This window comes from Ixodes scapularis, unplaced genomic scaffold, assembly GCF_016920785.2.
Source record: "Ixodes scapularis isolate PalLabHiFi unplaced genomic scaffold, ASM1692078v2 ptg000827l_1___fragment_1__unscaffolded, whole genome shotgun sequence".
In the NCBI taxonomy this organism is placed as follows: Eukaryota; Metazoa; Arthropoda; class Arachnida; order Ixodida; family Ixodidae; genus Ixodes; species Ixodes scapularis.
In genome coordinates, this window is record NW_024610045.1 from 305960 (window position 1) to 378048 (window position 72089).

Consider the following 72089-nt stretch of genomic DNA (forward strand, 5'->3'; position numbering starts at 1 on the left):
CAATGTACTTATTCTTGATGCTGTCTAAGATTTGGTCGTCCGTCCTGCTTTCGAGGTGGAGGATCTTCTGTACGACCTGCGAAACCTGATATTTACTTTTGTTTGGATCGATTAGATGCCGAATTAGGCGCCAAGTCTCCTTATTTCCTAGACCTCCTTGCATGCGGTCACATATATCGTCCCAGTTACGGGCGCAGAGCTCCTTAGCGTATTGTTCCGCTTCAGCTGTGAGGCGGTCAATGCGCCTTTTAAGCCTTAGGTTTGTTTTCTTTCGGGACCAACGGCGTATGAGCATTCTACGTCTATTCCATAAATGGAGTAGGTGGTTGTCGACCTCCGGAAACTCTTCGCTGCCGTAGACCGTTTTTGTGCACGCCTCTCGGCGCTCTATGATACCTCGGCTCCACTCTTCTACCCCGACGGTACCCGCATCATCGCAATACTAGAGATTTTTAGGGAACCGGAACAAAATACGATCGATAAACAAAAACGATCGATACCTTGGATCGGGCGTGTGGACCGATCGTGTGCCCTGAAACGGCTTTGGGGGAACCGCATTTGCAGACAATGGCAGACGATCGGTACAGGTTGCGCCCCCTGGCAACGGAAACCTGCATCTGCCTCATCGAGAAAAGACAAATTTGCGTGTGTTTGTACAAATCGCGGAAACTCAAGTAAATAAATATCGCACCCTAATTATATAGAGAACCAAAAATATAGTATACCTACTTACAGTTCTTCTCGTTTTTTTACTGGAATGAATGCGCTTCCGTAATACAAAACCTGGCGCACCATGGCGTGTCGCCCCTGGCACAGCGAAGTTCTAAAATGTTCGTCTGCTAAGAAGCAGACGAGCTTTCCGACAACAATGGCGCTCGATCTTTTTGACCATGACTTGGAGTTGGCTCTATTCAGCGAAAGAAATTTAGAAAAAGTGATTTTGTACGGCTCTCTGCGCACTAAGTGTGGCGTGAGTCTCTTTTGAACTTCCCGCTTTCTATAAACGAGGCACGCGCGCGCGTGTCGTGCGGCCCGTGACTTGTGCAGGGGCACGAGGGAATAAACATTCTTTTTGGTGTGCCGTGACACGGAGTTAGTCGCATTTCTTTCGGGCGCCACCGAGCACCGATGCACTAAGAGAAGCCGCTTGTTGGCGGCAAGGCATAGGACGTTCAACTTGGCGTAGCTTTTGAGTAAACAAAAAAGTTGTGATACCAGGAATGATGTGCGGATACCACGAATGATGTGCAAGCGTATTTTGGGTTTTTTTTCTTTCAGTTTACCAGATTTATATACATGGGGAATAAAATAATGCCTCGATCGTACATGGTAACTTGTCTTCTAATAAATCATGCGTTCTCAGCGGGCAAGCTTCGGTGTTTTACATCAACCAAATATGATGTTTACACCAAACACGTCCTGATATGCTGAAACGTTGCCGAAAGCAAACTCGATTTGGCACAAGAATACGCTCGCGCGCGCTTATCATCAAGATTCGAAGTCGTCTGCTAGCGATCCTGTCTCTTTCCCTCGAGGCCCAATGCAGGATCGAGTATTAAGAAAGCCATGGTCAAATAAAACTAGAAATATTAAATCTCGAAGAAAATACAAAAATAACCAAAATATACTCACTTTCTCAAGTTGATGCGGCCATTTTTCTTGTACAAAGCTAATTCAATTCAATTTTCAATTTAATTAAATTTTTATATTAAGATCAAGTCATACAAAATAAAGAGCTGGCCCACAAAAGCAGCATTCTGCTTGTATGTGGGGTCAGGCGACCAACTACAATACATGTTGTTACAAAAAAAAGAAAATACTCCGCAGCACAAAAAAAAAAATGAAAGGAACACAAAATTAGAAGCACAAATAAATACAAAAAGGAACACTTTAGAGCATAAAATATAGGTGTTTATAGCCAAGTCTACTCACGCAACCATGAAATAAAAGTACGAAACATCTCCAACGGTTAGGCTACGATATCTACAGCTCAAATGCTTGACACCAATTCCTTAGTTTCCTTTTTAGTACCCTAGTGGATTCTATATTCATAAGGGACTCTGGGAGTTCGTTAAATAAGTAAGGAATGTAATGATTTCTGTTTTTCTTTTAATACAGTGTGAATATTTTTGGAATGACGTATCTTTCAGTACGTCTCAAATCTCTATTTTTATTTACGAGGAGGTCAATCCGTTCCTTCGCTCCTCGCAACGAGAAGTTCTTTTTCAACGCTGCGTCATTCCAAAGTGCTAGAGCGAAAAAGGAGTAGCGCCTAGCACCTCCCGAAATAGAAAGATGTTGTCTACTGCTGTAAACCGCTTGCGAGGAGGAGGCGGAGGGACGGTGGTAGATGCGGCGCTCATGTTGCTCTCTTACGGTACAGGTAGCAGACGATCACGGTCGTACGCCCGAGTACCGATCGTTGCGCCGTGCACGGTACGACCACGAAGAAAATATAAAGGAAAACCTGTAACTTTACTGCTGTACACCTATTAAAACTATCACCCAATATTCAAAGGGCTCGTTTTATAGGATATATGTGATTAGCATTTGTACAGAAATTTTTAATTCATGCAACGTTTTTAAACTAAAAAGTATCCAGAGCCTTGATGCAGAAGGCTGTTGCTCACTCTGTTGCCACTACAAATAATCCTCAGTCATAACAGCAGCTGTAAAAAACGGGTGATAAGTGCTCAAAATGCACATCCAATGTTTGTATAAAAGAAACAAAAAAATTATAATATGCTAAAAAAAAAAAAAAAGGGTGTATGCGCCTGCGGGATTCGAACTCTCCACTACCGGTCCTCTACGATATCAAGATATCCGTGCTCCAATCCACTGAGCTACTGAGCAGACGATTTCTTGCCACGCTAAACACCAATTTATTTCTATTGAAAAAGTCCTATTGCGTTTTGTACTTTATTCTTTTTCTTATTTGCTGACTCACACTTTATGGACTTGCTGTCACACATGGCGCTCCTGCCAGGCACTGCCACGATTTATTTTATTCATGTTTGGAGCCCCGGCACACACTCTCCGCCAGCGAAATAGCCGTTTTGCCAACCAAGCGAGACTGTCCGTGTCGGCCATTGGTCGTGCCGGTCGTGCCTTGCGGTTCCACCAGCGCATTACGGTAAGATCGCAGAAGACAGGCGCATGCGCAGTTCGTACCGGAGGGCCCATCGTACCGTATCGGATGTGCAAAAACGGTTCCCTAAAACTCTCTACTGTCTAAAGAGGTCCCATTTGATGTTACGGTTGGGGCGGCCACGTTTGTTTTCATACTCCGTTCCATAAATCTCGGTTGACAGAATGTAATGATCGCTTCCTGATTCAACCCCCGTGTTTTCCCATACAGCATTGGCAACATTCTTGGTTAGGGTGAGGTCCGGGCAAGTGTCTCGGCACGCTCTATTACCAATACGGGTGGGGAAGTCTGGATCTGTAAGAAGGACGAGCGATAGATTTTCTATGGCTTTTGCCACATCCGCTCCCCGTGGGGTGTCATTATTGTATCCCCACATACTGTGTGGGGCATTAAAATCGCCTGCTATAAGCAGTGGATGGTTGTTGGCTTTGTTTGCTGCTAGATGGAGGAGTCGACTAAGGGGAGGATTGCGCACCGAAGGCGAGCAGTAGACATTAAGTATGAAGAGACTGTGCCGGCCCCTTTTCCTCGGTACGATTTCCACTAGGCAATGCTGAATCTGATCCTGAGGAAGGCCCACTTCATGCTCTATAGCCGTGTGTCTTTTACCGACTCGGGTTGCCACCTGCGCTTGACCTTCGGGCTTGAAAGTGACATATCGGGGGACTCGCGGTGTTTTGTCGGTCTCTTGCACGGCAATTATGTCTGGCTGCGACGTGGATCCTAATATGTGTTGCGTCAATGATCCCTCCTTCGGCTGGTAACTGCGGCAGTTCCATTGCCAGATTATAATATGCGGTTCGCTCACTGGGCTAGGGGCCATGCTGTGCTGCCCATGATATCTGTCGAGCTGGGTTTAGGATGGCCGTTGGCATGCTTTATTCTTTTGCAGTCGTTTATATCTCTCCCTATTTGTCCGTTTTGGGTCTCTTGTAACGCTCGAAAAAGTCTTCGGACATCCCGTTTGAGCTGTTTATTTTTCCGGCGGAGGCTCTCTTCTGTTTCCTCGCCGTCTGCTTCCGAGGCTTCTGTCTCTGTTTGTTCCGCTGGCTGCTCACGCGGGAGGGTGGACATGGCCTCTATCTTCTTGTTGCCTAAGGCATCTCTTTTACGCATGCGTAGACCTATACAGTTTTCGAGGGAGGCGAGTCTATCTTTAATTTCTCGTATTTCTGCTTTGATCGGCTCTATCCCTGTTTGCGCTATTTGTAGTGTTTCCTTACTCTCGTTCGGTTTTGAGGGTTGAGAGTCGGCTAAGGGCTTATTCCAGCTCACCTTTTGCGTGGCCGCGGGTTGTTCCCTTGCCGGGCTTTCGGGTCTGGGGTCGCGTGTCTGGGGCTGCGGCCCTCGGAGGTCTCTTGATCGGCTGCGACTCTCTTCCCGACTGGTGCTCCTTCCTCTGCTGCGGGATCGGCGCCCCCCGCTAAGTGAGCGGGGTTGATGTGTCCCTGGCAGAGATGGAAAGTCCTTGCCAGAGAGTGGCGGGGTTTTCTTGTTTTGCCTTGCTTGCCACGCTCGTCGTGGTGGGGTGGCCGGGGGCTGCCTGCGACGGGCCGGGCAAAATTTAGCCGTCGCGACATGTGCGCCCCCACAGTTGCGACACGACACGGTGCATTGATGCTTCTCGCTGTTACTTTGTCCGCTCACCTTGAACAGGTTCACGTCCGGTCTCGGGCAGATGTCTGCCCTATGTCCCAGTTCGTGGCACTTGCTGCAGATCTGTCGGAGTGGGGTGTATTTTCGACATTCGTACCCAGGCAGCACCGAGTTCTGGGCCAAAACTTGGCTTGCGTCTGGCAGTTTAGGGCATTCAAAAGCCCGAAGAAGCCAAAGTAGTGCCAAACCTGACCTCCCTTGGCAACAGTCTGGGTATCTTGGCCCTAATTCGCCAAACAAGTGCCAAATTGAGGCTTCGCTGCCGGGTAGTTCGGTTATTATCTGACATCTTCGGGCCTAAATCGCCTAACAAATGCCAGATTTAGGCTTACTGCCCGTTAGTTCGGCAGATCTTTGGCATTTTTGGGCCAAAATCGCCAAACTAATGCCAAAGTTAGGCTTCACTTTTTGATAGTTCGGCTATCACCTGGCACATTCGGGCCAAAATCGCCACAGATGTGCCAGAGTTAGGCTTACTACCTTGTAGTTCGGCAGAGCTTTGGCATTTTTGGGCCAAAATCGCCAAACTAATGCCAAAGTTAGGCTTCACTTTTTGACAGTTCGGCTGTCACCAGGCACATTCGGGCCAAAATCGCCACAGATGTGCCAGAGTTAGGCTTACTACCTTGTAGTTCGGCAGAGCTTTGGCATTTTCGGGCCAAAATCGCCAAACTAATGCCAAAGTTAGGCTTCACTTTTTGACAGTTCGGCTGTCACCTAGCACATTCGGGCCAAAATCGCCACAAATGTGCCAGAGTTAGGCTTACTACCTCGTAGTTCGGTTGAGATCTGGCATCTTTGGGCCCAAGTCGCCAAGCGAGTGCCCAAGTTAGGCTTCGCTTCCCGATAGTTTGGCTGTGATCTGGCAGCGACGGGCCAAAGGTGCCAAACAAGTGCCAGAACTAGGCTTACTGCCTTGGAGTTCGGCTGATGAGGTATTTGATGTACGCGGGTGGTCTTCATCTTAATTAAATAGAAATCAAGTTTTATTCGGCTGGAAACTTTATCTTATTTTGGTTGTCTCTTGATCTTTGTAGTCCAAAGGTTGGCTGAATGTTTTGAAGCGGCTGGAGCAGGCTTTGCAAACGCAAATTGTGCCAGATGTTTTACTCGCGCGTAGGTACACAAGCCAATATCGGGACGCGCCGTGAGACTGGTTCGACATTATGGCGCGTTCACACCGGCGACGCAATCTAGTCGCGCCATAACTTTCATCGCAAAAGCGACCATCGCGGGCAAAAAGTGACGGGTTTTGAGCAGTCGCTTGCTGACCCGACGTTTTGCGATGCACTCTAGTCGCGGAGAGGCCGAGCCAACCAACGGCGTTCGGAGCGAGAGCTTTGAGACGCGACTCGCCAACGAAGGCACTGGACTCGCTCATCGCGCACGCCAAATTGACCAACTAATTACTTTTTTTTCTTTTCTTTTTTTTTTTTGCGGTGCGATTTAGTTGGATCACGCGACTGCTATCCCCGGTGTGAATCCGCCTTTACAGAAAGTGCTGCCGTTGAGCTAACACTGCGCAAGACGGATGTGCGCACGTCTCAACAAGATATATCATTATTAAGGGGTGTTCAAACAGGACACTACAAAACGCACGACTCCTACAAATCGGGAAAATTGAAGCGGACGCGCCCGCTTCAAGCCCGCTTCAATTTTCACGATTTGTCGGAGTCGCGTCCTGTTTGGACACCCCTTTAGGCGGCGCATTGCAAAAGCGAGCGTGGCTCTGTGCGTGTCTTGCATCGTGATTGAGCACTGTCAAATCCTAGCGATAACAAAGTGCGGAAACGACCATGGCTCTATGGCGTGGTTCCCGCATCACACTTGGGGGATGAAAATGAAATCCCGGAAATTGTACTATTTTAGCGTGTTGATACTTTTTAAACATTAAAAAGTGGAGACACAAAAGGGACGATAAAGACAGGACAATCTTTGAACTTTAAAGGCCGCTGTACAAACGGGACGTTCTGCAGAGAAGAACCTTCTCTCCCGAAGCCGGGGGACGGGGAGGGAAAGGTCAAGCGTTGGATGAAAAGAGGTTTAGAGAATGGGATTAGCCTCGGGGCGAGCCATCCTCTCGAGAGGGAGTGGGGACGGAACAAAGCTGCCGTGGGGTTCCGGCTAAAAGGTGGAAGAAAGTTAAGCTTGTCAAACGGCGACCTCGGATCCGAGGACGGGCACGCCAGAAAATTTGAAAATAGCTGCTTGATTAGCCGGACGACCCAGTGCGGTCTACTGGTTCTAGAAGGTGACTCGGAAGAAGAAAACTCGTTTTGGTCGAAAACTCTAAAAGCATTCTGGACGTGAACTCTTGCCACAAATAAAAATAACACATGCATGAAAAACTGCGAAGGCACCTAAGCTTTCGCCTATGATGTGGGAATGCATGAGCATTACAGGCAGAGTTATGTTGGCGCAACTTGCAATAAAGAAAGAAAAAAAAAGTTATGTTGGCGCAACGGATAGCGCGCTAGTTTTACGATCAAGAGGGCCTAGCTTCGAAACCGGGCAGGGGATGGTTCTTTTTCTCGTGTTATTTTTTTTTTTTGTTTTTTTTTCTTTGGTCACGTGACAAGAAAAATCACATGAACATAATTTTTTTTTGGCCAAGTCACCAGAGATTTTTTTTCTAATTTCTCCGTTTCTTCAGTCTTTCTTTCTTTGTTTCTTTTTTTTTTTTTTTTCCTTTTTTTCGGTTTACGCTTCCTATCGCAAAACTCTTTGCACCTATTTCGCGTTACATTGGCGTTAGCCAAATCGTTTTATTTATGGCAGGGAATTCTGCCGTACGTATCTTATGTTACTATTACCAACCCTGGATTTCGTCCGGCAACCAGTTTGGGAATGACGACGCCAAATTTGTGTTATAATGTCTTTGAGGTCTAAGGCCTCGTTATCCGTCGGTCTCTAAGATTGGCTCTTTAAGTATCTTTTGGGAAAGAGTAGACGACAGGCATTTTTAAAGCGCACGTGTATCGACCAGAGTGAACATTGCTGAAGCGCCTCTAGTGTGATTTTGGCCGTAAATAACTGGAAGCCCGGGCAAACCCACCCAATGTAGAAAAGTATCTACCTTTTTGGTTTCAGAGAGAGCTATGAAAGCCAGAAGGGACGAATCCCCGCCGAGTCAAACTACCGGCTTGCAAACGCAATCGTGTTGATAATAGCGCAAAGGAGTTTGTATGACTTTCTGGCGGTGTGCAGAGGGAGACACGGAGGTAATATATGCTTTTGCCTAGTCACCTCGCGAACGGTTGCATGGGTACCGGCTGCAGAGATCCATTTTGCGTTGTTTTATTACGGTATTATATGTTGATTTCTGTGTTCCTAGTTTCACAGACGGAACGAAATCGCTTTTCTCGTGTGGTGTCATGGCGGGGAGACAGAAATCAGTCAGAGTACCGAAATTCGACGCTTGTGCTCGTTCTATAGCGCTTCTAAAAACCGCGCGATCACGGCTGTGTATCGTCAACATTGCATAAACTGCCGTTACTTGTACTCGTATTGCATCGTGAGGGAACGACTATGACTGGGTAAACAGAAATAGGGAGAATGGGTGCGTGTGATTTGTTGAAGTTCGAATCAACAAATCGAGCTTCAACGAATGCGATAGTATTGCATTCACTCAACCAGCTATATGAGTTTTCAGATCCTTCCAAGTATGCGATTCGTGTTCTGCCAGTGGTACCTCAGTTAGATTAAAAAGCAAAAGCCACGTTAAAAAAAAAAAAAAAAAAAAATTACGGTGACTCGAGTTGCTCCCGCGCCGAATCATGTTTCACGTAAGCGTAATTTTGGGTTCGATGCACGGCGAGGGGTCTTCAATTATAAAAAATATTTTGATTACGATTATTTGCGGCGCTAAAAATGTGAAAGCCAAGCAGTGAAGACGATGGTGTTCTTATAAATATTATATACATTTTATTTTACACTGTTTGAATACGCTGCCGTCGTTATGTCTTTGAATTATTGGCTAGCTTGTGGCGGACAGGGAAGTCTTGCATAACCATTATGATAGGACCTACACTAAACCTGCCGCGCTTCGAAAAATGTTAGTCCAATGCATACCAGCTTGTTCAAGGCGGGCGAAGCGTTACGCATCCGGCAAAGCGCATTAAATCGCTGCCCGCGACGTTTTTTTATTTTTTATTTAATTTTATTTATTTATTTATTTATTTTTTTTTTTTTTGTGCAGCGAGATAATCTTTAGTCAAGCAGCACGCCCCCTCTACGGCGGGTTATGCCGGATTAACGGAGGCGTCTCCTAATCCATTCTCCGCGTTGGCCCCTCGGGGGAGGGCGGTGAAGGGAGGAAAGGAGGGCAGGAGAGGAGGAAACGCAAAAAAAAGTGGAAAGAGCGAACTTTATTTTCGGCTTCAACCTCGAAACCCGCCCGCTCAGTGGGAGTACCGGAAAGAGAAATCTTGGCGGAAGGAGAGGAAGCGAAGGAAGTATTGGGCAGCTCTGACCCGTTTGTTTTCCCCACGCTTGGTGTTTACTCAACACAAGGCCTGTGCACATGCCGACAGGCCTTATGGGCATGGCCATGTCATCTTCTACAATAGAGCACGGGGCGCAGTTAAATGTAAAAAATACTAACAATCGACGAAGCGACGTTAAGTGCCGGATCTATCCTCAGAGAATGCGAGCTTGACCCACTTCGGCTTTTGTACTGAGCTGGAATCGTGCATGCTGCATTGTTCATGCAGGCCGTAGTGGAAACAAAACAGCCTCTCCTCCCCCTCGCCGGAGAGCACGAACTCCAGCCGAACGCTGACGCTGCGTTCGGTTATGTCGGCCGAGCGCTGCGTCATTGTATTTGTTGTCCCCATCCGTGTAGTTGTTAGGTTAACCGCTTGGGGCGTCACGGTCTGTCCTCCTCCCCAATACGCGATCCCCCTGTCCTGCGGGACCAGGTACATCGGGCAAACGGGGCGATGCCTCAACGACCGACTCCGAGAACATCAAATGGACGCTGAAAGAGCTGCTTCGGAGTCCAAGCACCCGATCGTCATTCACGGGAGAAAATGTCCCGGTTGCGCTCCTAATTTATGTAATAACAAAAACGGCTTGACATAACAAAAATAACAATTTAATTAAACGTTGCGCCTCCAATGCGGGAGGCATCTTCAGTAGAGCACAGAGCGAGTGAGAGTCGCACAAAAAAGTTCGGCTATTTAGGCATAAAGTTTGTGTACACGTCCGGCAGGGGGCCACGGTTCTTGTTTACCAGCGATGAATCACTTCCGCGTTTGTCGTTCTGGATGAACCAAGACTCCAGCAGCTTCCTCGGTTCCCACCTTTTATCCCCCTCCAAGGTCGATGCCTTGTCAATGTCAAATTGGTGTCCTGACGTCCATGCGGGTCGACGAGTTCGGACTCGAAGCCGAACGCTGACAGGCTAGGCAAGGCGACAAGGTCACCGGCAGAAGCGGCCTTTCCTTTTATGCGTTGTTGATGCCCCTTCGACCTTGCCTTTTGCAAATCCTCCCCACCTGGTTTTGCGTCTTCGTGTGGCTGTCAGCGAGCTCGACAGCCGCTTTAAGCAAATCAAAAGAATGAAGCGAAACGCGTGACTCAGCGTGACCTCTCTACATAGGACGCGTAGGACAAAAACGTTTGGACGAAAATTTGTCACGTGACTTTCTCTGTCACGCTGATGGGATCTCTGGGGCTGTCGTTTTCGCCGTTTGCCTAGTTATAGAAATAAGCAGGCCACGTAGGTCCGGTTTTCGAACTGGGCTCTTCAGTGTTCTGTTGCTTTCGTGCGTTGCAGACGCGGCCGTGTTTTTTCGTCGTAAACGGTCGGAATACGTCCATGCCAATTTTTCGGTAACAGTCATTTTTTGCACCGGAGTTCGTGGAATACTTGTGATGTGTTTGTTGGACACGCTTCGACAAAAACTGCTCTTCGCCGACGACGAGACGTCAGTTGAATGTGCGCAACCTTCTTCCTCGAATGTGTTTGTGGGGTGCCTGAGTTGGATTATGCATCTATCAAGGATTACATGATATCGCTCTTTTATTAGTAAGTGCACTGCAAGCATTATTCTGATAGTCGTCCTGCTTTCCTTTCATTCTCCGCGGTTTTACGTGTGATGAGTTTTGCTTGGCATGAGGACAGTGTTAATTGTATTTTTTAATTTGCTTTTCGTTTTACAGAGAAGTGTGACCTTGTAAATATGTTGAGAATACACTGTGTGTAATGATAGTTGTTTAATAAACTTCTGGGAGCGATCGAAAAAATTTGTTTGTCCGTATAAGTGATTAGATATGCAACAAATGACATGCAACGTACACATACTTGCACGACGTTCGGCCAATACGAAGCAGACGCATCGTAGAGTTTTCGCACAATATTACGTGAACGCTAGGCCGGGGCGAAACAGCTGTACGGCAATACCTGCCGGGTATCAAACCGTGGTGCAAAACTGGACAGTTGAGCGATATTGGAACCGACTTTCGGCCGGCACTGGCACGATACTGCAAAGTATTGCCGTGCTGCTTGGGAACGGAGGTGATGACATCTTACTATCGTGCTTCCAACGCTTATTTATTTTATTTCTCTTCTGGGACGCGTAAAAGAGCACTTCTGTGACACACCAGAGATATTCGAAACTTGGGCTGGCCTCTCGGCTTTCTTTGCCACTTTTGGCACTTACTTGGCACTTCAGTGGGTAGCCAGGGAACAGCCAAACTTCGGCATGCCCCGAATCGACAAATTAAGATTTACTGCGGCAGTTATGGCTCAAGTCTGGCACTTACTTTGGCACAACTGTGGCGGACCAGAGAAAAGCCAAACTCGGCGAGGCTGAAATACCGAAATTAGGCGTTGCTTTGTTAGTTATGGCTCAAGTATGGCACACTTCGGCACTCCTGTGGCGTATCAGAGAAACGCCAAATTTTGGCGTGTCCGAAATACCCAAATTAGGCGTTCCTCTGGCAGTTATCGCTGAATTATTGCATCAACTTTGGCGCTCCTCTGGCGGACCAGAGAAACGCCAAACCTTAGCACGTCCCAAATACCGAAATGAGGCGTTGCTCTGGCAGCTATGGCTGAAGTATGGCACCAACTTTGGCGCTCCCCTGGCGGACCAGAGAAACGCCAAACCTTGGCACGTCCCAAATACCGAAATTAGGCGTTGCTCTGGCAGTTATGGCTGAAGAATGGCACCAACTTTGGCGCTCCTCTGGCGGACCAGAGAAACGCCAAACCTTGGCATGCCCCGAATTCCCAGTTTAGGTTTTACTATGGCAGTTATGGCTCAAATCTGGCACCAACTTTAGCGCTCCTCTGGCGGACCAGAGCAACGCCACACTTTGGCATGTCCAAAATACCCAAATTGGGCATCGCTCTGGCAGTTGTAGCTCTAGTGTTGAACTACTTCGGCAATCCTGTGGCGGACCCGAGAAAAGCCAAACTTTGGCACGTCCCAAATACCGAAATTAGGCGTTGCTCTGGCAGTTATGGCTGAAGTATGGCACCAACTTTGGCGCTCCTCTGGCGGACCAGAGAAACGCCAAACCTTGGCACGTCCCAAATACCGAAATTAGGCGTTACTCTGGCAGTTATGACTGAAGTATGGCACCAACTTTGGCGCTCCTCTGGCAGACCAGAGAAATGCCAAACCTTGGCACGCCCCGAATTCCCAGATTAGGATTTACTATGGCAGTTATGGCTCAAGTATGGCTCCAACTTTGGCACTCCTCTGGCGTACCGGAGAAGAGCCAAACTTTGGCATGCCATAGGATCGCCCAACTAAGGCTAGAGTTAGGCACCGTACTTTGGCACTGATGAATGCCATGGTGCAAAAACCTAACTGCGCCAAAGTTGGGCCCTTATGTTTGCCAGACCTTTGCCCAAGTTGGGCATTCCTCTGGCGTGCTACCTGGGTAGATGCCGTGCTGGTAGATAACTTGACGAGGTGCTCGTTGGCCCTGGAAGGTGAGCAGCGCTGTCTCCGAGCTTCCAAGCATCCTCCCATGTACGAGCTCGAAGTTCGGCTCTACCCTCGTGTTGGCAAAGAGCTCCTCTGGTGATGTGTTTTTCTTTATGCCATGGATAACGACCTTGACGGTATTCTCCGGTGAGGCGATGTATGCCTTGAGTGGGTAGGTCTTGCCGTCTACCATGAGCGTAGTGGCCGAGCTTGCTTCCGTAGCCACCGCCAGGCTAGGTGTGCTCAGCGTGACGAGGTTGTGCGCCGGTTGAAGGAGGATCTTCGGTGCCTTGTCCGGCTCGTTTCGACTTGCCGGACCCGCTGCCGCAGTTCTCACTGCGTCGTATACCATCCATCTTGGTAGTTTCGCAAGGTCAATGCCGCCCTGCACCCGATAGACAATTCGAAATTCATTTTTTGTGTTCCTGAGGAAGCGCGGCGTTCCTTTCGGACGTGGTGGGTATTTTTCACGCACCGGCTTCGGTGCGGTTTCTTTTTTCTTCTCTGCTTGTTTCCTTCTTGAGATAAATTGCGTCCAGCCGACGCGATCTTCGTTTTCGTCCTCGTAGCTGGAATCCGGCGCGCTGACGTGTTTTTCTTCTGCTGCCGATAGGCCCTGCGTGCCCGGCTGCTCGCCGAGGCGTCGGGCCGTACCGTCGCCACGGTTGTTCGCCGGATTCATTTCGCGACTTTCGTCGTTGTCGGTTGTTAATTCCATATCGGAATCGGTTTTTTCGAGGTCCAAAGCGTCAAGGCTTCGTAGTTGTGCCTCCCGTCGCTGTTCTGTAGTCCTTGCTTTTTGCGCCGCTTCCATGTCTAGGCCTAACGCCGCGGGCGGCTCCAGCGGCGTGGCGAATAATAAATTTGCCCAAAATTTATCAGAAATAGGCCCACCTCGGTGATTTTGGTGTCTTCCGATACCGGATGATGTTCCGCATCCGTTTGTGTTGTGGAATTTCCGTTGGCTTGCCGCTTAGTGGGCCAAAAAGTTCTTCTCGACGGAGCGCCGATAAAACACGTTCGCACGGTTCAGAATCGCAACGTCCTACGTGACCATAATTTGCTTATTTCCTGTTCAATCCTGTATCTTATAAAACGACTGATGCATTTTATCGTTCGTGTAGGCAGTCAGTCAAGTACTTCACGCGACAGTGTCACGCCCACATTGCATGTCATGGCACGAGCACCTGCAACACGCATAACATTTCCTTCGGAATAATTGAAGAAACCAAAGGAAAAACAGAACTGCACAGAATGCCCGGAACATGATGTGTTCTATCTCTCTGGAGGACGACTATGTCTCGCGAGAAAGCACTGCTGCGCAGCGCGATTGTCGGTTGCCGTCTGGGGGGGGGGGGGGGGGGGGGGGTTGCAAACCCACTGAGCAAATGCTCCTCAACGCAGTTTTGTGAATCTTTCATGTATGGCAGGAATGAATTCGTTGTGCCTTGCTTCGCGTTTTCATGATGATGAAGCATATGGTCATGGTGATGGCGCCAGATATATGTACGCCGAGCCGTTGTGCCTCGAATCTGGAATGACACTGGGCCAGATTGCTTCAGAATCATGCCGGGATCAAACAACTCGGAGCCCCTACGGTTTTTCAGGAGAACATTGCCGTTCACTTCGAAGATTCGTGTTTGTGCCTTTTGCTGCGAAGTCTGGACAAACTATAGATGTCCTACACTTCCGCCACCGGAAAACGTGATGGCATCAATTCTTGTTCGAAATCTTGTGCCTAAGGGCAAACTCGCATGTGTTTCTTTTGTCATCGTGAGAGTCAGCAGAAGCGTTTATAATATAGAAAAAATCGTGAGGGTACAGGCGAGCTGGTGAATATTAACCATGTTGAATTAACCTGAGACTGGGGTAGAGAAGAAACATCAAAACCTAGAAGGGACAGAAAATAGACAGGACGACGTCGTAGTGTCTATTTTCTGTACCTTCTACGTTTTGATGTTTCTTCTCTACCCCAGTCTCAGGTTAATTCAACATGGTTTATAATATAAACATCAGCTTATCTTCCGGTCGCTCTTTTTGGAAAGCAGACTTTGACGACCGAAGAAACCTCTTCGCGAGTCAATTAGTACTCGTATGATAGGCCGCTCTCAAGATGTGAGGACCTCCTCGATTACCGATTAAAGTATGAGACGAACTGGGGGCCGTTGTTTGTAACAATGGTCTCAGGCTGCCAAAACGGCAAAACAAGTCTTGAAGACTTTGGATTGTATGTTGTGATGTCGTTTTGTTCATAACATTCACCTCGGGCCAATTGGAGTGTGAATCTACGGCGACCAAAAACATCTTCCCCTTGACTGGACCCACAAAATCCAGGTGCACCCTTGCCAGGGTGATGTCGGCCAATCCCAAAGGTGGAGGGATGCTGGGGCTTGCTCGCTTTGCTATTAGTAGCATTGTTGACATGTCTCACATGTTCTCCCAGGTCATTGTGAATTGACGGCGACCAGATATAGCTCCTGACTAGCTCCTTGCGTGTGACGATACCTAGATGAACCTGATGTATCTTCTCAATCAGGAGAGCACACAGTTTCGGTGGTCAGACAACCCCTATGCATTATATCCGACACTCTTAATATACAGTGAGCTCCAAAGGTATGTCAAAGAAAGCCTCCATTTTCTTGTCAGGGATGAACAATGGATAGCCCATGCTTGTCACGTCGAGTAGTTTGCTCAGCAAAAGTTCGTGGCGCGTGGCACGAGCAATGTTACGGCTGGTAAAGGGGAGTGTATCCTCATTGAAAAAGGCCAACATAAACTCCGCTTATTGGAAATATTGTATTCCACTGAAGTTGGTGGAAACCAACAAAAACTTATTGTTATCCGATTAACCCAATACACGTGATGTGAATTCATATCGCAGCACAATATCCCGATATAATATGCTGTTATTGGTATACAACAAGATATTGGAGCACAATATCCCGATATAACCTGTGGTTATTCGTATACAACAGGCTATCGGAGCACAATATCCCGACAGAACTTACGGTTATTGGAATAGAATACGACAACGCGTGCATATTGGTGACCGAGATGGACATACTGTGCGGCCACACGATATATAAATATCGGTCGTCGATCACGGGCCCAAAGGAGAATACAATATGATATGGCGGGCATAAATCTCAGAACAAATTCCAAGTTACCAACATGAATTACGTCGGCATACACCGCGGACTAAGAGGAAACGTAACACAATATTGATCGTCCGTGAAGCAACATGCGGATATCAGTATGCCCAGATATACGACATCGCGTCAATGATATCGTAAAAGAGCAAGAGTTATCATACGGCAATACGAGAGAGAACGATATTGGAGGTGGATACACAGAACACGAACGTTTCGCATTGCAAACACATTCACATTGTTTGAAAGCGCAAGTACGTACGGCTGTAGGTACGGCACACAGTGCGCCTCGCGCGCTTGAAATGCTAGACAACCACCAAACCATTCAGAATAACTAGCTGGAACACCCGCGACCTACCTTTCAATGAAAAAGCCCAATAACGACGTGCTTATTGGAGTGATCGTTTTCACAGAAATGTTTATTGCAGTTGTTGTAATGCAACAAAAGTTAGGTTACCGGTGTTGGAACCCAAATCAAACGCGATACGTGACAATGTCAGTTCGCACGATAAAATAATGAGGGTTAATAGGCTTGAGAGGTTACGTGCATGTAGTTTCCTCTTACCCGCACATTTATTGATATTGACCTACCTTTCTGGGTAATCCTACGCCGTACACAAAATCCACCACCACATACGAGCACATTTCGCCCACCACTCTTCATCGCCCGTTTCGCGAGATTCACAAACTGTAGAAACTTACGTGAAAAATACGTGAATTTGCGCCATCAAACGATACGTTACAGACTCGTTTTTTGAGAAGATAAATTTTCATCGTCAACCCGCGCGCGCGAAAGCTCGAACTTCGGAGGCAGTTCGCTTCGCCGCGATTCCAGTGAGCCGGCGAGCCCGTGCGCATGTGCTGCCTGCGCTGTAGCCCATCAAGCCAGCGAGCCGCCGAGCCCAGCGGCCCATTCAAGCATGGCCGAGCCGCTGAGATTCCCCAAGCAGCACCAGAAAGTGAATTTCGATCGGCCGACGGTTGGCCAGTGTCTGGACAGCTTGGCCACTTTAAGTGCTTGGCCACCGGAGGCATAAACAAGGCCGGCAAGGGTCCGGCCACAAACTATTTGTTTTAGCTTGTCCGCCGGAGACATAAACACTGCCGGCAAGCGCCTGGCAAAAAGTGCTCATTTTCAGCTTGGCCGCCGAAGACATAAACACGGCCGGCAAGTGTTTGTCCAGCAGTGGTGATTTTCAGCTTGGCCGCCTGGGACATAAACACGGCCGGCAAATGTTTGGCCAGAAGTGCTGATTTTCAGCTTGGCCGCCGGGGACATAAACACGCCCGGCAAGTGTTTGGCCACAGGTGCTGATTTTCAGCTTGGCCGCCGGAGGCATAAACACGGCCGGCAAGTGTTTGGCCAGCAGTGCTGATTTTCTGTTTGGCCGCCGGAGACATAAACACGGCCGGCAAGTGTTTGGCCACAGGTGCTGATTTTCAGCTTGGCCGCCGGAGACATAAACACGGCCGGCAAGTGTTTGGCCACAGGTGCTGATTTTCAGCTTGGCCGCCGGAGGCATAAACACGGCCGGCAAGTGTTTGGCCAGCAGTGCTGATTTTCAGCTTGGCCGCCGGAGACATACACACGGCCGGCAAGTGTTTGGCCAGCAGTGCTGATTTTCAGCTTGGCCGCCGGAGGCATAAACACGGCCGGCAAGTGTTTGGCCAGCAGTGCTGATTTTCAGCTTGGCCGCCGGAGGCATAAACACGGCCGGCAAGTGTTTGGCCAGCAGTGCTCATTTTCAGCTTGGCCGCCGGAGGCCTAAACACGGCCGGCAAGTGTTTGGCCAGCGGTGCTGATTTTCAGCTTGGCCGCCGGAGGCATAAACACGGCCGGCAAGTGTTTGGCCAGCAGTGCTGATTTTCAGCTTGGCCGCCGGAGACATAAACACGGCCGGCAAGTGTTTGGCCACAGGTGCTGATTTTCAGCTTGGCCGCCGGAGACATAAACACGGCCGGCAAGTGTTTGGCCACAGGTGCTGATTTTCAGCTTGGCCGCCGGAGGCATAAACACGGCCGGCAAGTGTTTGGCCAGCAGTGCTGATTTTCAGCTTGGCCGCCGGAGACATAAACACGGCCAGCAAGTGTTTGGCCAGCAGTGCTGATTTTCAGCTTGGCCGCCGGAGACGTAAACACGGCCGGCAAGTGTTTGGCCAGCAGTGCTGATTTTCAGCTTGGCCGCCGGAGACATAAACACGGCCGGCAAGTGTTTGGCCAGCAGTGCTGATTTTCAGCTTGGCCGCCGGAAACATAAACATGGCCGGCGAGTGTTTGGCCAGAAGTGCTGATTCTCAGCTTGGCCGCAGTGGACATAAACATGGTCGACAAGTGTTCGGCCGAAAGTGCTGATTTTCAGTTTCGCCGCAGGGACACCCATAATCTAAACTTTCATCGCGTTGACGAAACTTTGGCATAACGACGGGCAGCGAGAGAAGCATCATGAGCGAGTGGTTGGCAGGATATTATTGCGTGCATCGCACGAACACTGTTAGCGCAAGCAAACGATCACCGTTTTATTCAGTTTTTTTTTCGTTAGACTTGAAAGGCTATTGTCTTAACTAGCACTGTCGTTCGATATGTTCATTTGGAACATTAATAGAAGTGGGAAAATATTGTGCCCGTCGTTGTTTTATGAAAATAAAATACGAAAGCAGCGCCGACGTCGCCTTCGCGCTAACAATACCGCTGTGTCGCTGCGCGGCACTCTTAGCGCGAATACCACATCCGCGATTTTTCGGTTGGCGCTCCACATATATACTTCCCAACTGCACTCGAAGAAAAAAAAAGTTGTAGTCGGGTGCATCGGGCGCACATGCTCCCCTCTCCCGGAAGACGCACCCTCCGTTACCCAGCCAGTGTACCTGTATACCGACCATAAGCCCCCTTCCCTACCTTAAAAACCTATAGGTGTATCAATGCACTCAGCTTAGTAAACCGCCACGCTAGCCACGCACCCCGATCAGCTTGTGCTTGAATCGGATAAGATTGGATATTTCAGGCTTTGTGTTTTGGAAGAGCCTAAACAAGACGTCTCTTATATATTGATTAAACTTAAGCTAGTCTCAGTAATGTTTTAATTAGGTGCTAGGGTACTGATTTCCTGATCCAAGGAAAGCTAACAGCTTCGGTTAAAACCGCAACGGAAACGTTCAAAATCGAACCACACGTAAAAAAAAAAGAAAATGAACATCTCGACCTAGATGTGCAGGACGCTGGTTTTGTTGTTAACAACGTGGTTGTTGACGGGCGGTGGGCAACGCCGTGACGCTATCGACGCTATCGACGCTATCGTGGTGATTGACGCCAGTGATTCTCGGCCGTACTACACAGTAAAAGTTTTTACACTTTTAAGGGTGTAACAAGGGTGTTGTAGCAACTTACACCCTCGGCTACACCCTTTTAACACCCTAAAAGCTAGGAATACAACCTTATATTTTACCGAAAATTTGCTGTTTCGTGTTACACCCTACATTTAGTGAAGAGTGTGAGAAGGGTGTAGAGGAGGGTGGTAAATAAATAATGTGAAATGGTTTTGAAAAGCTTATACATTGCTCTGTACATAATGTACAGGTAAGATTTCTGCTTGAAAAGTAACAGTTGTTAGCAGTCTAGTTTCTTATAATGTCAGTTGTAATTCATGCAAATAGCTGATAATCAAGTGCCTCTTTTGCATACAATTTTTATGTTTGCAAACAAAATTCTATATATGAGTTTATATTTAATTTTCTTACAAATCACTCCATGCTCAGAAATCAGAAAGTAGGGTGAAATGCTCTATACTAGCATTTTTTTACAAATATTTATTGATGGAAGTGTACAGTGAGAAAATCAGTTAGTCTCGAGTTTATATCTGGCAACATGAAATCAAAATATTGTGAAAATGTTTGACAAATATTCATGACATGCTGCTAGAACCTGTCGCATGACCATGTCAACCCGAGTAAAATATTCATTTGAGAATATGGTGACATGCACAAAAACTCACACAGATAAAGAGGCAAATCCCATAATAAACCAGTCCGAGACATCCCATAAAAAATGGCCTATGGTCGTCTATGCGAAATTCAATGGGAGGCTATCACCCCCTTTAGCTTTGCATGGTCGGCCTTAAAAATTTATAGATACATCATACAGCTACAGCCAGCTATAGAAAAGTTTAGGGCCCTGCGACTAAAGTCTCAGGGCTATGTTTCAATAACAATAATAATAATAATAATAATAATAATCAATAAGTTAGTGTTTTAACAGTGTCCAGGGACATCCAATTGTTCTTCTTGCGGGCGCAGTGCAATAGAACGCACAAACAGACGCTTGCGCGCTCGCAGTCGCACGCATACACGCGCGCACGCACGTACACACGCATGCACACGCGCAATCCCACGCCCGCGCGCAGAGGCACACGCATGCACAACCAGAAACGCACACGCGCATGCACGGGGACGTATACACACGCGCGTGCACCAACACACGCACGGGCATGCACACACACACACACGCAAACAATTGCGACGAAGGAAACGTTGCTTAAGTTAGTTTCGGTTTCGGTTTACACAAAAAAGAAACAACGTGAAGTTTAAATAAAACCTAAGATTTACTCACTTTTTTCTAATATTTTACATTATTTTTTAGTGACATTCTTATTGTTATTAATATACTAATATTTTGCTTAATATCGTTCTAAGAAAAATTAACAATAAATAAAAAGGAAAAGAGACTCTTAAAGGCTGCGCAAGACCATCGCTATCGCAATCAGCTTCCGTTGGGCTCGGTTGAATGATTGTTGAAGTTTCAGAGGCTTCGGAAATTTCCTTTTTTTACGTTTTAGCCGTTTTAGTGGATATTTCAAATATCTTCCTTACGAATACCGTGTTCAAGAATAACAATCGGTGACTGAGAGCTGAGAGACGCTGCCTCTTGCCAACGCCCGTAAGTTCAGAACCGCCCATGCACGACTCGTGCAAACGCCGGTTAGCAACTTTCTTTTGTTTCTGCGAAGTGGGCTGCTGTTTCAAACTTTGTCGTGTACCGTGCGCTTGCTAAGCTATGCTTGATTCTAACTATGCTTCTGCCCTGTGTTATTTCCTTATTTGAAAAGAGCTTATCTTCTTCAAAATCTGTGGCTCGCTCCGCAGTGTATGAAAGATTCTCGCGCGGCGGAACCGTGGGAATGTTCTGGGCGCCGTCGTGCGGCGCTCGTCCGACGACGCTTGTGCGGAGCGTTCAAGTGCGGTCTCACGGCAGTTCAAGCATTCAGTCGCCGTCCCAAGGTGTTAATCACAGGTCATGCTAGATCTGACGTCTTGTCCTAACAGCCGCTCGCCACCGATTTGTTTCATAAAGCGGGAGCGAGAAAAACGTTACAAGAGCGAGCATGCAGCATGATTTTTTGCATATGCTAATGCCTGTGCGTAGAGACGCGCGGTCTCTTCGTCATATTTCCGAGGGTAAAAACGCTAAAAACAAAGGACTAACAACGCCCTGTGTTGTTTGTTTCTTTTACTTGTCCGTTGTTTTAGAGCGCAGCTCTTAGGGGCCCGTTTCCGGCTTGAGCGGCGTCGCCGTCGCCGTCGCCGTCGCCGTCGGCGTAACCGCGGGGTGCATTATGGGTAAATTTTCCCGAAGGAACCCGAATTCCTCCCGAGGTCCTCCCGAAGGAACCCGAGGTCCTTCGGAAGGACCTCGGGTTCCTTCGGGAGGGCCTCGGGAGGACCTCGGGCTCCTTCGGGAGGACCTCGGGAGGACCTCGGGTTCCTTCGGGAGGACCTAGGGGGGGGGGCACGTGACGATGACGTCATCAGTGATGATGACGATGCGGATGCCGATGACGTCATTAGTGACGTCACTGATGACGTCATCAGTGACGATGACGATGGCGATGCGGATGCCAATGACTTCATCGGCATCCGCATCGTCATCGTCATCATTACTGATGACGTCATCGTCACGTGACTCCCCCCCCCCCCCCCCAGGACCTCGGGTTCCTTCGGGAGGACCTCGGAAGCACCTCGGGTTTCTTCGGGAGGACCTCGGAAGGACCTCGGGTTCCTTCGGGAGGACCTCGGAAGGACCTCGGGTTCCTTCGGGAGGACCTCGGGAGGACCTCGGGTTCCTTCGGGAGGACCTAGGGGGGGGTCACGTGACCCCTCCCCCGAGGTCATGTGATCTCTCAGGTCACGTGACCCCCGAGGTCACGTGACCCCCCCTTCCGAGGTCAACTGATCTCCCCAGTACCCTTCCCTCCTCCTCCTCAAGAGCTGCGCTCAAATTCGGCGTTACAGGGAGTTGTAAACGGCTTTCATTTTTAGAGGTTTCATCCTCGGAAATTAGGTCTCTTCGTGCTTACCGAACCGGCACACTTTTTAAGTTTACGATTGTGTGATGCAAAAAGTAAAAGGAGTTTAGCTGTCACGTTTTTTAGTAGTCGTGAAAGCCTTACAAAAATCAGAGCAGCTAGAAAAAGCAAAAACATGAAAAAAGGCGGAAAAAATTAACTAATGTCAAACGTGAATATTTGATGGAGTTCAAAGACTACCATCGCACCAACTCGCCCGGTTATTCTTTCTGTCAAAGAATAATAGCCAATAGTAATAAACAAATAAATGCCAACTATTAATTGGTTACAAAGTCGTAATTGGTGCAGTGCAGCATTACGCTACTCTACTCTTTTAGTGATATCAGGTAATGTGTAAATGTATAGGGCAGTTCATAGCAACCATTTATGCCCGACCCATTATATTGAGATTTTTCTTTATATAAAAGTTATATGAAAAAATGTGCTCTTCCTAAATTAAGCCGCACCACTGAATGTACAATAGCGTGTAACGTTTATGTATGTTCTCAGCAAGAGATAAGGATGCATTAAAAAAAACCAATCATTTTGCTTCCTCTCTGTTGGAGCTTCTTTCACGTACACGCAAAATGTGGGTGTCTACGTCTAAAAGAGTGGAATTGACATTTCCTGCAGGGCTGGAAGGCCTGACTCAGTTTGGCTAGCAGCTTGAAACCTATGGGAACCTGGGGAACTGAACCACAAGAGTGAGAGTGATACCCGCCTTGCACTTCCTGAACGATGGCACCATGAGGAAGGGGGAGCTGCCCCAAAGTGAATGCAATAGCACATGGGTCGTTCCAGCGAACCCCTATACAGATGATACCAAGCAGAAAATTAATTTTAAATGTGTTATTAAAAACATGGAATGTGAATGGCACGGACAAGAAGGGGGTGATCAACACAGCGCTGTGTTGTGTTCATATCCTCTGTTCCCATATTCTTCATGATTTCTTTTCAATAATTGGCTACTAACTAGTCCAATCATCAGCACTAGTCAATAAAAGTATGCTGCTATTTATTAGTATGCATTAACACAGTGCTTGCAGTTGAATCCTGCAGTCATTTATTAATAAACAAAAACAAGGGTGCAAGCTAGGTGAACAGGCTAAACAGATAATTTATTATAGACGGGTTCTCTGAAGGATGACACAAACGCAGTGAAGTATCATACACAGCTGAGTATTAATGGGCAAAAAATGAATAGGCGACCCAGAAAAGAAAACGTAGGGGAAGACATGAAGTCAGCCTTTACAATTTTTCTTCTGCTTGCCAACACTTTACAGAGGGAATTCTTTCCTGTGCCTTACAGCGTTTTACTGTTCACAACCCCTGGCATACCCAAGGAAAGTAAACATAAAAAAGCAACCTACTAACATTTGGGTAAATGTGATTGAACAAACAACAGGGAATGCCTTGAGCTTTCAACCTAGGAAATAAAAAATATGCACAACATCAAGATTTAAAAAGACGGACGCATCACACCTGTTTCTAACAAAAATATAGGCCAAGAAACTTCTTCCACTCAATGGCAAAACACAGGGAAGGCACTAATAGATTTCTAGGTTTCATCATTGTTAGTGATTCTTTCAGTATACCCTTGTGGTCACTCTCTTTAGTCAAAATTATTTCATCATCATCATTCATTAAATCATCATCACAGTTGTGTTCTTTAAAGGGGTACGGAAACAAAAATTGAAATATTCAAATTTCGTTCGGAAGTGAATCAAGTATGAAGGATAATAATCGTAAATGATAATCGCACGTTTGTATTTTGAACGACTGGCTATATTTTGCGTTCCAAACGGTGCACTCGAGCAAGCGCTCGAAGAGAAGCGAACGGAGAGCGCGATGCGTCATGGGATATCCGGCGCAAACAAAACCAGAAAGAAAAGATTTATCGCGTTCGTGGAGTAGCAAGGCAGGCGTGGTTATCAGCTTTGCCCTTGGTGGCGCTGGCAGCGTTGTGGTGGTGTCAATAGCGTCAGCGCGTTAACCGAGCCGTTCGAAGTACCCGTGGCGTAACGAGCGTGTGGCTGGCCCACGTGGGCTGGCCCAAGGAGCACGTAGCTTCCACAACACTGTCAGGTTAGGGCTGAACGGGGTGGGGAAAGCAACTTTTGTGCGAGTTTTGAGCGACGGGCTAATCTTCTAGGGCAGGGTTGCACAACTCAAAAATGACGCGGGCCAAACATTGTTTATTGGAAACTGCGCGGGCCGCACCTAGTGTGACACGTTACACCTTTTTGCTGCAGACAGGTTTTCAATATCTGGCGTCACCGCACTGGTTGCCGTCTTCAGCACATCTCGCAGTGTCATGCCCGTCATAGAAGATCGAAGACGGTCCTTGTTGAGGGTCATCAGTGAGAACGTCTGATCGCAGACATACGTGCTCCCAAAACTCCGTTTTGGGAGCACGTATGTCTGTGAGCGGAGTTTCCCCCCGGAAAAGAGGACTCTGAGAAAGGTAGGTCAAAGGGTTCAAATGCTTTCTGCGAAGTCAACGGCTGTAGTGCATTGAATGACATGGCGAGCGGTTTCTGCGCTCAGCTGGGCCGCGGGCCGCGGGCCAGCTGAGTGCACAACATACGGCCCGCGGGCCGCGGGCCGTATGTTGTGCACCCCTGTTCTAGGGGGAGAATGACTGTTTCCGGTTGCACGAACGAGGGTCCGAGAATGAGGGGAGTCCTTCCTTTCCGTCTTCTTGGACCGTTTGGTACAATGCGCGATTTGTGTGTTGAGCCAGATGCGCGTAGGAGACAAGTGATAAGCTGTGACAAGTGACAAGTGAAAAAAGTGTAAATGTGTTCAGTAAACATGATAAGCTGTAAATCACGTAATAATAATATAAGAATATGCAATACCATATATGATTTTTGTACAATTTACAAGTTCTGATATGTGTATTGGACACATTCCAATGAAATGGTCACTGGGGTCTATACTTCATTTCACCTTTCGTCCGAGCGCGGCGGACGCTACCAGCCAATCCAGCGTCGAGAGAGCGTCATGTGACCTTGTACTCCACATAACCAAAACGTCGCATGACACCCTCCCGGCGCCAGATTGGCTGGGGTGGCCCAGCATCCACTGGGCCACCCCAGCAGGTGCTGATTTTATGCCAAGCACCATTTACCAAGGGTGTTAGCAAGCACCCTTTATGAAGGGTGCTTGCCTGAACGCCATAAGGGTGTTAGCCCAGGGACAAACTGATTTACACCCTTAAATGTGTAAAAACTTTTACTGGTGTACTCAAGGCTTCTCTTTTCCATTAGTGCCAGTAAGCTTGTGTAAAGTGAAAAATATTGTAACCGAACAGTAGAGAGTTTTAGTAGATCGCTCCCATGACTCCGATAACGATACCCGATACTCCGCTACCGCCTCCCTTGCGCATCCATAGTACCGTTATCGGGGCTATCGGAGGTATCAGAACGATCTACTAAAACTCTCTATTGTTGCACTGTCCCTTCACCTAAAGTTACTTCTTTTTATTTTTTTTTACTGCTGCACTACCGGGGGATCTTAATGGTGGGACAACATACCATCCCTGAACCCACGACGACTGTAATGGTGGTCGCAACCAGCGTCGTAAGGCTTAGTACTCAAAAAGTCCAATAAATATTGAGCAGCCTTGCAGCAGCTTCGCGTGTCATTACTATGAAAAAGTTTCTGGGGTTTAGTTCTCAAACTTGACCTCCCGAAACTCTTGACAGTCTTCTGAGCAACACCCAAATTTTCTGGCGGTCTGTGATAAATGATGTATTAAGTGTATAACTACAGCCACTTTCGGCCAGTGACTGGCCGGAAGTCAATGGCTAGTGGCTGGCCAAACGTGAATGGCCAGTGGCTGGCCAAACGTGAATGGCCAGTGGCTGGCCGAAATTGACTCGCCAAAGGTGAATGGCAAGTCACTGACCTAAAGTGAATGGCCAGTCACTGGCTACATATGAATGGCCAGTCATGGCCAAAGGTGAATCGCCAGTCTCTGGCCTAAAGTGAATGGCCAGTCACTGGACAAAGGTGAATGGCCAGTCACTGGCCTAAAGTGAATGGCCAGTCACTGGCCTAAAGTGAATGGCCAGCGACTGGCATAAAGTGAATGGCAAGTCACCAGACGAGGACGAAAACACTGCTATTGCCGAGCACTTTGGCCAAGCTTGGGCCATCGAAAATCTGGTTGGCCATAGTACACTTGCCAGCGATGGCCCATTCACAACGTGCTGCTTGGGTGCGCACTACGCCAACTGCGCAGCGACCGCGACCTCGCGGCCGACCGCGCGACCCGGCGAGATGGCGAGACCGACGGATGACAGTTCGTCAAGTTCGTCGCGCACTTTGCTTGTGGGCTCGAAGTGAAACCAACGCACTTTCAATCGCTTCGAAAGGTACATATACACGACTTTATTGCTTGCAGCATCGAGTGCTGCAGTATACACAGATCAAAGTGGACACTGAAGGAGAGATAGGAGACATGATGTTTTGATATCGCAGCTTATTTGAACGCATCTGTTCCCTGTTGAAAGCCTCCGGCTGTGCTCTGTTGCAGGCGTCATTTCGACTGCGTGTACTCTGATGTAATGTCAGTCAGTGTTCACACTCGGCTAGCTTCGCTATATTGTTATCTCATGTGCGGAATAGACGTAGAAACCAACGCCTCGTCTCTTTCGGATATTACACCTCCAGCCCCCTGGCTCCCAGCTTGCTTGCCGGCGCAAACAGTTCGACGTATTGGATTCGCGGGCTCGTTGGGCTCGTTCGAAGAGGCGTTGTTTGAAGCTCACGAGTCGCCAAAGTGTTACCGGAGCTTCTCTTTACGAAAGTCGCGATAGAAGCTCGGCTCTGAGCTCGTACGTTTTTCTTCCCTGGTAGGCTATGAGTGCCGATCATCACTGATCTGTGGTGCCGACTGGCGAAGAACGAAGTTGAGAAACGCTAGCGAGTCAGTAGGATTTTCGTGGAGCCGCACAACTGCTCTGCTACCGGCTGCGCTCAACGAATAATGTAAAAAAAACGGGTTTTCAAAATTTTTTTTGCTATCTTTCACCTCAATGAACGCAAAGTGAATCGCGGCTGTACGTCCGTTGACTCCCGATTACTGTCTCTACATCGTAGATGGTCTCATTACAACGGTGCCTCTTTGGTGTGGTCTTATTCCGATATTGTTACATCTTGCTTTTTCATCTTGGCACACTTCTATACGACCTTCTACACGTTGGACACCTTGTTGGCATGTCCCTGGTGTTTGAGACAAAATGGAAGTCACTGTTTGTTCACTCCTTGGTGCACATATTTCATGTTGAACATCACGTATCTGAAGGAGGCGCCATGAAACCCTGGAGTTTGTTCAGAGGTACCTCAACATACTGTATTAGAGTGCCATTTTGTGCGTTGTAGTTTCATACAAAACAAAATTGCACTTTGTTTGTAATATACCCTATAAATGTTCACTACAATTAAAGTTGCAATGAAACATTGGCCACGAGAGGTAAGTCGGCCAACGCGGCCGAAACATTCCTCGCGTAATTTTCTCCATGAGTCATTATGGACGTTGACAAATTTTCTTGTGAATAATGAGTGTTATGGACACATGCTTCTTCTACTATTCGTGCATGTACTTCAGTTAGATAAACCCCAGGAAAGGCAGCAAGACAGTCTCATGGGGTCACACCAAGGATAACTGCACTCCCGCTCGAGTCCCGAGTCTTGTCACCGAACTTCACTGAAGATAATGGTACATTCCCTTTCCTTAACTTTTTCCTCTGAAATGTGTTTTTCTGTTGTTGTTGCTTTTTTTTTTTTTTGAAAAAAAGGTAGTCCAACGTTTAAACACCCAAAGTTGTTGTTTTTTTTATTTTCTTTTTGTCAAATGCGTAGTACATCGTTTAAACACCCAAGCGTTCATAAATGGTTTGTTTACCAGATAATAGGGTGTCATACACTCCGTTTCATACATAGCATGCAACGCTGACAGAGGTACTGAAGTGGTGCGCATGAAAAAATAGGAAAAAAAAAATGTGTCACTCCGCGCGTTTTGTGGACGAGTGGTATAAGGCGCTGCTCTGGCGATACTGACGTCTCGTTGGCGGTGGTTTGAACTCACTTGACGCACAAAGATTTTCTTTTTTTTTTAATTCTTTTTCAGACATACCTTTGTCGAAAGATTGTGCGCATTTCGGAAGTGCATATTTAAATTCCTCTTTTCTTCTTGATTTTTATTTATAAGTCGCCGAGGGGCCACATCGCTACCATCTGCCCTAACGCTTTGCAAGTGTTATTTGCCTCAAGCACAGAGTTATATTTTTCTTTCGTGCAGCGTGGAACGAGAAATCGCCCTGATAGCAGCCTTGTCCTAAAATTTATAATAAGACATTATTCGACAATAGTTGTGGCCTGTAATTTTATTTTGAAATAGCTGTCAAGGGTTGGAATCTCCCTCTCTGAGTACTTGCGAAGCACCTTCAGGCGAATGTTTTGTGTGAACTCGTCGTGCTGTACGGTTCCCCTGCTCGAAACTTTCATGTTGTGAGGTCTTCGCATCGGGGACGCCACCTTCCCAGATAGGGACTGCGCCTTGCACTTCGCGACAGTACGGGCGCACACTCCGGCGTCGTTACTGGCCGTCTCCAAGACTTCATGACCGAATTCTCCGGGGAACGTGTTCTTTTACTCGCGTACACATTGGGGATCATCTGCTTCCACTCTTTCAAGATTTTCACACAATGAATCTTCGAAAACATCCGAGCAGGAGAGGTACTTGAGCTTGCTGCGTAAGACGCCATCTTCTCAAAACCAGCCAGTACCACACAACCCGAAAACCCGCAGCGGCTGCTGCGCGGACGAAAACAAAAACAATTTAAAGTGGTTTACATTATCTTTTCCTTTTTATTTAAAAACAGTTGTACTCCGCCGAAGTCATAACGCCACTATCAGTTACTAGCACCGAGGAGGCTCATTTTTCGACTTTTTAATTGTTTTTATTTTTGCAGGAGACACACTATTTTATGGGGCGAACAGAGGCAGAGTCAGCAATGCATACCGGTGCGCTAGCTTTGAGTGCGTTGCACGCTATGTATGAAACGAAGTATAGGCCCGCTTCAGACGGGGCAACTTTTCCCACAATTTCGGGGTTGCTGGCGGGTTGTTCCCTAGCTTTCCCTAGATCAACACGAACTGTTGAGATTGTGTGATGTTATAGGTTCAGGTCAAACCGCCGAAGGAGGAATTCAGTCACACCGTGAGGTTTGATCAAGATATATATATATAAAAAAAAATTAACAAAAAATAAGAAACGTTCTAGCTATACACAAATATACAGGTCAGAAATTGTCTCAATTCCAGTCCGTCCTTGTGTGGCTGAAGGTCTTGGTGCTGTCTTGTTTTCAGCAGCGCTTGGTTGTTGGTGCGTGTTGTTCCTTGTGGATGGTCTGGGATGCTCTGCTCCGGGACACCGCTGAAGTCGTTCCTCGTGATGTTCCTTGGGTGTTCCTTGAGGCTGGTCTGGGATGTTCTGCTCCGGGACACCGCCGAAGTCGATAATCTTTCCCACCAGCGGCTACTTCGGATCGCTGCCGAATGCTTCGTTCATGCCGGATGTTGCCGCTTTGGTTGCACACCGCCAAGCTGATGTTTCACCTGACAGTAGCACCCTCGGGACGTTGCCGGGTATGCTTCCGCCTGGTCGGGTTACCGCCGCACAAGAACCCCTCTTCTTCCTCCTTTTCGCTCCCTTCTCCTCCGGCCTGCTCCCTCGACGTTTTCCTCTTCTACTCCATTTTTTTTTCTGTTGTAGCACGACATTTACCCCCTCCTCCAGAATTTAGTCGTACTAAATTTCTACACCACGTTGATGCATCATCCCCCTTTTTTTTTGTTTACGTCCCTGTGTTGATTCACCAGTTTGCGCATCACTTTCACACCCTGAACGTTTTATATCTGGCCCGCACCCAGTTCACAATTTCAGGTACACCGAACATCAGCTGCATTTCACTGCCGCCGCTAAAGCACTTCTATCCGTTACTGTATCACGGTATACTTCCATCATGCGTATAAATATTACCATATCTACAAAACAAATTTCCACCCTACCCCTTTTTGTCGATCAAACTCTGCTCAAGTAGTCCGCCCCGATATTGTCTTTGCCCTTTATATACTTAATCCTAAATGTAAACTCTTGCAGAGTTAAACTCCACCTCATTACCCTCGCGTTGTTGAGTTTCGTCTTATTCAAATATTCTAGCGGTTGATGGTCCGTCTCAACTACGAATTCCTTTCCGTACAGGTAAATAGCATATTTACCAATTGCCCACACGAGTGCGAGGCATTCACGTTCTATAGCCGCAAAGTTCTTTTCGCTCGCGCTAAGTTTTCTAAAATTGGGTTGTATGTGTGTTTATACAGCCTAGAACTTGGTCTGCCTCACAGGGGCGACGAGTCTCCCAGCTGTAGATGAGAAATTTAGCCAGTGCGGTACAGCCGCTAGCCTGGGGTCTTTAACGTGCATCACGCAGTTGTGATACACGACCGCACGCCGGTACGATGCTCATTCAGATGCTAAGTTTTCTACTGCCATATAACACTGGGTGCAGCATGCCCTCGTGCTCTTGCAACAGCACTGCTCCCAAAGCTTCGTCTGATGCATCCGTACGCAGGACAAATTGCTTAGACACATCGGGCGCTAACAAAATGGGTGGTTCTGCCAGCCTTCTTTTAAGCTCTTTGAAGCTTGTGTCATGTTCAGAGCACCATTCTACCGTGTTACTTTGTCCCTTCCTTGTGAGGTTAGTAAGTGGGGCTGCTATCTCTGCATAACGGGGTATAAACTCTCTATACCAATACTGAAAAAAAACATTTGAAATTCAAACGGGTGGCAAACTGGTCGCCCGTTTGAATCAAACCTGTCGATCCGTTTGGATCAAACGTGATTATGGGATACGGGTACCCGTTTGGAAACGGTACCCGTTCGAAACGGTACCCGTTTGATACAGGTGCCCGTTTGATACGGGTGCCGTATGGTACGAGTACCCGTTCGACATGGCACGTGACCACACGTTTGAACGTGCACTTCGAAATGGCAAATTATGCGCTAGCCCTAAATGGGTATCGTCTGGGAGGTCGGTTATCTTAAACATATTTAAGACGTCCCGAAACTCATAAACGTATTTATAACATGGAGAAAACATGTAGAACAAATCCACTCGCGTAGGTGCTTGTAAGTGGACAGGAAAACCGACACAAAAGATTGTTTTCAATTCTCCTCGAAGTTTATTACCTCTTCTGTAGACAAGTACAAACGTGCAAGCGATCTGTGAACACTATACAGGTAGACTTTCGGGGAAATTATTCTCCTGGCTGCCGCGCGAATAGGCGCTGCATAATTCTTTAGATAATTTAGAAGAGTACGCGTAGAAGAACGGTCGATCGTTGCCAACACGTAGGTTGCAGTGCACTTACCATAACAATAGCGGACTTGAAAGAGGTAATCCGTGATATTTGTCGACATGGTCAAGCCAGGACAACCACACAAACACAAACGAGAGGGAACGGCTCCTTGGAAGTTTCAACACGATGCGGCGCACAAGCTGTCATTTGCCGAACCCAACCAAACCGCGAGAATTTGCGACTTCTTTGAAGAATCGCTCGTTGCCGACATACACGTGGGTCTTTTCGAACGCTGATAGCTTTGGTGCACATCCAATACGTTGTCGAGAGACATCCCAATAAGACCGCAGGGTTAGGCGACAGATTGAAGCAGGTAGGACGAGCGAACTTCGAGCAGCAACTGACAACAAGCAGACAAAGCAAAAAGTGGCTGCAAGGCGCGCCCTTCCAGATCTCGATGCTTTTCAGCGTGTAGCTCGCGCGCTGCTGTGGGTCACGTGACAGGGGTGACAAGAGAGGAGGGAGGGGGCGAGGTCAAGGCGCTGGGACCACCGGGACAGCCCTCCCCCTCTCCCCAGGCATTCCAGGGAGATGCGTTTCTGTAGTCCCGAAGAACAAACGCGCGCGCGCGCGCGCCTCGAACTTTGGAAATGGCGGCGGGGCTGCCAGAAGCTCGGCTTGCGCCCGAGCGAAGAAAGAACTCAGCGCAAGCTCGTAGTTTGAGTGCTGCAACGGCGGGCGTGCTCTCGCAATGCTCGATGTTCTTGCAGCCGCGTGTACGCGTGCTACCTTCGCTGCGTCTTGAATTAAAGTGAAACGGAGTCTAGACGTACATTCTTTCACGCGGTCGCGTCTTCTGCGAGGGAGATTCGAGCTGAATAAGTAAATTGAGGCAACAAAGATGGACAAAGTATTAAAGGTCTGTCAAAAATATCGGCTCACCAACGTCGCGCGTTTACGTAAAACAAAAAAAAAGGTGTTAGTTTTAGTTGCAGTATAATCAAAAATCAGCGCAATTGTAATAGAAATATAATTACTTGCATTACGCGGACGATCTGAAATCGATGAACCGGCGCTCCCAGCCTTCCGGAAAACATTGGCTGCCACGGCTGAAACGCTAGGCGTGCCCACGCCGCCGATCTGTACGTTCAATATCAAACGGGCTCCGGAGAGCCGTTTGATTAAACCGGTGCAGTTTGCAACATGGTCGCCGGTTTGAGCAAACGTGCGACAACTTTGCCCAAACGAGTCGCCCATTTGCCCAGACGAGCGACCCGTTTGCCAAATAGGTGACCGTTATGGCTCATACGGGGGACCCCTTTGAGGCATACGGGCGACCCCTTTGACAAACTGGTGACCAGTATGGTTAAACGGTTACCGGTATGGACCCGTTTATTTTCATATGGGCGCCAAATGGTTTTTTTCAGTAGGGACTACCCTGTAAGACCTAGAAAGGCTCGCACCTGTTTTTTTGTCTTTGGCGCCGATGCTTGTTGAATCTTTTCTCTTATTTCCCTCTTCGGTGCGATTTGGCTCATACCAAGCTTGTGACCTAAAAATGTTATCGCGTCAAACCCAACCTCACATTTTTTTGGCTTAACCGTGAGATGATTTCTCTTGACCCTGTTGGAAAATATCGATGATGGAAAGATGATGGAAAAGGCTCATACAAGCGTAACCGTAATATGGGACATCCTATACAAGCGAAAAGGCAGCTCCAGTATAGTGGATTACGGCGGAACGATACAGGTAGGCAGAACCATACAAGCGTGTCGTATTATGGGACATCCTATACCGGCGTAGTGGATTATGCCGGAACCATGTAGGCGGACGGAACCATACATGGATAACGTAATATGGGACATCCTATACCAGCGAAAAGGCGATACCGGCATGTTGGAGCCATATGGCTCCAACATGGTGGTTTCGCCTTTTCACTGTTGTACACGGCAATTTAGTTTTAAGCTTTACATATATGTTTAGAAAGGTCGTGAAAGCTAAATTAATGCGATTTGTGCAGGCGAGTTATATGGCCAGGCGTACGTAGTATAGGGACCTAGTCGTAACGATCAGTCAGATAATTAAATACAATTTGTTAATTAACTTTTTAATTAGTGAAAATGAAACTATGGTTTCTATTGGAAACTTGCTGAGTCACTGAAAACCACAAAATCAACTCTTTTTAGAAGGATATAATGCAGGGGCAGCATTTTACGCGTTCTGTAAAAATGCTTTATTTGGACGAGTTTCTAGGTTTCAGTTTCTTATCAGAGCTCATCTTTGCGCCCACGGTCCTGTTCCCCAGGGGCTTAGACGCGCAACACACCTGCGCCTTGCTTCCCTCCATCCTACGAGGGAGGCGAGGGGGCGGCTTCGCACTGCGGCCACCGGGCAGCAGGACCGTAGGTGCAAAGATGCGCTCTGGTAAGAAACCGAAGTCTGGAAACGCGTCCAAATTGACCATTTTTTTAGAACACGATAAAATGCTGCTCTTGTCTTATATCTTCACAAAGAAAATTGATTTAGTGTGTTTTGATGATGCTTAGAAGTTTCTAATTGGAACCATGGGTCTATTTTCACTGATTAAAAATTTCAGGAACATACTATACTTAGAGAGAGGCTGAAGCGGTTTTGTATTTGAGAAAACACTTTTAAATATTCTTCATTTGACCTTCAGAATCTCAAATATCAAAATTATTTACTAATTTAATTAATCGAGGCTGCATAGAGTCATTTTTAAAGTGCTTTGAAAGCACTTCCCTAGAGAGCGACGTCACAAGAGCAGCTTTCAAAATCTTTGTTCACGCATCTTCAGTGCCTTCAGCGCATCTTCAGCACGCACATGCTATTTTTTAAAGGGGCAGAAAAATGTGTCACGACTGGTGCCAATGCGGGAGAATATACCTAGAAAACTTGCGACTGGACGCGCGGCCCTTAAGCGACACACACTTGGTGACTGAAAGGTCTTCTTACGATGTCACTATTGGTAGGATGTTTTTTTTGTGTTTTCTCACGTTTAGTTATATCTTTGTGGAAAACGAACGGGATATTCAGATTCGCGGGATAAAACCACGCGAGAATGAACCTCCATCTAGTTTTCTGAAAGAAGTCTGGCACATCTCTGTAATAAGCCGACTGATCATTACAAATTAGCCTTTTATACTATGCCGCCCTGGCCATATAACTCACGTGTACAGACTGCGTAAATGTGGCTTTTACGGCTTTTTTTTTTAAATCTGTAAAATATGCAAAAAAAACCACTCTGTAGAATGTCCCCCAATACAATATGATTGTATGCTTCCTTTCTCGCTTGCATTGTTCAAGAAAGACTTGTGGATATCCAGCGTTTCATTGGAATGCTGGATGTCAAGGAGTCTCTACATCAGTGAGTGGTTTCAAACAATTATGATGTTTGCACACCAGTAAGCTCTTATCTGAGGCTCACCAGGAGCACTAAGAGCAGAGGCAAAATGTCGTGACCTGGTAAATTTGGTTGCAGGTATTTATTTTTAGAAGAACTGCATGCAGCAAAGCTTAACTTTGCTCAAAAGAAGATAATTAAAAATTCAATACTGAACAATGGTGTCCCTTGAGCTGTCAGACCAAACTCCCACTCTTGTCACTCAGGAGTTCCTAACTTGTGCGTAGAGGATCAGCACAACCCAGATTTGTGCTGCAAGCGCACCTGCAATATAAAAGTTGAAAAAACATGAGATGAAATATGAGACGTTTACAATTCTCTGTAATGAGAAAATACAGTACAGCTCTCGAAGAGGAAGATGGGAGGGTATGCCCCTCCTTCCCCTCCCCTCCTCCTCTTCTGCTCCCTCCGATTTAGGGGGAAATTTCCCCACTAAATTTAGCGGGTTAAGTTTCCCAATAAATTTAGCGCGGAAATTGATGTCACATGACCTCAACACAAATGCAGTTTTTCCGCTAAAACTAGCGGGGAAAATGACGTCGCATGACCGTGTCACGTCATCCATAAAAACATTCAGTTTCTCAGCTAGACTTAGCGGAAATATTAACGTCACATGACCACAACATTAATTCAATTTCCTGCCAAGTTTAGTTAAACGGTTACGCCGACAGCGACGCCGCGAAACGCGGAAACGGGTGCTAACAGCTGCGCTAAAAACTAAATGCATCAGGTGAAATAAAGTGAACATTAGATTTACTGTAAGAAAAAGAAGAGAATCTAAGATACCGTTCTCAGATCCTTCCTTTTGTCCGTTCTCAAATGTTTTGATATCAAGAAATGTTTATCTCTTTATTCATACCCAGAGAACCCCTCCCAGTTTCAGCATGAATGCAATAAATCAATGCAGACTAGACCTAGTAATCTATAATGCACATAAAAATGAATGTTTGCCACATAGTCATGTATCAGTCAGTGGCTCAGATCTCAAAATACATTTGTATTGAGGAACATTCTTGAATAAAACTTCTGGGCTTCGAATTCAACAGTTTGTACTTCCATAAGGAACACTGTATGGCACTGATTTTTTTTGTTTCTTGTGACACATCAGAAACAGCACAACACTGTCATCCTTGCATACCTAACAAGAATTTTTTTAGCATGGCATGTGCTATTCTAATGCCCATACAGCCTCCTTTAACAAAATTTCCTTTGTATAGCTTTTTATTGGTTCTTATTTAGCTCGCACGACAGATTCGGTACCTTGAATTCTCACTCGGCATCAACAGTTTTATATATTAATGTAATAGCGAAAGACAAGATGTATGGACTTGAGTACGGTTCAACAAGCACAGGTGTTGAGAAAAGTACTGAGGAAAACTCAAATGTCAAAATAAAAATAAGCTGGAATGTGGATACAATTATGGACATGGTCATGAATACAGTTAGCAGATTCAATATAAAGAATATGTGTTAGACGCACGCTCAAAGAAACCTGTTGCATCATTATTCATTCAAATTACTTTGCAGAACCCAGCGCTGCAGTCTCAGTTGGAAGTTCGCTGGATGAGTCTACTGAAAATGAGTGTAGACGGAAAAAGCAGTTTGATCTGCGATAATGAGCATTACATAAGTGACATGTCATTATTACTGTTACAGTGCCGAATGTTCCAAACTGTCAGTCGCATCATTCTGTGAATTCCCTCCGTACATTACAGGGTTTGGCTCTTTCGAATGCTTTGCGAGAAAAATGATGAACTGGAAATATCTAGAGTAGTTCTAGAAAAACTATCTCCAGAATCTTATCTCAGCATCGCAAAGAATATAAAAAGTTTCTAAAGACAAGGTTAGTGCAGGAGTTGAATAAACTAAATACTTTGTTTTTCGAAACCATCTTGCCGTAGTAAACGTATGAAGTTCCTCTAGGTAGAGCTAGTCATTACGGATGATTGTGCCCATTGCATACCATAAAAATTTAATTTGCGACCTACAATATTTACAAACTCAATTAACTCTGAATAAGTGGACCACTTGGCAATAAAGATTGGCCTCACCATGACTGTCTGCCAACATCTACATAATAATTTTCATGAACCTATGTATTTCAAGAAAATATTTGGTGCGAGCTGCTTAAAACACAATAGCACTTTTTAACAAGTGCTGATTGTTGGGCAAGTTTGTACGGTACGTTAGAAAACATAATTGCGCTTTGAAGACGGGGACATAGGAAGGACAGACACCACCGAGTGCTAACTTTCAACTGATTTAATTCAAGAACCTCAGCGTAAAAACACACTGCGTCACCGCACCACATCTCAACCAATCCGTGGCCCTGCCACGGACCGCAAGTACGCCAACTCCTTATCCGCCAAGTCAATTGACGCCACACTGACACAACACGTGCCAGAACTATTTATAGCATCAGCCTCCATAATCTCTCTAACAGTCATATCTTTGTGCCTAGCAAGAACAGTAGACAAAGCAAATAATGGTTTGCACTCGCAGTGATGATCTGTCGTGTCACTGTCATGACTGCGGGTGCAAACAATTATTTGCTTCGTCTACTGTTCTTGAGAGGCACAAAGATAGGACTGTTAGCGAGATTATGGAGGCTGACACTATAAATAGTTCCGGCACAAGTTGTGTCAGTATGGCGTCAATTGACTTGGCGGATAAGGAGTTGGCGTACTTGCGGTCCGTGGCAGAACGGATTGGTTGAGATGTGGTGCGGTGACAAAGTCCGTTTCTACGCTGAGGTTCTTGAATTAAATCAGTTGAATGTTAGCGCTCTGTTGTGTCTGTCCTTCCTATGTCCCCGTCTTCCAAGCGCAATCATGTTTTCTATCACACTTTTTAACACTAATAGAAAGCCTGTAGTGGGACACAGCTTAAGCAGTTTTCACTTCATTATGAAGAGCAATTACACATATGTGAACCATGAATATAGGCCTGCACTGAATTTTTTTCTTAAGCTGAACGTGCAAGTTCCTGTTTTTTTATATCTCACATGTCCCGACTGCTGGGTGTGGTAGGGACATAAGATTGATGACACCAACGAAACACAATGATTATTTTAAGAATTTGTTTGGGTAAAGCACGAACAAGGCGATTTGCGGGAAGTTATTTCTGTGACACCGTCGAACCTACATCCGCGGGCTTTAAGTTCACATGTTAATCATTTCTGCAGACTCCTTTTTGTAATTGGAACTCCATCCAACCCAATATTTGAATATGTTTTTTTGCATTTTAGGCTTAGTAGTGCTTTTGCTGTTCTAGTAATAGGTAAGAAAAATGCTTATTTCAAGTGGCATACCTAACACCTGGTGGCACGAGGACTCCCGTGTTGTGACGCTGATCGAAAGTCATAGGCAGGGAGATGCTGCGATGCTCTTGTTGCTGGGATTATCTCCCCCATGGTCCTGGTCAGACCACAGAAAAAGATTGAGTCCAAGCTTGTGGCCACTAGGATCTCCAGATCTTGAGGCACCCAAGTAGCTGAAAATAAAAACAAATCACAATCAAGTACTTGGCAGAGCTACATTAGAATGGCTAGCATATTCTTTCGTGATCAGCACATAGATCCTCTTATTTTAGTCACAGTCACCCCCCAGGACAAGGCCACGTAGGCGTTAAAATGATGGGCACCGAATTAAGGCGAATGATCAAATGCATTCATTTAACCCTCTTTCGCCCCAACCTGAGAGACTTCTGTCAAATATTCACATTCAACTGTAAAGACTACAAATAAAACTACTACTGCAATGCAGAGTCGTATAGTCTGTTCTCAAATGTTTTGATTTTAAGAAATGTTTATATCTTTATTCATACCCAGAGAACCCCTCCCAGTTTCAGCATGAATGCAATAAATCAATGCAGACTTGACCTTGTAAACTATAATGCACATGAAAATGAATGTTCACCACATAGTCATGTATGAGTCAGTGGCTCAGATCTCTAAATACATTTGTATTGAGGAACATTCTTGAATAAAACTTCTGGGCTTTGAATTCGACAGTTGGTACTTCCATAAGGAACACTGTATGGCACTGATTTTTTTGTGACACATCAGAAACAGCACAGCAGTGTCATCCTTGCATACCTAACAAGAATTTGTATTTTTTTTTTAGCATGGCATGTGCTATTCTAATGCTTATACAGCCTCCTTTAACAAAATTTCCTTTGTAGAGCTTTCTATTGGTTCTTATTTAACTCGCACGACAGATTCGGTACCTTGAATTCTCACTCGGCATCAATAGTTTTATATATTAATGTAATAGGGAAAGACAAGATGTATGGTCTTGAGTACGGCTCAACAAGCACAGATGTTGAGAAAAGTACTGAAGAAAACTCAAACGTCAAAATAAAAATAAGCTGGAATGTGGATACATTTAAGGACACGGTCATAAATACAGTAGCAGATTCAATGTGAAGAATACGTGTTAGACGCACACTCAAAGAAACCTGTTGCATCTATATTCATTCAAATTACTTCGCAGAATCCAGCGCTGCAGTCTTGGGTGCGAGTTTGCTGAATGAGTCCACTGAAAATGAGTGCAGACGGAAAAAGCAGTTTGATCTGCGAAAATGAGCATTACATAGGCAAGTGACATGGCATTATTACTGTTACAGAGCCGAATGTTTCAAACTGCCAGTCGCATCATTCTGGAATTCCATCCGTATATTACAGGGTTTGGCTCTCTCGAATGCTTTGCGAGAAAAATTATCAACTGGAAATGTCTAGCGTAGTTCTAGAAAAACTACTTCCAGAATCCTAACTCAGCATCGTAAAGAATATAAAAAGTTTCTAGAGATAAGATTAGTGCAGGAGTTGAATAAACTAAATACTTAGTTTTGCGAAACCATCTTGCCGTAGTAAACGTATAAAGTTCCCCTAGGTAGAGCTATTCATTATGGATGATTGTGCCCATTGCATACCATAAAAATTTAATTTGCGACCAACAATATTTACAGACTCAACCAACTCTGAATAGGTGGAACACTTGGCACTAAAGATTGGTCTCAGCATGACTGTCTGCAAACATCCACATAATAATTTCCATAAACCTATGTATTTCTAGAAAATATTTGGAGTGAGCTGTTTAAACTGCCATAACACTTTTTAACACTAATAGAAAGCCTGTAGTGGGCCACAACTTCAGCAGTTTTTACTTCATTATGAAGGGCAGTAACAAATATGTGAACCTTAAAACTAGACCTGCACTGAATTGCTTTCTTAAGTTGAACGTGCTATGCTCGGTTCAATATATTATCTTTGCAGAGCTGACAATGTGCAAGTTCCCATTTTTTATATTTCAAATCTCCCGACTGCTGGGTGGGGTAGGTACATAATATTGATGACACCAACGTAACACAATGATCATTTTAAGAATTTGTTTGGGTATAGCACTAGCGAAGCCATCTGCGGGAAGTTATTTCTGTGACTCCGTCGAACCTACATCCGTGGGCTTTAAGTTCACATGTGAATCATGTCTGCAGACGCCTTTTTGTTATTGGAACTCCATCCAACCCGAGATTTGAATGTTTTTTCCATTTTAGGCTTAGCAGTGCTTTTGCTGTTTCACTTCAAGAATAGGTAAGAATGCTTATTTCGAGTAGCATACCTAACACTTGGTGGCATGAGCACGCCCTTGTCGTGATGCTAATCGAAAGTCACAGGCAGAAAGATACTGTGATGCTCTTGTTGCTGGGATTACCTCCCCCATGGTCCTGGCCGGACCACAGAAGAAGATTGAGTCCAAGCTTGTGGCCACTAGGATCCCCAGATCTTGAGGCAACCAAGTAGCTGGAAATAAAAACAAATCACAATCAAGTACTTGGCAGAGCTACATTAGAATGGCTAGCATATTCTTTCGTGATCAGCACACAGATCCTTTTGCTTTTATACTTTGTACTTGTACCTATTAAAAAACTGCTCCTTCACAGCCACAGTCATAGACACACCCCAGGACAAGGCCACACAGGCCTTGAAATGATGGGTACTGAATTAAGGCGAATGATCAAATGCATTTATTTAACCCTCTTTCACCCCAACCTTGGAGATTTCTGTCAAATATTCACATTTAACTCTAAAGACTATAAAAAAAAACTACTATTGCAATGCAGAGCCGTATAGTGGGAGAGTTTAGCCAGTGGGTGTGGTGACAAAGGTGGCGGAAAGGAGGAAAGGGAGGAGAGCGCCGAAGGAGGGAGAGAGAAGGCAGCATAAAGGAGACGACCACTATTTTGACGCACTGTTGTTGGCGCGGAGCACTGTTGAGGCTATGTGTCGTCTGCTACTGGCTTAATTCATTTTTGCCTTTATAAAACTTTGCGTTTAAACATGGAGAAACTTCTTTCTTTAGGTTTTTAAGCCACGGAGGAATAACACTATATTATTTTATTGCCAGAGCCTGCCAAATAAAAGCAAAGGGCAGGTGTCTGGATAGAAAGAGTTTAGTTGGCGCACCAAGAGGCTAACCAATAAAAATGGGTACCACTCTGCGCAAAATGCCTAAAAAGCGTGCATCTTTACTTGACACTAACAGCGGCATACACTATCTATTTTACTGACTAAAGGGTACTAGATCATTATTTCCAGCTAACTAGTCAAACTAGATATTCTTGCCGACTTGCTTTTTAGGAAAATTTTTAAATTTACAAGAACTATTAAGACAACAGCTAAAAAAAAGCAATGGCAAAACCAACAATCGAATTCGCCTGCTCTCCAGTAGCACGACATCTATAGAAGGCAGACCTGCAGGATGAGCAAGCAGTCTAAAAAAGAGTATGTCCCATGTATAATTTGTTTCCATGCTGCAAAGCAAGTGCTGGAAAGAGGTTTCACGACATTAACAAAATTTCTTGCAATCAGTTGAGAACAAGTTAGAGCAGTGAACTTGTCCTTGCCCTTGGCATAACGTCTTAGTGTTGCCCATGAAAACTCAAATAAATTTGTAAATAAAAACAAAAAAAACTAACCTTTATAAAAAAATCTAGCTTTCGCAAAGAAAAGTTATCTTGAACAAAATATGCGGGATACGGTTGTACAGCATCCATTTCTGTGCTGAACCAATTTTGAGGCAAATCTGCGACAATGAAAAGAAAACGCCCGAGTACATTAGGGAAAGACAGAAAGGATGCATACCTACAAGAAAAAAATTTAGAACGACCACGGGCAGGAACCTCTGGTGAGGCTCTCGGAGTGACTCGCTGCAATGGGCCTGCGCAGACCAGAGAACAAGATCGGTCAGAGCTTGCAGACATAAGGTGCTTCATACCATGAAGTTCCAGAAGTAGCTGCAATTGGAAGCAAAGTGCATTTCATTTCTCTGCAGAATGGAGAGTTTAATAGCTAGTATGCATTCATAAGGTGATACAGTCACGAATGCAGATTTTTCAATGCAGCACTATATCACCAAATTGTTAACCGTGCCGGGCAACACTAAAAACCAAGAGCATTATTCCAAACTATCTCAGTTTAAAGTTAACCACGGCAGAAGCTGCAAGCCATGTGACCTTCAAGATGGACGCCATGGTACGTCGAGCTTATAATCATGTGTCACACTGTTTTTGCTGCAATGGCTTGTAGTGTCAAAAGTGGTCCAGCTTAAAGAGATGCAAAGTATAGACGTTTGTGAGTGGGGCCCTGACCTAGTCTTGAGCTACATTGCGAGGAAGGACGTTTCAACCGGGATGTTTGCTGCCTGTATCCACACAACCAGCTTGTGGACAGCGATTGCTCGAGCCGAGTACATGTCCTCGACAGTGCCATTATTTGACAAGCAGTTTTATGAATGTTAAACATGACTGACTTACAGAGAGACTGCATCTCAACGACTAATTACTTGGGATACCTAACTGAATACTGATATATTAACTGAATGCAAAACAAATTACCTGGCAGGCATTAAATTTATCAACAAGGTGGGTCGACTCCGCATTAAGTTGGAGTCGATGCGTCAGGCACGTAGCCAGGATTTTGTTTCAGGGGGGGCCCACTCATAACAAAATGCTGTATGAGGGGGAGGGGGGAGAGGAGGACCCATGCAAAATGGAAGATATCGGGGGGGGGGGGGCCGGGCCTCATAAGCCTCCCCCTGGCTACGTGCCTGCAATACGTAATAGGACAATACAAACAAAGATATGCCTTACAATTCCTCTTGCACCCCCAAAATGATGTGTTTTTGAAGGTAAGATACACAATGTTCTTGATTCAGAAAGTGCCTCAGCTGTACAAATGCATATGCAGTAAGGGCACTCGCCAAGCCTATTCTCCTCAGCTAAGTTAAGCTAAGTTAGAGTATAGAGGTACACGCTCACTGACAGCATGAGGAAGGCAGGGAGAAGTCTCCGTTGTTCCACCACCAGCCCGTCTGCTACCTTCGATGACGTTTCAGCGCCTCATGAGCCTGGAGCGAGCACATCTGTCCAAAGTGGGGTAAAAAGCACAAGCACGTGCTGGAGGACGCCCAGCCATTCTCTTTTTGTCATCGGCTATTCTACATATTTTAGTATGACATATTTTTAAGTGAGAAAAAGTATTGCAAATATGCAGTCCAACTTTGACCATAATACAGAAGTCTGATAAAGATAACAGTTGCCATTCACCATTTTCCAAATAAGTGGTCCCATGTATTGGAACATCTACACATGTGGTGCGTGAGTGGGTTCAGGACTGAGACGCTAGAAAACGAAGCGCTCACAAGGCTTGTCTGGCCCTTCCAACCATGCGGGTACATTCATCGCAAATCCCCGATTTTTAGACAAAATGATTTAGAATGAGCAAATCTTGTCTACGCCCGAGGTAGAACATTGAATTGTGATTCCCCCATATTGTGCCAACCATCCTTCAACCTGCGGTACCACCTGCAAATGAACTATGTTGCGCTGCGGCACGCGTCCATGCTGCCTACTTCAGGGAAAACTACTGCTCGTGTTGAAGACGACATCCCACAGTGTACAGGCAACAATGTTTAACGAACTAAAACAAAATTGATATCATTCAATAGACACAGATAGGCTCACAAAGTGTCGACACCATGATTGTTGTTGTTGGTTTTACTCTTGCATACAAACAAAAGTGACTTCCTCTTTCCTCCGATGTACAGTAAAACCCCCTTATCTTCGTGGCCCCTATTTCTTCTCGAATCGGTCACAGAGCACATAATCGCAGCCACTGAATTCTGCAAAATTAAAGGCCGCGAAAATTAAAGGTTCGCCAACATTAAAGAGTTTACTGTTCTTCCCTGTGTCACATGATGTTAACATTTCAAGGAGGCTGAAGGTATTGGTTTAAGAAAAAATTGACCTATAAAAAAAATGCCCTTCTCCAGGTTAGGCACGCGAGGTTCTTTTACAGTACCTATAAGGCGGCAAGTTTGTTTCGGCAGAGCTTTTGGTTAAACGGAGTCACAAAAGTAGCTATACTTGGAGTCAACTATTTTGTGCTGCATTATAAAGCTAGAGTAAATTCCACTGTGCTTCTGCACAGCACTGTTTGTTGCGAGAGCATATGTGGTTTAGTGTTGCATCCCATTTGCATGATCTAGAGAAACTAGCACTAGCAGAGTTGGAGCACTCAAAAAAAAAAAAAAACACAGCCGACTGTGGAAACATTGAGAGATGCACACATGCGAACTGTGCATTTCTTAAAAGTGGATTCCAGCAAAGGTAAAGACAATATGTATACTTACGGCGGCCATACTTGCCTTTCGCAAGCATGACCACTTTTCCCTCGGTAGCACCATCCAGTAAGCAACAGCAACACGCCCATGAGACGCCGCCGACTCATGGATTGAATGACGACCCGCCTGAGGTCTTCGAAGGAGATCCGGAACACTGCTTTAGGCCAGATGTGGTATCTGGAGGGGGGCAGGGACTAAAAGTAAAAATTAACAAATTTATCTGAAGCGCTACATTCCTATAGCATAAACTCTAGGATAGCAGTATCTTTTTTTTTTTTGAGGTCAGTGATGCATTTTAATTAAACACAAATGGTTGGTTTATATGATGAACCAGCAGCCCCTATTTTCCTTAAGTGTAACGGAGTGTCTAACGTTACGTCCGACGGAACCCGAAATAAAAATTAAAGTTACGCCCAACGTAACTGCCAAGCATTCGAGTTGCGTCCGACGTAAACCAAAATAAAAATTAAAGTTACCGTATTTACTCGAAAATAGGTCGAACCCTATTTACTGGGTCCATAGAGAATAAAAAAAAAAAGTAATTCAAATATAGGTCGACTTTTTTTATTTTTAAGAACAGGGGAAATTTTGGGCAAAAGAAAGAAACAAACCTTTATTTACATCACTCTCAGCTAAATCACGGGGCGATGCCAAAAACTTAATCACCTTCAGAACTTCTGGACATGTCATCGTCGTCCGAAGCTTCTTCAGCTGGGTAGACATCCTCGCGTATTCGCAGCAATACTTCACTGACACCGTTGTAAAATGACGACAGGAAACGAAAGAAGGTGCGAAGCGGCGGAAGACAAACTACAAAGACGCAAGCAAAGCCGCCGTGTCGCCATGAGCAACACGCGAGCCGAGCCGCCTCAAGCAACTAACAAAAGTAACTTTCTTTTTTTTTTTTTTTGTGTGCGCGTTTGCAAGGATGGAGGGTAAAGTGCGTGGCGCATCGCGTTCCTCTCCTTCCCCGTTGCCCAGCAAGGGGAACGCTAGAGGCGCGATGTCGAAATCCGACGCCCGAGGAGCGGCACGGGCCACCGCGGGCGGCGAGCCATTTCGGTTACCAAAAGCTTTTTGAAACAAGAAGCGGCGCGGCTCTACGGCAACGCCGGCTCGGTGACTCGATAGCTTCATGCCTCCGGTAGGGTCGCAAAATTTGGTCGCGAATACAGGTGTCGAAATTCTTTAGTCACAATTTCCGAAAAAAAAAAAAAAGGTCGATTTATATTCGAATAAACACGGCCGCGCGACGACACACACATTATGAAAGCGATTGGTGCGAGCGACCAAGGCGATGAGCGACGTTTTCTAGAAGCCCAAGAATCGAGCGGCGCAAGCAGCGGGAGTGAAAAATCTTCGTCGCTCGGCGCCGGCACTCGTAGCTTCTCGCCGTCGCTCGTCTCGTTGATCGCTATATTGCTTACATGCCGTTCAGAAAGGCGCTCTAAGTGCTTAACATTGCATTGGGACCAGCCTCGCATCCAACCGTAACCAGTCTTGACTTTCTTTAAAGCCGCACAGGTAGAAGTTAACATCGTACATACATCGTTTTCAAGCATGGCTCCTCGTTCATTGCTCGATTTACTCCTCGTTCATTGCTCGATTTACATTTGCGGTAAATGACAAACCGCAATGAAGCACAATTATTCTAGTTCAAAATTGTCACGAACACTTGGCACGCATGCTTACAAAGTAGCGCACTAAACGTAATTTAAAAGTAGAACGAAAACGGGACGAGATTCGCTTACCGTTTCACGGAGGCAGACGCCTTCGGATCCCAGGCCTAAAGAACTCGGAAGTCGCCGGCGGTCCGGAGATCGGACAAGGCGAGCCGACCGCGCTGACCCAGGCCGACCACACCTGGTTGAACTATGAGAGGCGCCGTCGAGTTTAGAACCAGAGACGCAGTAGAAACGGACCGCAAAACATCTGTCCCGTAACCGTAAACGAGCCAACGAACCACATCGCGCTATCTTCGCCATTGTTCGCCATCTCCGCGACGACCGGAAGTGGAAGCCGTGAACTTAGAAAAGCGGCGGCAGCGGAAGCACCGAAGCCACTGGGCGGAAGCCTTAAGTTTCGGTTTCGGTTTTCTCCAACGCCGGCTACGGTCGCTACGGTTGCGGGCTGGTGAGTTTGTGGCTGGTTGCGAGGACGCGAGGGGCCACGAAAAGACGCCGAGTTTGCCGAGTACGAGCAACGGGCCGTTTGCCGCTGTCGACCGGCGATGCGGTATCCGCGGCTTGGTGTTACGATCGGTTTCTTGCCGTGCACGTTAACTCAAAGCTCGAAGTTCCGCAGTTCCGTTCCGGCACCAGCCGCACCACGTTTTCCGGTGCATCGCACGTGGAGTCCTTTCGACGCATTCAGTGAAAGTAAAGATCGTGTCCGCTGTCTTCGGTGCTGTGGAAGAAGTTGCGAGACGGAAGAAGCATCAAAACCAAGGCGTTTAGGACTCCAGGCCGGGCCGCCGGTTCACTCTGAACGAGAGGCGACGTGTGTGCGCACGCTTTGAGGAAGCCTCCACGTTTCGCCGCGCCAGACCTCACCGATCGCGACCGGACCAACCGGACCCCGATGCCGAGAAGCTCTTGCGCAGCCAGGAACGGCACCGAAGTAGGAGCTGCTCGTTCTGCGCTACCATGCAGTGCTCTACAGTGCTCGGAGCTCTCGGTGTCATTCGTGCTTGCACTGAAGCCATTGTGACCCCTTCGGACGCGCAAGTCGTACTTCGCAAAGGTTTGGACGGGGCCGCCCTCACCGAGCAGCTCCGCTATATTCCGCTTACTTATGATCGCAACAAAAGCTTGCGTTTGTTCTCGGGAAACAAAATTGCGGGACCGCTCTCCGCGCCGCTGACGAGGTTGGCCGCCGCCATGTTCTCAGCTGTTCACTCGCTCCTGCAGCGAGCGCCTTGCGATTATCCTTCCCGTTCCAAAATGCGATGCGCTTTGCGCATTATGCCGTTTACATGATCATATATTGAATGCGGCAACTGGATTCAATGCGACAAGTCGCATTCATGTAAACGCGGCTTATGTTCTTTTTCGACATACATGGTGTATGTACGATACCGGTGGTGAACGATGGACGTTTTTGGTGGAAGATGGCGGTCGTCTTTCTGCATGTATGATTTAGTTATACCGGTGGTCCTGTGGTGTAAGCGTTTTGTTGGAAAGAAGGCGGTCGCCTACGTCATCGGACGCAAAATCATACCAGCCTCACGGAATCATATCAGCAAGCAAACTGGCTGCCAGTATAAACAGACCCGGAGCCATAGCGGTGCCGGTATCTCCAGTTATGCAGAACGCCATACCAAACTAGCTGCATACATAATACCAAGAAATTATGATGGTGTCATACCAGAATTGTAAAAGCGGCAGGTTTGTTTCTTGTACGTTTTTCCAATAGGGGAGACATTCAAAAATTTGCCGTAATGTTTGGCAGTGGTCTTCCCACGAGTCAGTGGCCACCAAAATGTCGTCAATCTAATGATGTACATTGGGCACCCCCTCCAGGACGGACCTCATCAACTTGGTAAACACTGCAGCAGCCGTCTTCAGTCCGAAAAGCATAAACCGGAATTGGTAAAGGCCCGTTCTTGTAGAGAAGGCAGTCTTTTCTTTGGCTGATTCTTCCATCGGTATCTGCCAATACCCCTTTGCTAGATCCAATTTAGAAAAACATTTTTTTTGCCCGACTCTTCCAAACACTACGTCCGACCTTGGTATAGGTTCAGCGTCAGCTACCAAGAATGCGTTCAATCGCCGAAAGTCAACACAAAGCCTATTAGAGCCATCAGGCTTTTTTACCATTATTATGGGTGCGTTGTAGGCGGACGTGGATCGTTCGATGATGCCTAATCTTAGCATCTCTTCCACTTCTTCTTCCACCTCGTCCTGGATGGCAAAAGGCAACGGATACTGCCTTACAAACACCGGCTCTTCTGTCATCAATCGAAGTTTGCATTGCAATGCATTTGTTCTGCCCGGTACGTCAGAGAATATATCTTCAAACTCCCTGATCGCGTCAGCCAGATCTTTCTTTTGCTTTTGGCTTAATTTAGGATTGATGACCACATCCTGCGCAGCCTGTTGCCTTTTTAGACTGGGCGTCGTGATCTCCCCTAAGTCTTCAACCTCATCCTGGACCACCATCACCCCACAACTTTCATTCTTAGTTTCGCGATCTACATATTTTTGTAACATGTTTATGTGAAACGTTTTTCTTTTGTCGCCAACCAGAAGTTCGTAGTTTAAATTGCCTTTTCGCCTCGCAACTTCGTACGGTCCCTTCCACTGCATGGTTAGTTTGTTGTGGTCACTGGGTAGCGGTATGAGCACTCTGTCGCCTGGCTCGAACCTTCGAGCCTGGCTCTTCCGGTCGTAGAACCTTTTCTGTTTTGTTTGCGCCTCTGCCATGATCTCATGCGCCACTTCACATGTTTTCTTCAGTTTGTCCTTGAGTTCGATCACCTATCCGTATGATGTCTTTAACTCCTGGTTTAAGCTTTTATTGGACCCCAGCTCCTTAAGGATGGTCAAAGGACCTCTCACATTTCGTCCGTACAACATCTCAAATGGTGCGAATCTTAGCGACGCTTGTGGTACTCCTCTATAGGCAAAGAGGAGTGCCGGGATATACCTATCCCAGTCCGTGGGTCGTTCTTGGCTCATTCTCTTCATCATTTGCTTGATGGTACCATTAAATTTTTCTACGAGCCCATTACACATTGGGTGATATGGCGTAGTTAACAACTGCCGAAAGGATAACAGCCGTCCTATTTCTTTCATAAAATTGGAAGTGAAGTTCGTACCTCGATCACTCAGAATCTCCTTAGGTACTCCGTACCGGGAGAACATCTCGACTAGGGCTTCTGCCACCTGCGGGGTATCAATGGTTTTCAATGCCACAGCGTCCGGGTACCTCGTGGCTACATCAACCATTGTCAAGATATATCGGTTTCCCTTGCTGGACTTGGGGGTTATTGGTCCAATGATATCTATCGCTACCCGATGGAAGGGTTCTTCAATTATGGGCATACTTATCATTGGGGCTTTTTTCACGGTGCCTTTCGGTATAGTGCGTTGGCACACATCACAAGACCGTATGTAACGTTTCACGTCGCCTTGCATACCAGGCCAAAAGAATTCTTCCGCTACCCTAGCGACCGTACTCTTTACCCCCTGATGGCCCGACATTATTCCATCGTGAGCCAATTCCATTACAGTCTTTCTAAATACCGTTGGTACAATGAGTTGGTGCCCCACGTCCCCGTCGCTCAATTCGACTCGACAGAACAACAAATCATCCTTGACGACGTATTCCGTTGTTACGTCACATCTCCATTTCCGCACTCGTTTATTCAGACTTCTAAAAAACCTCTGCAGACTCTCATCCGACTTTTGCTGCCCCGTTAATGTAAGAGCTGTGACTTCTAGCAGCTCTATAACCAGCGCCTTGAGCTGGGGCAATTGTTTCTCTTCACTTTTGTCCGTTCTTTTTGCTCCTGCTGCAAATGACACCTCGTTATGAATCTGCTCTGCATTCAACGCCTCCTTTTCCCCGATTTCTTGCAGTAGTCGGTCGTTCTCAGCATGTGAGGTAACGCTGTTCAATGAATTAGACGGCGTTTCGCCAAACACTTCATCTCCCTGGTGACGCATTTTCTTCGTACTTGTGCCCCACCCTAAATCCGGGCAGTCCACTTTTCTAGCCCCTGGGATGTTACCCAGTATGAGGTCATACAGCGGTTCTTCTACGCATTTGGCACGTCCTTCCCCCGTGTAATAAGGTGTATCTATGTTGATTATCGCTTCAGGCATAACCCTCATGGTGCCGTCAACCGGGATAACCCCAGTGGACGTCCCTGTGAACTCCTCACTTCGTACCAGCCTTTTTCTTACTAGTACTGTGTTGGTTCCACTATCCCTCAGCACTGATATCTTAATATCATGTAACCTCGCTTCGACCACCGGCATCATTATGTCGATATTGTGTACTAAGTCAGCGTCAGTAACATGTTCAAATCTTGTATTTGTTATCGCTCCCTGCTGTTCTTTGTTGCCCCTCTTTAATGCCTTCTGTCTTTTATCCAGGACACACGCTGCTTTGTTTTGTGAGTGATTGGCGCACTGCCCAGCTTTGTGTCCCATTTTGCCGCACTCCCAGCATCGTACTCCTGCCTGATTTTGTCTATATCCGCTTCTGCAGTCAGTTGCCTTATGCCCAACCTTACTGCACAGAAAGCATCTAGGCGATGGTCTTCGGGTTCCTCCCGTTTGTCCAGTAGCCTTACTGTTCTCGCCGTCTGGTCTCAGTGTTGTACAACCCCCATCTTTCATAGCACCCAGATTGCATTTTCCCTGGGCTTCCAGGTACTGGTCAGCTAGCTCTGCCATTTCTTGCGCTGCGTCCACGTTACGTTCTTTTAGAAAAATGGCCAGCTTAGGGTGACAGCAACTAAGGAACTGTTCGGAAATCACCCTGTCCCTCACTGCCTCGAACGTCTTCTCTGTCTGCGCCATTTCGAGCCACCTATCAAAATAATTACTCAATCTGGTACAGAATTGTCGTCCAGTTTCTGCCTCCTCCGGCTTGCTTCGTCTGAACTTTTCTCTAAAACCGTCTGCAGTTAGTCTGAATCGTTGGAGCAAGGTGATCTTAACCTTCTCATAGTCTAGGGAGTCAGCTGCTGTCATCCTCCCGAATGCGGTTAAAGCTTCACCCACCAGGCAAAGACTAAGGGACGTCGCCCACTCCTCCTTCGCCCTTCCTTGTCCTACCGCAATCCTCTCAAATCTATGCAGGTAGGCATCTAAGTCATCGCGTTTCTCGTCAAAGGGCGGCATCAATTTCTTCAAGCACGCTCGTCCTCTTGACTGACCTTCGCTCCCTCCGTCTGTTGTCGCTCCACTGGCGCGTTCTGTTTCCGCGAGCTTGATCTTAAGCTCTATCATAGCGATCTCATGTGCAGCTTTCAGTCTGGCGTCCTCCCTCTCCCTCTCAGCCTTCTGCTGTTCCCTCTCATGTTCGAGTTTGGAATCTTCTCTAGCGTGCACTCTCTCCTCTCTCTCACGCTTCCTTTCCTCCTCCAGAAGATGCAACGCTTCCTCTTTTGTTAGTCCGAGGGAGCTTCCCAAAGCCATTATCTTTTCAAAATCCATTTCAAACTTGTTGGGAACCGTTCACCGGTACAACTGGTTTTCCTCACTCTGCGGTTTGTATCCTGGCAGGCTCGCCAAATTGTGATGTTATAGGTTCTGGTCAAACCGCCGAAGGAGGAATTCAGTCACACCGTGAGGTTTGATCAAGATATATATATATATATAAAAAATTAACAAAAAATAAACGTTCTAGCTATACACAAATATACAGGTCAGAAATTGTCTCACTTTCAGTCCGTCCTTGTGTGGCTGAAGGTCTTGGTGCTGCCTTGTTTTCAGCAGCGCTTGGTTGTTGGTGCGTGTTGTTCCTTGTGGATGGTCTGGGATGCTCTGCTCCGGGACACCGCTGAAGTCGTTCCTCGTGATGTTCCTTGGGTGTTCCTTGAGGCTGGTCTGGGATGTTCTGCTCCGGGACACCGCCGAAGTCGATAATCTTTCCCACCAGCGGCTACTTCGGATCGCTGCCGAATGCTTCGTTCATGCCGGATGTTGCCGCTTTGGTTGCACACCGCCAAGCTGATGTTTCACCCGACAGTAGCACCCTCGGGACGTTGCCGGGTATGCTTCCACCTGGTCGGGTTACCGCCGCACAAGAACCCCTCTTCTTCCTCCTTTTCACTCCCTTCTCCTCCGGCCTGCTCCCTCGACGTTTTCCTCTTCTACTCCATTTTTTTTCTGTTGTAGCACGACAGATTGGGTCCGGCTTGAAGCGGACGAGCAACTCTGACTACTCGGAGATGTTTGAAGCGGCAGCAGCCAATCAGGAATGCGATATTTTCACGTGACGCCCCTGTGGTGGTGATGATAACTGAAGACTTTGTTCTGGTTTAAAATGGATCGTTTTTGGAAATAAACTGTATCAAAAAGATGAGTTAGTATTTCAGCGCAATTTAAAGATATAAAAATATGTTTTTAAGATATAACTGTGCGTCTAAATACTGCAAAAAAAGTGAAAGCCGTTTACAACTCCCTGTAACGCCGAATTAGAGCACAGCTCTTGAGGAGGAGGAGGGAAGGTTACTCAGGGGAAGGTATACCCCTCCTCCTCATCCTTCTCCTCTTCTTCCCCTCATTCTTCAATGTCCTCCGGGGGGGTCACGTGACTTCGGGGGGGAAGGGGCGGGTCACGTGACCTCGGAGGGGGGGGGATCGCGCGGTGCATTATGGGAAATGTCCCATAATGCACCGGGCAAGCCCCCTCCTTCCCTTTCGAGGTCACGTGACCCCTTCCCCCCGCGAGGTCACGTGACCTCAGGGGGGGGTCGCGCGGTGCATTATGGGACATTTGACATAATGCACCGCGCGGTTATGTCGACGCCGACGCCGACGCCGCTCAAGCCGGAAACGGGCAGCTAAGAGCTGCGCTCTAAAAATCGTGATGATGATGGCAGGTAGTAGCAATTCGGTTGCTGCGTGTGAACACGGGCGGCACGTGTTGCTGGTGGTGCGACGTGAAGTTGCTGTGCGAAATCTTCGCGTCTGAAGCGGGCCTTAGGGAACTGAATTCAAGGGCCGTCGAGCTCTGGGTTCAATCCCACCTGGAATGTTTTTTTCCTTTTTTAGTCCTTATATATATATACTTTTTTTAAATTTTTAACGTATAGACGCATAATTTTCACACTAATTCACTTTCAAAAGCGCTTTTATTCACACTTTGTGTCTTTCTAGTGCTTGCAATAGCTTCTCGGGGAGCTAATGCGAGCTCTGCAATGGGAGAGGCATCTTCCCACGCTTTGCTGACGGTAAAGCTGTGACTTGCACAGATCTAGCATGTCGCACCTTGCTCACTGGCTCCATCACGAAGCATAGGTGCTGCATGAGTCACACCACACCGTCAGGTCATATAAGGTCGGGTCACAGACCTGGGACAATTCGTCACTGCACTCAGCTATGGTATGGTGGCATGGTCGGGGCATGAAGCAGGGGTACAACTTGGAAATGCTGATCTTCATCACATTTGAAACACAATTTTTATTACTTTTGTGTCGAGTTGTCAGCTTTTTAAAGGTGAGAAAGCAAGCAGCAGCGAGAGGAAGAAAAACAAATTAACAACCGCTCTTATCGAGAATTTATTACGAGCACTATACTCCGCGACAACTTTTCTTGGAAATGCAGTGGAAGGTACAGGCCCGCGTCCCCTCTCCTATTTTGAGTGTACGTAGGCCCTCATCCTCCCCCATTTCCGGGGAGAGGAGGAGAGCCCGCGCACACCCAAAATGGGAGAGGGGACGCAGGCCTGTACCTTTCGCTGCATTGCCAAGAAAAGTTGTCTCGGAGTATAGGCAGCCCCGGAGTGTAGCTGAAACGCTTCTAAACGTGAATTAGTGTATGAATTAAGCGCTTGTGCCTCAAAAATAGAAAAAAAACTATTTAAATATAAGTATAAGGATAAAAAGATACACCAGAAGGACTTAAGCCAAAACTAAAGTCTAAGTTTGAAATTTGACACCTTAAACCACTCAGCCAACACCCAATTTTATTCCCAGGTCGTTTATCGAGGTATATGCATTTTGTTTGCAGCTCTCGGCTGCAAGAAAGACTGCCTTATTTTCTTTTATTTAACTATCCCCACCAAATATCACAAGTGACTAAAAATAAAACCTCATTTGTCGGCCGAGGCACTGTGCTTGCATCAAGGCAAACTAGCCTGAATTTGTAGGCTTATATTTTGTTTCATCACCCGTTTAGGATTCTGTTGTCGCTCATCAAAAGAAAAAAAAAGACTGTGATTAAGTCTGACTAATTCCGGCGTGCGGGTACCCTTGGCAGTAAACTGCTAAATGGGGCGAAATGTATATTATACTTTTTTTTAGCAAATATGCATTGTTTTAGCAAAACGAGCTATTTGACCAAGGTGAAACAGAGCGAGCCTCTCAGCCTGGGTCTATTTTCATCTCTCGCAGACACTATTTCCTTCTTTTTGTGGTTTGTATCAGACTTTTGTGTCTCTGTTCGGCCAAAGCATCTGTGTTAGACTAAGACTAGGTTCTTTAGGATATGTGCAGATATTCTTCGCAGCAAATGGCTGTCAATCAGGAACACGAGTTTGTTCTCGGCCACCGAGAGCAATTATTTTCAAGGTGAGCTATTGCCCGCCTATATGAGTTTTGTATTTCATTCCTCTTGAATGCCATAACCTATGTGTAGTGGTCTTGCATTAGTATTTTGTTGTCTCTCTTCTGCAAAAACACCCAAGTTTGACTAAGCCCGGGTTCTTTCTTATACATGCAGGTCTTGGTGGCAAGCACCAGCCAATGAAGGCCAGAAGTTTGTTCTTTGCAGCTCATGGCAAGTGTTTTCAAGGTGAGTGGTTGATGCCTATCTAAGTTGTGCGTTTCATTCCTCAAAGACACATATTTCCTGCCTTTATAGTGGTCTTGCTTGTGTCAGGCTTTTGTGTCTCTGTCCAACCAAAGCATCTGTATTAGTCTAAGATTAGGTTCTTTCGGATATGTGCAGCAATTCTCGGCAGCAAGTGGCTGCCAATCTGGCGGACGAGTGTGTTCTCGGCCACCAAAAGCAAGTATTTTCAAAGCGAGCTATTGCCCGCCTATATGAGTTTCAGCACCTGTCAAGGAGCGCAAAATCAAAGCCCGGGGGTCGGCCTTTACAAAAATGTTGACTCGGAAGCGCATAGGGACAAAGCTTTACAAAAGTATCCACCTGCCTCAGCAAGTGAAATCGAAACTAAAAACGTGGGTTCCATTTGAAGAAAAACATTGTCAGCCCGAGTTAACTCAGGGGCAGCACAGATCAAACAAGCCACTGTACGAGTATGCCGGGTTCAGGGTTTTTTAGGGGTGGTCGATGACTCGGCGTTTTCTAAAAAAAAAAAAATATTTTTTTCTAAAAGTGTTGTGGTAGAATATTCAGGGATGGGCATTGAGTCGGGATGTTACGGTAAAAATTTCATCCACATGCCTGGATTCATGTGCCTTGTCCCCTTAGCGAAGGGCACGAGGCCTTCAAAATTTTAGGTTCGCAAAAGGGGTGCGTCAGTATTGACCTCTCATTTTACATCAGGCGCCTCAATTTACAACGCACGGTAAACAACATGCCTGAGATTCGTTTGGGTGTACTTCCTCTCGGCAAGTATATGGTTCTGTCTCAGGAAGGCCTAATCTGATGCTGACCATACCTCAAGTCTCCACCGACGATTCATCAGGACGAGACCGAACCGGGACACTAGGGAGGAGCGGCTTAGGTAAGGGAGGCCACATATACGACAGTTTCTTGCGGACAAGAAACAAAAATAGGTGGATGGTGGGTGTTTCATTTGCTATGCCTTTTGGCATGCAGATTCTGTTTGTTATGTATCAAGATTCCTGCAGATTTCAATTTCAACTATTGTAAAATACTGAGCATGCGCTCAGATCGCAGGAGCGCCTACACTCTGAACAAAAGGGTAGTCGTAGGATACTACATTTGGGGTAGTCAGAAGCCGTCACAGATATCGCTACCCCCTTAGTAATACTAACTACCCCATGGGTAGTCACACGGCATGCAATCAACAGGTAGTCACAGTGAGCACCCCTAAAAGCCACAAGGCGGCTGGCAAGCGACATTGAAGCAATACGAGTAAGGCCTAGCGAGCTGGAGTGCTTTTTGCTAAAATACGATTCTCAAGTGTGTACGCCCGTTCGCTGCGTTCTGTGCGCACTAAAGCACTCCGAAACGCGCCTCGAAGCACCGGCACCGCACCTATTACGAGTAGGGGCGGCGATGCGAGGGGGGGCATTCGAGGGGGCTTGTCCGCGACCGCTTTCGCGCGGCCGACTGCATTTACTTTGCGGCCAGAAAACATTCAACGGAATCGTATAGCGACAAATGAAATTATGTCTTTATTGAACAGAGAATCCACTTGCTGTGCTTGCCGCAAGTGATCCGGCGTTTTCGGTTGACTGCGGCAAGCGAGGCATCATCGATTCAAGCGGCGTCGGTTCCGATCGTTCAACGCTCCTGCTCACCTGTTAGCGTCCGTTATCTACTTTCAAGTCCCTGGTAATCCCCACCGCGTCTGTGCACGCACTATTCACCTCACGGAACACCCATTCAACTGGCTATGGGACTGATCCGACAGGGAGGAGAGGCCGAGAACCAAACCCTTTGTGGCTGCTCCATGGAGCCATGGAGCGCCTTCATGTTTTTCACTCAAATAATTAGACACATAAATGCGTGACTCCTTGAATTGGGCGGCGACACGCGCCACCTAACGGAGAGCGCTCAAACTAAGAAAAAAGAAACCAACACTCTTTGCTCTGAGCACCTCGCCAGTCATGCACGTACTACATATTCCACACCACACTTCACACATATGCGACACACAGACTCCATACAATATTACACATCAACGCGTTCACAAACCGCACAATGTACAACGTGAGATATTGACACTCTACATTCCTATGCACACAACTAGTCGACACCACCAGCTTATACACTGCTGTATTTTCTGTGACCGATAAGGATCACTGTCATATTTTACATAAATACGAAAAGACTGTGCTAGATTTATCCGTATATATTATTTTCCCCTACTGCCCTTAGGAAAGCGCTCGTATCTCTAATGTTATCCATTGCAGAAGTGAACTGCAGGTTATAAATCAAATTTAATAGTCGCTACACGTCACGTTTTGATCAGTTTCGTTTTCTCGCTTGCCTACACTTCAAGTATACAGAAGCCTGTTTAATTAATCGTATTTATTATCGAAACCAATTTCTGCAATCACAGCTTTCTGAACACGCTGATGCATTTTCTTTTCTCTTTTTACATATTCGAATGACTTCAGCGGCGGTTGAGTAAATGTTGAGTACACTGAGAGCGCGCAGGTGATTCTAGCGAATCCCGTCCGCCGGTCCTCCTCGAAGCGTTGTTTCAGTTTTCTTCTTTTCGCTACAATTGTTTCTGCTCAAGCGCGTGTCTTTGAAATATGCGTTCTATGAGCTCGCGCTCGCGCCAAGAGGCGAGTGCAGAATGGCGGCTTTCGGGCCCGTGCCCTCACCTACAGCGAACGCGAAATACTTACGCTAAATGATCTGAAGCCTGGGGTAGACAGTAATTACGTTTGACTGTGCTGCGACAGCGAGAAACCAGGAGATCCCTGCTGCTTATATTGCGTGCCAGGACGATTCCTTGAATTGGATTCTACGCTTGATACGAAGCACAGATGTGCCGGTGAGTCGCTTTCGGTTCTCGACGCAACGCTGTCAAACGCATTCAAACGCAAGTGTCTGAACCCGCTGAGAAAATAGTTCTCTGCGATGCACCTGCTAACTCTTGGATCAATATTTTTTTCTAAAAAAAAAAAAAATTCAGCTAAATAGCACGTGTATGTTTGCCAACGCCTTATTTTTGAAAATTTACTTGGAATCCTTTATATAGGTAAAAGGAACGCGTGCTGTAAGGCCTGAAATCCTAGTCCCCTTCAAAGTACTCCACCTTGGATGACACACACTTGTTTGGAGCATTTTTGTTTGAAACATTTTTTATCAAGTATGCTCGATGAAATGTGCCAAGTGAGCCAGTGAAGGCGAATCCTATATCCCAAGAAAGAGAAATGCTGAAATACACGGGCAAGATCCCAGATATCTGTGTACGTTCGTCCTGTCCGGCCTCAGTCGTGGTGTTGAATGCTTCGTACTTCAATGATCTTGATAGCAACAAAAAATTGGATATAAAAGGCGTGCAAGTTCGGCGGAACCGAGGAGGCAATTTGTAACTGATCTGCACGCAGAACTGACCGATCACACCTTTAATGAGAGCACGCTCTTTACTGAACCGCACAATAAAAGACGACAAGAGTATCTCGTCCGGCGAACATTCCAGTCAAATCACGCCTGTGCGTAGCTTCCTGTGCTTTTCTAGAGATTTGGTTAAATTCCTCGAGCACGACGCCAGCTGCCAGCTGTTTACGAGCAGTACATGGTAAAACCCGCGACTGAACCAAAAAGGACAACCGCGATACTTTTTATCTGCCTCGGGTTTTAGTAGATGCCTACCAAGGTTGCTTGTACTCTTTGGCGTGTTTGTTTTCTGCCAGTTTAGGGGAACAGAGTCACACGCCTGTTTCGACCGGCTGAAATTTGAATAAATGGTAACCAACGGCACAAAGAAAACAAGTTTCAAGTACTTCTTGAGATTTTTGAAGTGACTTTTACTATTAAACGACTGCATGCACTTGAATGTTGAATTCAAGAGTTTATAAAACGTGACTATCCCATGCTTGTCACTTGCCAACAGGATGGTAACTATCAATGGCTTGAGCCCAGTGGGTAGTTAAGAAAGCCTGTGGGGTAGTTACAGCCGTCAAAACGCACAAAACGCATGATGACTAGAGGGGGGGTGCTCACTTTTTCTTAGAGTGTACCCCGTTTTAGGAACAATGCGAAAATAAGCAAAGGGCATACCAGACACCCATCCACCTGTTTTCAGCGATGCTCAGAATATTAAAAGAACACGTGAAGCGCCCAGGTGCCGTGGCGTCGTTGCTACAATAGTGAAGGTCGCGGAGCTGACAGATCCGTGCCTGGCACAAGCCATGGCATGGCCTTTGGGAACCAGTGAATCGAGATTAGAGGTGTAGCACAGAAATTGGAGGCAAACCGCGAAGGTAAGCAGAGTTAATGCAAAACAAGGATAAAGGGGGTTTCGCCGGATGAGGCATCTATGTCCAGTGCATGTATTTTTTAATGTGCTGTAGGCAACTGCTCAAAAAGAAATTGTTACTCGAACGTAACTAATCGCAAATCTCTCTTGCAGTTTCCACGGCCCACAAGCCAGCAGGTGCCAGTTTGCTCTCGTTCAAAGGTGAGGATTCCAGATTTTCTAGTTTGCTCTGAAGCAGAAAAACTAAAGCCAGACAAGCTGTAGGGCATATTTAATTGACGGAGCTCAGAACCACTGGGGACACTTTCATTGAAGCTTGTTTTGCTGCAATACACGTGGACAACACATTTGTCGACGTGTGTCCAGTTTTATCGCAAGAGGCATATTATGTCACGCGCAAGTAATTTTGAATTTATGGGGCTTAGTGTGCTGTAGGTGGCTAGCAGTGATGTGATTGCTGCGCCAAACAGCGCCAAGGGGTTAACCCTGCTATATAATGCTCCATTTCGCCAAAATATGGGTAATCTGCACCAAGCCTGCGCCAAACGACCAATTTAGGTCGCCTTTCAAAACCGAAACTAAACTGAGCACTGTAATTGAGCAGGCGTGTGTTATGTGGTGCAAGCGGCCACCTGACACAAACTACCGTGCATCAATTGTCCACCCTGTCTTGCATGGCTTTCCGGGCGTCTCGCGTTTCGCACTCTCGTCTTGTGGGTCTCATCTCCCGTCTCTTTTTTTTATATTTTGAGCGATAGACTCGGAAGTGTGCAGACGCTCCGACGCTAGCGTGCCGGGTACCAGCTATGCCGTAATGCTGTGAAACGTAACCACATTTTTGCGTGGCAGGAGTTCCTTTGTGAGCTGAAGCAACGGCCGTAGGTAAACTATATTTGGTTACTGCCTTGCGGTCACCGTGATCGCGCGGTGTCGAACGTTTCTGTCCCCGGATCACTGCAGGGCCCATTTGCTCGAAGCGCTAACCGCGGCTAAAGTTAGCCGCAGTACCTAGGAGAGGGATTTTGAAATCACGTGGCTGGCTCGGTAGAGATGCGGGGAAAAATGGCAGTGCCCCAGTTAGTAAGCGCCGCTCGCTTTGGAAATAATATGTCATTGTAGCTGCAATATTGGGCGCATTAGTCAGCAACGAATGGTGCAGGAGGCTTTCGCTTTGCTTTACCTCACTTAAACCGCAAAGCATGGGCAATGACATCGCCGCATTTTTTAGATAGCCTTTCGATTCTGGGCATTCCTAAGCCTAAATGAACGCGATAATTGTCGGCATGGCAACGTCTTTGGAAAGCGGATTGTTGATAGCACACAAAAGCAGACAGCGTCCCAACAGACCTTTTTTCTAAATTATCCAAGCACCGAGGTGCTTACTACGACTGTAGTTGCACGCGTCGCACGTGCTGGCGTCGGTAGTAGTAACCGTTCTAAAGCAAAAAGTATAAAACAAATTTTGCCTTGCACGCGCGTTCCTTAATTATGATTTTTTACTTCGAATCATTTATAAGAGGAAGGCCAGCGCGCGTGGACTGTAGAATTACACTTCCAGCGTTCTCCTCGCGATACTTGGATAATTTAGAAGAAAGTCTGTTGGGACGCTGCCTGCTTTTGTGTGCTATCAATACCCGGCCGATTGAGTCAAGGCAATCCGCTTTCCAAAGACGTTCATTTAGGCTTAGGAATGGCCAGAATCGAAACACTCTCTTAAAAATGCGGCGATTTCATTGCCCAGGCTTTACGGTTTAAGTGAGGTAAGGCAAATCGAAAGCCTCCTGCACCATTCGTTGCTGACTAACGCGCCCAATATTGCAGCTACAACGACATATTAGTTCCAAAGCGACCGGCGCTCACTCACTGGGACACCGCCATCTTTCCCCGCATCCCTACCGAGCCAGTCACGTGATTTCAAAATCCCTCTCCTAGGTACTGCGGCTAACTTTAGCCGCGGTTAGTGCTTCGAGCAAACGGGCCCAGATATGGTACTTTCTAAAGTACCGCCGCACGTTCATCAACGTTCCTGTTTTTGTTTAAATCATACGTTACTACAAAAATCCATCTTTAATACAAAGACTGCTCTGTCAAAGTGTTGATTATCTAGATTCCTCTCAGTGGGCGTTCTTTAGGGAGGGACCTCGGTACGTAAAAAATCTGCCGTAAAAGAAAGTTGGTGAAGAGAAGTGAGCTAAAGCAAAGAAGGCTTGTCTGCACGCTGAACCCGCACAGCGTGCTCGTTTGTCTCGAGTTCAGTCGTTGCACAAAGCGCTCCAACAACGTTTTGAGGCTGGCTCGCAATGTCTTGCATCGATGCACTCAGGATCTTTATGTTTTGTCTGCTTAGCTTGTACCTTGTTTGCCGGCCTGGCAAGCACGCGTTTCTTGTCCCATGCTCAAAAGTTACATTTTGTGTACAATTTTGGGGATAAGCTAGCGACGGAGCTGAGGGGCAAGGTTTCGGTTTCGATCGGACAGCCGTTGTCTGCGCTCGCGCGACAAAGCATGCCCAACAGCAAGCCTGCCGAAGTTGGTCTCAAGTGCTTGCGAATATGATTGCGTGACCGAGGCACCAGCTGGGACGCTTGCGATTCATTGTTTTACGTTTGCTTACTTTTGACGGAAATCTGGCACGTCGGGAACCAGTAAAACGGTGGCAAGTGGTTTTTCGAAATGCTTGGCAATGCATCACGATCATCTGGTGGGCTAGTTGGTTGATCATTATGTTCAATTCATTCTCGTCGTATTTGCGCTTTTAATTTGAACTGGTACCTCCTACCTTCTGGGCCATGGAAACTGCAAGAAGGATCTGCGATTAGTTGCGTCCAAGCAGCAATTTCTTTGAGTAGCCCAGTGATGTGATTGGCCTAAGCCATTTTGGCGCACGTTTCGGAGCAACCGAAACAGTGTTTTGGAGCAGCAAATGCGGCCTTTGGAGCAACCAAAGAGTGTTTTGGAGCAGAAAAACCGGCTTTTGGAGCAGCCAAGACAGTGTTTCGGAGCAGCGAAGGTGGATTTTGAGAAGATATTCTTAGAAAAATAAAAATATTTGTTTTAAGTGCTGTACAAACGAAGGGCACATTGTGTTGTGTTGTGTTCCGATGTGACGTGTTGTGACGGAACTTGCTGCTTCTGTTTTTACTGCTCAGACGTCCGGCTTGATTTATTGGCTTTCAAATATATACGACATGATCGAGCGTTTACTTTTTACTAAGAGATTTGTCACCTGAGCCGTTCAAAATACTATCAAAGGTATGACATTGCTGAAAAATATCTACGTGCTGGGAATATATTTTATTGCTTAGGCAGTCACCGAGAAATTCCGTGCGTTCAAAACGACGAGTATAGAAGACGGAAACACAGAGCTCGGGAGTAGTTATCGGGTTAGTGTTCTGTGTTATTGATTGATGTATGTATGAACCATGTATGTATATGCGCTTAATGTATGATCAGCTGATGCTTGTGGTATGCGTAATGTGTCTACATATGTATAATAAAGGTTCCCGAAGCGCAATGGTGGCTTGAAGAAATAAAAAAATATATTTTTTGTAGAACATAAATTGGGCGGTACCTAGCGCCACCCAGCCTACCTACTTGCAATTACTCTGCTTGATCCTGCCATCTCGTGGCAAATGATTTTCTTTCACGCCACGTGATAAACAGTGGCTTCGAATTTGTTCTTTAGTGAGCGGCTTTTGGTTTCGCGCATTGCTTTGCCATCTCCACCGTGATTTGAGGTTCACGCAGGAATCGTAACTCAAGGAACAACAAAGGTAAGGCGTAAAGTGCGTGAAGTAACTGGGTATCGGTTGCCTTCGTTTGACATCGCAGTGCTGTCGGCGAAAAGACTGAGTAACCGCTTTTGAATTGCAAGTTTCTTTACCTGCGAGGGGAATCTCGCTTCGGAAAGAAACACGGTTCGCGGAAAGCTTTTATTGTTCTCTTATTCGCTGCTCCTCTCGTCCCGTACAAGAGACGTAGCGTCTTTAGTTAAGCCTTATTGAGCTCAATTTGCTCGCTTCGGGGCCGCCATAATGAGATGCAGGCGACGGAGGAACTTTGCTACCCTGTTTCAGGGGCGAACGTTTCTCTCTTTCTACAGGAGCATAGGTTAGAAGACCGTTCCTTCCCTTGGGTAGGACTACACACACAACGAAAAAGTACACCCCTGGACCTGTATACCGTTGTCCTATGGCGAACACCCCAAATGGTGTTTGTTTACACGCGAGGCTCGGTGTATTTCGATTGCACCCGAGGTCTCGCGTAAAACGAACATCTTCGAAGGTGTACTTCGTTACGCGATCACACGCCTAGGGATGTATTTTTTTACAATGACGGCCGGTTGACGTGAGACAGGATCTACGCGCGAGGCCCAGCGCTTTACACGGCTTTTCGCCGCAGCGAAAGCGTAGTTTGCACGTGTTCATTCGCGGTCATCCATACGCGTTAAACCACCGCAGGCATTCACCCCCAAGCGCCGAAGCCGTATCCATGACGGCGATTACGCGACAGTGGGAGCGACCATCGACTGGATCCAGCAGCATGTTTCCCCATCGAGCAGGTCCCGTTCGCGTAGCGGTTCAGCCGATCTCCGAGGCCTCATGCCGGTTGCATTTTCACGGACACCGGGTAATTTCCACTGGGGGATTCTTTTCGCGACCACAGACATGAACTTTATTGAAAAAGCCCGTTTGCCGTGAGCGACGACGGATCGCTCCGACACCGACTTGACCTGACCGGCGTTTCCGACGTCCCTCTCACCTCTTCACCGCGAGCAGAGTTGTACGCGTCGTTTCAGCGTATCACCTCATATCTCGTGTGCACGCAAATTTTGCGGATTTCCGGGTACGAAACGGCTACTGAAAAAGGCAGCGAACGACGACGAAGGACGAACTGAACGCTAGCGCAATTTAAACATGCCACTACTTTTGTACTAGACTGTAGCTATAGTAGAGTGGTTCTTTACACACTAAATAGATTAGGTACAAACAATGCGAAAATAAAATTGGGCGGCTGCTGGCGCCACCTAGTGAGTATGCGAAAAACTACAAAAATGAAGGGGTTTTGGCATTCCCGGAAGTGCCACGCTCGAGCGTACGGCGGCATACCAGCACGTACAGCACAGCACATACCACGAGCTCAATATACAGGCACAAACAACGAACACAGGCGCCAACAAGCCGACACTCCTACTCAATTCAAGCAGCGACCCGCTCGGTATATATAACATACTTTTTGTTTCAGACGAAGGTCCGGTGACCCCCACCGTGTTTTACATGGACGTAACGATACTACACAATTAATACTTATATAGTACAGTGACATAAATATAATTTGGGAAAGTACACATTTCTCTTAGTCTAGATTATGGCTAAAAAACACCCGGTATTTAAAAAAAATGTTTCGATCTAGCCAAAATGTAGCAAAATATGGTTTCGTTTTCGGAAGTTCGAGCGCTCAAGGCTGGAATGCGCAAGCGAAGTGTGTGCTTCCTTCTGTCAAAGTATGCTTCGTTGTATAACGCTCTCAAAGCTGCTGGCTGTAGCCCCCGTCTCGGTTTAGGGTTTGATTTACACGCGCTCTCGTGGAAATGAGAGGTTAGGTGAAAGTATCCGCGCTCGAGTCGATATCCTTGACAGCGTGAAGTATAAACCACATGTAAGCGATTTTGCGAGAAACGAGACAAGCGAAGGCGACCCGTTTCACTGATGCTCGGTCACTCGCGCGACGACGCAAGCCCCATGAAAGCGGAACGAAGTTTTCTAGAAATCCAAAAACCCAGTGACGCGACGAGCGAGAGTGAGAAACCGTCGTCATTCGTCGCTGTCGCCGTCGATCGCTAAATCGCTTTATGCAGTTGAACCTTTATACTCACGTTAGTGCCGACTTGCATTACCCGCTGAGCCCAAGCAAGCGTTAAGGATATTCAAATATGTCACAACAGTTGCGTGCATTCGCTAAGAAAACATATATCTCAAATTCCAGCAGCTGGCCATCGGGATCCGTTGCTTGTTCTGTTGTCACCTTGGCGACAGGGTCACTAAAAAGAAACTAGCCAGTTTGCTTTATCAGAAATTATGAAAACCTTATCTAGCCATTGTTAGCACGAGCACTCTGGCATTTCATATAAACAGTTTAGAATAAGCTGAACACAATCGGTAACTTAATTTTCCAAGCATAATAAAAAAAGCTTAGAAAACAATGTATTTTTAAAGTTTGTTTTAAATAAAAAAACCGAAAAAGGAGCCTTCAGTTGCACTATCACGTAAATATTTTGAAAAATTAAGTCAATTGAGAAGCAGGTTTTTGCAATCTCGAATTTGTTTCTTTCAACTTTCCAGTTACTTCATGCTTACTTGCAGATTGTATACTGACAAATTTAGACACGTATGAAAGTAACAGTCTATATAAAATTTATAGCTTAATTAAATTCACATTTGTTTGATAATGTTCACTCTTAAATGTGACAGTTTCGAATTTCGCGTTTATTATTACAAGTGATTGAATTACATGCTGCTTGATGCTTGCTGTGCCCCCCCCCCCCCCCCCTTTTTAAATATATATATCCTGCATCTTTGCTGGCTAGTTGTTGTAAACCTTTTGATGCCATGTTATTTTTTTGTTGTTGTATGTGTGAATGCATATGTTGTACCCCACTACTACTTGGACCTTCAATGGCCTGACGTCGGCGTCGACTACCATGCAGGGCTTCCAAACGCTCTCTTTCCTGCTCTCTAGTGTGTCAACAGCAACAACACCTATCTGGAGCCGCAATCACTTCAACGAAATCGTGCCATTCCTCACTGTCTGCAGAGCTGAGGGCGACATCACTGCGGTAGCCTATCGGTTCAGCCTCGGCACCGCCAAAGATGACAATGCTATTCATACTCGTTGCCACGAGCTCAACGTCATGACAATAGACAGAATGTTTTTATTGCTCGGAGTCGGTCGCAGCATCTCCTCCGTCCTCATCATCGTATACTCTATAGGTAGTAAGCAAGAGACACACTTCAGACGAAAAAAACAAATGCTCAGATCACACATGCCGCGCGGCTGTCCAAAAGTATCCATCATGTCGAATATTGTTTTTTTTTAAAACTCTAACAGAAGACGAACATCATTATCGCGCAATCAAAATGAATACTTACGAAACACCCAAGTTCCCGGGTAAATGCTCATTGCTGATCCGCGGTTGTGGCGTATATTTATTTAAAAGTGCACCGATGATAACACCTGCAGGTTTGGCAACAATACCGAGATTACAACGCTTGTTGCCCTCTTAAAAAAGAAGAGTACTCCACTATAAAATACAATAGAAATAAAAAAACACAGGATATAATGCAAGGTGCAAATCTGCACAACAGGCTTCCGAATCCAGCTACTTCGTCGTACTGGAGTCTGTTACAGTAATAACAGCTTTAGATGGGCTGTGAGGACAGTATTCGCACTGAACTGGATGCCTTGGTGACTATCACAGGTGTTGGAGAGTTGCCACTACAGAGTTGAAATGATTCCGCACATCCACGACCCTGGAATTGAATGCAAATGAAATGGTGGCAGAACTGGAATGGAATGGGAATGAAATTAGTAGCTGAAATTCGCCCAGAATAGAATAGGAATGGAATAGGCTTCGTTCTATTGCGAGCTGCGTTGATGCGGTCAATAATAAACGGCATCATTGCACTTAGGTAACTGACGGTTTGGTTATCTGACTGCTTATGTTCTTTCGAGGATGAAAATGGCAACCCCAGTGAAGCAACCCAATCTGTAGAGTTGTAGGCGGACAAGGTGTCTTTCCTGGCGCTTTGAGATGCAACCATAAGGCTGTTGGGACCATCTGGGATTACAGCACCAGTCGCAGGCCACCAGGCAGGGACAATGCCACACCGCCCGCCTTTCGTTAATGCACGTGACTCCTCACTTACTACGTCTCTCGTAAAAGTGGAGGACATATACGGTTATTTTGAGGAGAAGATGGGCGACTTAGTTTTCCTCTCTGTTATGAGGCTTTTACGCTTGGTGGTGCGATCGATATCTGCAGTGCCCCCGTACCAATTGCCACTAGCGCTATGTGCGACCACCGCTCAACTTAGTCAAATCTATGATTGCGGGTCGGGTTTTGCATAATTTTGCAGCTGTCTACGCGTTTCACAACGCCAGCTTTATGCTGACGTAATTTTCCGGTAACTTAGTACTAGCTGTCAAGTGCCGTTTTTCACAATTGGGAGGGATTGAGAGGAATGGACTGGAGCAGTTCAGCCATTCCAAGAGTGGGTATGGGCCCAGTTTTTCCTTCCCAGGAGTTCAAAGGTATGAAATTAGTATTAAAAAATCTAATTCTCTGGAATGGTGTTCGATGGAATGGGAAATCTTTCTTTTGCTTGCATGCCTAGAATGTTTGAGATGACTCGAGAATCGTGTTTGTTCGAGCTCGGAATCTTCTAGATACCTACTGGCTTACAAAAAGAGCTTCCCATGGCTGCTCGAGTCAGTCGTCCTTCCGTCGCCGTCAAAGTATGTGCGGTCTTTGTTACTTTATGTTTCTCGGCACAAGTTCGCTGCATTAAACATTAATTTTAGGTTTTATTAATCAAGTTTGTTTTTGTTCATGACACATTGGTGGATGTGCAGGGTCACGCAATCTATGCCCATGAAGCGTGCCATCTGTGAACAATATAACTCTGAAGACGACGATCGTGAAGGCGACGTTCTTGAAATTATCCGAGGACGACTCCAACTGTGACATCAACGACGACCTAAACTATGGCCTCGGAAACGACCGGGACGATGAACTTGACAAAGCCCCTGGCTAACACGTAAACAAAAACATGGCGACTTCTACGCCGATGATGAAACGAACAACGACTCCAAGGACCAACCCCGGCTACGATGTCAACTACCAACCTGACTACGGCCTCGGCGACAGTCTTCAACCTTGATGACGAGACTGATGACGACACTGATGATGACCCAGGCGACGACTCGAACAGTGACGTGGAAGACGATCCCGACTACGGCTTTGACAGCGACCCAAGGACAATCCGAACAATGACTTCAACGACAACCAAACTACAAACTTGAAGACGACTTTGATGATGAACCCGATGACGATACCTAGGACAAGTGTGGTATCGACCACGCAGACGAACAGGACGACGACGCTTGGTTTGTCACTCAACGAACGAAAGAAGTTTGCCAGCTCGGTCACATTTCGATGCAAGTACATCTTCCTGGCGATGACTGGTACAATCTTTGTCGCCATGACGCCCAGTTTCAGCCTGGCTACCAAGTCTGAACCTAAACACTAATTCAACGTCGCAGTAAGGAACTGTTAAAGGAAAGTGGCGCTAGCGACCTCAAGGTTATGCGCTACATGAGACCTAAGTTGCAAATCGTTGGCCAATGACACATCAACATTGTCACGCCACCCTCTGCGACCCGAAGGTGATTCACGTCTTCCGACTCAACTGAACTAGGTATGCTGGATAGGACTGTGAAAATGTGCTATTTACATGACTCTGTATTTTTACCTCGTCTTGTTTAAGCGGTTAATTTCATTTTGTGTGGCATAGAGACATGACTCTTTCACAAGACGGAGTAATGCTGCGTGCAAATAGCTGGGTCAGCAGCGTGATTGACTCTCATGCTGCTGACCCCGCCAGCGCATGTCCTTTTTATCTTTCGTTTGCGTGACTGGAATGATGAGGTGACTGAAGAATATTTTTTCGTTCGAGTTCGTAGACATCTAGATACCCACGCGCTGACAAAAGGACGTTCGCATGACTGCTTGAGGCAGTTGTCGTTCCGTCACCATCAAAGGTCTTTGATACCTTATGTTTCTCAGCACAAGTTCGGCACATTACACACTGATTTTAAGTTTTATTAATAAGTATGTTTTAATTCGTGACAATGATTAGATAAGTTTTGATAGTTAAATCTTCTGATAGTTTAAACTAAAGTGTGTGGCTTCCAGGGCCCGTTTGCTCGAAGCGCTAACCGCGGCTAAAGTTTGCCGCAGTACCTAGGAGAGGGATTCTGAAATCACGTGACTGGCTCGGTAGGGATGCGGCGAAACATGGCGGTGCTCCGGTGAGTCACCGCCGCTCGCTTTGAAACTAATATATCATTGTACCTGCAATATTGGGCGCGTTAGACAGCAATAAATAGTGCCGGAGGCTTTTGCTTACCTCACTTAAATCGCAAAGCATCAGCGTATGACCTCGCCGAATTTTTTAGATAGTCTTTCGATTCTGGCCATTCCAAAGCCTAAATGAACGCGATAATTGTAGACATGGCAACGTCTTTGGAAAGTGGATTGTTTTGACTCAATCGGCCGGGAACTGATAGCACACAAAAGCAGATAGCGTCCGAATAGACCACAATAGACCTTTCTCTAAATATCTTAAGCACCCGGGTGCATGCTACGAGTGTAGTTACACGCGTTACACCAGCTGGCGTCTGAAGTAGTAACTGTTCGAAAGAAAAACGTCTAAAATAAATTTTGTCTTGCACGCGCGTTCGTCAAATTTTTATTAGGATTACTTCGAATCTTTTAAAAGAGGAAGGCCAGTGGGCGCGGGGCGTGGAATTACACTTCCAGCGTTCTTCTCGATGCTTGGGTAATTTAGAAAAAGGTCTATTGGAATGCTGTCGGCTTTTGTGTGCTATCAGTACCCGACCAATTGGGTCAAGACAATCCGCTTTCCAGACGTTGCCAAGCCGACACTTGCCGCGTTCATTTAGGCTTAGGAATGGCCAGAAGTGAGGTAATGCAAAGCGAAAGCCTCCTGCACCATTTTTCTGGTGACTAACGCGCCCAATATTGCATCTACATCGACAGATTAGTTCCAAAGCGAGCAGCGCTCACTCACCGGGGCACCGCCATGTTTCCCCGCATCCCTAACGAGCCCAGTCACGTGATTTCAAAATCCCTCGCCTAGATACTGCGGCTAACTTTAGCCACGGTTAGCGCTTCGAGCAAACAGGCCCTGGAGTTTGAAATAATGAGAGTCGTCTGTAAATCACCATTTTCACTACCCCAAGTAGCAATTTATTTTAGTGTGTGTTTTCTGAAATTTTCTATTCAGGCCGGGCACTTCTTTTTCAATATGCTTGTCGGATTTAAGTGGCACTGGTTTTGAATGCTCATAAATTTTAGACTATTTTGTATGGCCGAATTGTAGCAAGCGTTCAAAGTAAATAAAACCTAGTGCATCAGATACACAGAAAACACAATATTAGCAAATGCTACTTTTATTGAACACATCTGGAGTTTCTGTTGCATGTATACAGCGCTGTGAAGAAGGAAACCATTCTTATATTAAAATAAGCTTCCCACCAGTGAAATATCTCAATCTGGAGAGCCTTGTTGTAGTCAGGCACCTTAAAGAGAACCCTGCCAAAGTTTTTATACACACTTTTATGAAGTTGTTTCATCCGTACAAGTACGATTTCAAGGTATATGTGTAGAACCTTCCCAAAATGCACACGTTATGTGAAGAAAGTGCATTTCAAAGTTGACGCCCTTGAAACCCCACTATCGGTAGCTGCTCCACCGGCAACAATGAGAAGAACTATACAAAGACCGCTGAGGCCACATAACGTAAGACATGGTGTCCAAGATTCGTCATGGACGGCATTGTTGGTAGTTGGACTTATTTGCGGTCACTTTTTTACCTACTCTGTCAACTGACAGCTATTTACAGTGCATGATAGGAACTATTTGTGCTGTAGACATAAAAACATGTACATGTTGCCCCCCCCCCCCCCCCTTTGAATCTGGCAGGCGAGACCACTCGAAAATGTTTGAGAGTAGCTGTGTAGAACTGACATGTTCTAAAATTCTGATGACACAACTATTCATATTAAAAGGTGTGCTTAACCGAAATTTGAAGCTCGCAAAACAAGACTGGAGCGATAGGCGGGACGCTGCAAAAACGCCCAAAACATCACTCATTCAGTATTATTTCTAACGGATGGCCGTATTTTTGGAAACGTGTAGGATTCCACAAGGCCGACGAGACATGTGATGTCGCTATTCTCATTCCCTCTCCTCTAGGCTTCATTTCCTCAAGCAGGTGAACCAAAACGAGAATGAGAGAAGCGAGGCCGCTTCCCCCTCATTCTAAAGTGTTCCAGAGAAGTTTGATGTCGCATTTCTTGTTTGATTGCGCCCTTCTTTTCCAAGAATACGGCCATCCGTTTGAGATATTAATGTATGAGTGATGTTTCGGAGTTTGTAGAGCTCCATTCAAAGCTGCCGGGGCCTTATTTTATGAAATACAAATTTTGGTATTTCATAAACATTAAACAAGATTTTTCAAATTTTAATTTATAATGAACACAAAATTGGCCAACTTGCTAACTTACAACGGTGTCCTCCCGATGATGCCGTACAATGGTTCTGTCACACGCACCAACCGAGAGGATTGCTGCAAGTCCATCCACCCTCAACTTTTAGTCAACTTTGATCCTGAACAACTGCTGTATGAGGCCCGTCTAGCCACTGAGCACACAAAGAGAAACACGGGAAATAACACTGCGTGACGAGAGAAGTCTCTGGGCGGAAAGCCCTCCATGTCAAATGAGCGCTGCTGGGTTACGGCAAC

The 72089-nt window shown here is 46.4% G+C and overlaps 1 protein-coding gene across 1 annotated transcript; it reads right to left on the reverse strand.

The window, feature by feature from the left end:
* Positions 1-15337: 15337 nt before the first annotated feature.
* Positions 15338-51857, reverse strand: LOC121834234. Its single transcript, XM_042287987.1, has 5 exons — positions 51596-51857; positions 49526-51136; positions 49266-49423; positions 48646-49184; positions 15338-15479 (listed from the first exon to the last, which is right to left on the reverse strand). Exons 1-5 carry the CDS (start codon positions 51855-51857, stop codon positions 15338-15340), a joined length of 2712 nt encoding a protein of 903 aa, XP_042143921.1.
* Between the last annotated feature and the right edge of the window lie 20232 nt (positions 51858-72089).

Bases quoted from the DNA above. Each gene is read 5' to 3' on its own strand.
- LOC121834234 (XM_042287987.1), bottom strand. From the start codon at position 51,857: ATGGCTTTGGGAAGCTCCCTCGGACTAACAAAAGAGGAAGCGTTGCAT. The intron at 51,137-51,595 runs GTCAGTCAAGAG...TTTTTCTAAAAG, and splicing joins AACAGACGGAGGGAGCGAAG to AACGTAACGTGGACGCAGCG. The intron at 49,185-49,265 runs GTGAGAGGTCCT...TCATACGGATAG, and splicing joins AGATGTTGTACGGACGAAAT to GTGATCGAACTCAAGGACAA.